The 60948-nt window shown below is 44.1% G+C and overlaps 1 protein-coding gene across 1 annotated transcript; it reads right to left on the reverse strand.

Moving 5' to 3' along the window:
- Positions 1-11245: 11245 nt before the first annotated feature.
- LGI2 (leucine rich repeat LGI family member 2) lies at positions 11246-38507 on the reverse strand. Its single transcript, NM_001044378.1, has 8 exons — positions 38311-38507; positions 36316-36387; positions 34679-34750; positions 32631-32702; positions 26973-27044; positions 25785-25954; positions 20133-20297; positions 11246-12063 (listed from the first exon to the last, which is right to left on the reverse strand). Exons 1-8 carry the CDS (start codon positions 38505-38507, stop codon positions 11246-11248), a joined length of 1638 nt encoding a protein of 545 aa, NP_001037843.1.
- Positions 38508-60948: the final 22441 nt, after the last annotated feature.

Genomic DNA, 60948 nt, shown 5'->3' on the forward strand with positions numbered 1-60948 from the left:
GTCTCCACTTCCTACCTAGAACACAAGGGGGTTGGAGTAAGAGGCTCCAAAGGATTTCAAGCCCCCTAAACTATTCCCAGACTCAGGCCTTGTCCCACCACCCCCCACCATGTCCTAAGCTCCAGAGAGGGTGGCTGGCTGGTGGCACACAAGAGGGCTCCACATCAGTGACTACTGGCTACTCACGGGTAAGTGGGTGGTCAGCAGAAAAGGCTGGGCTTAGAGCCAGGTGCGGTGGCTCACACCTGTAATCCCAGCACTTTGGGGGGCTGAGGCGGGTAGATTGCCTGAGGTCAGGAGTTTGAGACCAGCCTGGCCAACATAGTGAAACCCCATCTCTTCCAAAAATTAAAAAAAATAAAAAAATAAAAAAAATAATAGCTGGAGAATCGCTTGAACTCGGGAGGCGGAGGTTGCAGTGAGCCAAGATCGTGCCATTGCACTCCAGCCTGGGCAACAAGAGCGAAACTCTGTCTCAAAAAGAAAAGAAAAAGGCTGGGATTAGACAGCCCTTCATGAAGAATGGCCTATCCAGCTTCTCATATGACCCACGCAGCAAAATAGACCCCCTCACCCTCTTGTGTCCCCTCACCCCTCACCCCACTGCCACATCCACATGCTCTCCTTGGAATGGGATTACAGAACAAAACATGGGCTCTAGAGTCAAACACATCTGGATCAGCACTTGGCACTTACAACGCTGAGGCTTTTTGCATATTTATGGCTTAAAAATGGAGGGTAGCCCAGTGCATAAGGGCACAGCTTCTGGTGCCAGAGTTTCCTGGGTTTAAACCCAAGCTCCTCTTCCTGCTGACTGTGTGACTCCAGACAAGTTCCTTAACTTCTCTGTGCCTCTGTTGATTCATTTGTAAAATGGGGATAATGATTGGACCTGCCTCACAGAATTTGTGAGGACCGAGATAATAGCTATAAAGCCTTTAGAATAGCACCTGGCACTGGGCTAGGGCTAAAGAAGGGTTAGATATGATTATTGTTTTCTCCGTTTCAGGTCTTATTGGCTGTGCAAACTTGAGGGAGTTGCTTAACCACTCTAGGCCCTGTTTTCCTGGCTTTGCCACTCTTCAGCTGTGTGACCCGGGGAAGCTCTCAACCTCTTTGTGCCTCCATTTCCACATCTGTAAAATGGGGATATGAAAGTGGCTGCTTTGTGAAGAGTCCTGAGAATAAATGAGTTAAGGTATGTAACACTCTGCCTGGTGCCTGGTACCCTGCAAATGTCAACCAGTCATTTAATCAGCATCCTTTTAGAAAATATTAATTGAGGTACACTTTGGGACTAGGCATGCTGGGAAAACAGTGGTGACCCCCGCAGACACAGCCTCTGGAATGAGAGCTTCCTCCTGCCTTGCCTCCCACCCCAACCCGTGACTTTAATGGTCATAGAAAATTTCATGTTAATTTCACATCTTTAATTTTCTCACAGCTCAGCTAGCGTTTGTTTGAACTCACTTATTTTTCCTTTACAAATGTCCATTTTTTTGCATCCTCTGGGCCAGCATGACTATAAATCATTGTCTATGATTCCATGCTTAGAAAGAGCCAGGCTAGAACCTACCATCGGAGGGTTTTACTGGGTTATTTATTGCGACAGAAAATGCAAATGCATTGGCAGTAAACATAAGGAAGAAAAAGCTACTTCAGCAATATGTGCAGAACGTAAATGCAGATGGAAATGGGGGGTTGGAGTGTCATTTTTAGTAAGTAGAGCAGATACTCCACTTTGCTGAAAATATGAAATACCAGAAAATTCTCCTGACTTTCTATGTTAATGAAAGAAATGTAAAGTTGACCTGCTTCCTTTTTCAGGACCCCAGAATGACATTATATTTCGCTATAGTTAGTGCTATTCAATGTGAAAAGCTGACAAAATAGCAAATAAAAAACCTAAAATGGAGTGTGCGGAGAACAGAGCTTTGCTGAACAACATCAAGTCCTTTCTCATCACCTGCACTGCAGAAAGATCCTCTCTTGGTGCTGCCAAATTTCCTTTTTCTGGTCTGTTTCATACCAGAAAGATCTTTTCCAAGTGGCTAAAAATATATTGTCCTGGTCTCTGTGCATAACTTGCAGACAGAGTTAGGGAACAGGGAGCCCGAGCTCCCCAGATCCACTCAAGGATAAGAAGCGTTGCCTTGTCCTGAATAGTTGACATTAGAGAAAAGGCTTGATTCCTACTCCTGATGTTTCCTTCCCTGTGGAGGGAGTCCGGGAGCACAGTACTCCTGGCACAAGTCTGCAGGCCTCACTCTCCAGTCCCAGTGAGGTGCTATAGGTGCAATGAGGTGAATTAGGACCAGAAACTGAACACGCTAAAACCAATCTCACCCTCTCCCTCTGGTCTGCCTGCCAAGTGCAAATGTTCATCTGCTCCTCCACACTGCAAATATGTGACCAGGTATGTCGAAATGTGTGTTTCAGGGGTCGGTGTTAGGAAACCCATCTACATGCAGATAATAAGCTGTGGTCTCCAATGTAACACTTATCAGTCATAAAGGGTGCTATTCTGGCATATTCCCTACTTCTCAAGGGCTGCAGTACTCAGGCAGAGAATCGGGACTTGTGACAGGGCCATCCCAAACCCCAAGAGGTGACAAAGATGTCTCTGAGATATCATGGATAGTCTTCAGAGCATCGTCATCTCCCTCGGGGTCAGCCACAACCCACCAAACGCAGCCTAGGAGACCTTATTGTCACTAAGAAGTCTTCTCGGCCATGGTTAAGGAAGTTAAAGTGACTACATTCCTCTTCAACATTCAATTCCCAGTCAAGACTCTGCTGAAATGCCTTCAAGAAATCTCCCTTGATTTTTTAGCTAAATTGATCATTTCTTCTTTTTAATTTCAATACAACTGTTTACTCACCTGGGTGCACAGATTATTTGTGGAAATGACTTCTCTCCCTTAAACAGTATGTGTGTTGTGGAAATGACGTCCCTCTCTCTTAAACAGTGTGTATGTGTGTGTGGTGACACGTCATAGTGTGGTATGTGGATGTGTTGGTTCTTTCTTAAATTAATAGACCCATTTGGCAGCAACCTCATTCCTATAAGCCAATAAAAATGGTGGTGTGTTAGTTACTCATTACTGCAAAACAAATTACTCCAAAACACAGCAGCTTAAAACGACAAATGCTTATTGTCTCACATAGTTTCCACGGATCAGGAATCCAGGAGTGGTGTAAGTTTCTCAGGAAGTTGCAGTCAAGACATTGGCCAGGTCTGTGATCATCTGAAGGCTTGACTGGGGCCGACAGATCCACCTCCAAGTTGGTTCACTCCCATGGTGCAGACTGCTGGCAGAAGAACTCAATGTCTCCCACGTGGGTCTCTCAACAGGCTGCTTGAGTATGTTCACAGCATGGTGGCTGGCCTCCCTCCAAGTGAGCAGTCCAAGACCTATTCTGGGACGTCATACACCAACACTTTTGCCACATTCTACTCCTTAGAAGCAAGTCCCTAAGCAAAGCTCATACTCCAGGGGAGGGAAACCAGGCTCCACCTCTTGAAGGGAGGGGCACCAAATAATTTGCAAGTATATTTCAAAACCACTGCAGGTCACATGGTGCAGAAAGACAGAAGCAGAGCAGAAGAATATTAAAACCTATTGAATTTACAATAGCAAGAATAAAATACATGAATGTTGGAACATTTAGAGCTCCTTTCTCTCTATTGTCTGCCCAGGAAAACTGGTATGGATAAATGTGGAAGAGAGCTGGCCAGTGGATGAAATGGTGATGTAAAGGTGAGCTTTGTGGAAGAGTGGAGAAAAGAGATTGGCACTGAAGTGGGCAGTGAAAGAGCAAGAGGCTTGTGGGAGACTTGATTTCAGAGGCAGCGTTTGGATGGTTATGAACAGGCTTTCCTCTTCTTTCAGGGGTACCGTAAAGATCAGAATTAATAGTATGACTGTTTGGAGGCTGTTTCATTAAGTATTACACTGTGGAGAGACTGGATCACATGGGTCATATTATTTATTCAGGTTACATTCACACTCCCTGTGAATTCCCACCCTATGCAAACTGGCAAGAAAACGCTATTTTAAAAGATTCTTGAACGCTTTTGTATCTTTCTTAAGACTTTTGTATACAGCACTGTTCACATAGTAGGTAGTCAAAATTAGTGAGAAAGACTCAAGCAAAAAGTTTATTTAGATTTCCATATGATTTATAAGCCAAGACGCTATAATCCAAAGAGGCAGGAAAATGATGTAAACTAGAAATAAAAATATTTGTAAGTGACAATGTGTCCAGAATTCTTTGACAGGTTAAGAGAAATAAAAGCAGGAGACGAGGAGAGAGTCACACCACGGTGAGCAGAGAGTTGAGCTGGGGCCCGGGACAAGCATCAAAAGTGTCACTTCCTCTGAGGTCCCAACCCTACTTCCATAGGCTCTGCAGCCCACACCACCTTGGAACCAAACAGGGAGGTGGCAGAACTGATGGGCTGGCCGCACCACCTTAAATCTCTTAGCTCCAAAACTGGAGGTGCTCATCAGGACCCTGCATCATTTCTGCGGGTGATGGATGGTGTGAGGTAAGGCACAGAGATCTAGACTTATTTCTCCTTCCATAACAATTGTTTCTTGGAAGAGGAAGAAAACTTAGCTGGATTTTATCTCTTTGTGTGGATTTCTGGGGTAGACACCCAGAGGTGTGTGCAGGAGCATGCTCTTTGGGGCCCACATAGAGATTCCAGCAGGTGCTGGAGATTCTGGGGTAGCCTTTCCATGACTGCTGGCCTCTTTTCCCCTGTGTTGCTTTGGTTTGCTGTCTGGCTAAAGGCAGGAGTGGGAGAAACTCACATTCCACAAGAGGCTGCCTGGAGCAGAGGCCAAGAGGGTAAGGTTTGTCCAAGGCCTTCCATCTCAGCTTTGCTGCCAATTTGTCAGAAAAAAAAATCATTTGTGCCAATTAGACCCTGGTTAGGAAAGTGTTGTCCTGTCTGGGAAGCAGGTACAGAAGCCAGTTGCAAGGACAGGAGATCAATGAAAGTGACACATTACTTATGCCTCTAATTCTTCTCAGCCTTCAATTTAGTCTCTGAGACACAGAGAAAATAAGTGTACTTGCCTTGCTAATGGGTACATGGTTGGCTCTGGGCAATTTATATAGAGCACTTTAGTTCCAAGATGAAATGCACTGAGATATTAGGATTAGTCTCTGTTTTAATGAGTTTCTGACTTGCAGGTTTGAAAAAATTTAGTTCTTTTCTGTATTTCTCTACAAACACAAAACAATGATTTAATGGTAAAACAACAATGAAAAGAAACTAGGCCATTCTCTCCAAAATGATTAAAAGGGTACTTCTCCTGACCTGACCTAACCTTTCCTCATATGAATTTATTATCTGTATTCACACTCATATTCCACTGGAATGCCTTGGGTCCAGGTGGATGGTTGCTTATGGTTAGTATCGATTCTGAGCAGGTAGGCATTCATACTGTTTGGTTGACGCCTGTGGTGAACAGACCTTAAGGTGACTTCTTGCACCCCTGAGTCATTTTCTTGTATAATCTCCTCTCTTTGAGGACACAAACTGTGACCTGCTTCAAACCAGTGGAATAGAGACAAGGTGATGAGATCTTTGGTTATTGCACCTAACTGCTTCGTTCATTGCACAATTAGTCACACACTGTTTTGTGACGCAGAACATTTTTTTTTAAGAGATGGGAGTCTCACTCTGACACCCAGGTTGGAGTGCAGTGACATGATCAGAGCTCACTGCAGCCTCAAACTCCTGGGCTCAAGGGATCCTCCTGCCTCAGCCTCCTGAGTAGCTGGGACTAGAGGTGCGTGCCACCACACCCAGCTATTTTTTATTTTTTGTAGAAACGGAGTCTCACTTTGTGGCCCAAGCTGGTCTCCAACTCCTGGGCTCAAGCAGTCCTCCCACCTTGGCTTATCAAATTGCTGGGATCACAGGTTTGAGCCACCGTGCTTGGACTGCGATGCAAAATTTTATCTAAACCTTGTATTGTTGACTATAGCATCATGCACTTACTATTTTCCGTCTTAACTAGATTTTAAGTCTCTTGAGGGCAAGAACTCTGTTCTTGAAGATTTTCAGAAGCCCGATAGCATATGGAAGTACTTGACACACAGTAAGTACACAGTCATATGTGATTTGGTTTCTGAGCCTTCATTTGTCCAACTAAACCAGATGGGTCTTAGATGAAGATATACGTGGCAAACACTGCATGCCTACTGTGGGCCAGGTTAGCTCCCAGACATGAAGAAAACAAAAGCTCTGTCCTCAGGAGTTCATGATGGTTCAACCCAATCAACGAAGTCTTGCAATCTCACTTCCTCCTTACCTTGTAGAATTGGAAGATATCCAAATATTCCTAGAGTTCTTTGTCAATCTGTCAGGATTATAATTCCACAGATCAGGCAGAGTGTAACCATGAAGCTCTTCAGTGAATTTTTAGTGACTTTTGGGTGATTTTTTAGTTTCCAAGTAGAAGAAGCAAAAGACCCTTGTGGTGGTTACCTTCCATCTAAACAGAGAGTGAGCTACAAAGATACTGCTGTCCCTCAGTGGCCCATGGGTGTCCCTGCAAATCTGTGACTCAAGTGGCCATATTCATATTAAGCAGACCAGAGATCAAAACCATATTAGGCATGAACCACTTTTTATTCATAGGCTTACCGAATATATTGAATTAAGAGGCATATAGTTTGTATACCCTATTTACCAAAAAGAACTAAATATGTATACAGCCTAAAATACATCCACTGTAGTCTGCATACTGTAAAACTTGCTTCTTTACACATAGAAACTATTCTTATTTTACCTAGGTTATGCACTTAAAATACATACAAATGGTACCAAATAGCATATTGGCCTATTTTATCACAATTCTTATACATTCCTGATAATCAAAGGGACTGACAGGGAATGCATAGTTTCCTACTAGAAAAAAAGTAGATTTTGATACAAGCAATGGAATACAGTAAGGAAAATAATAACTTGGTTTCGATCTCAGTAGCTTTACAATATGCTTCTTATTTGAATGAGCATTACAGTTGGCTCTCTTCATTAATAATTGAGATGTTGTTAATCTTCCTGGTCATTCTACCCTCTGCTTGCCTGGCTGAGGCAAAAGAAACCATCATCCTTTTTTCCTTTTCTTTCAGTTTGTTTTTACTTTCCCAAGTTTCCTCCAGAGCCATCTGCCCCACTTTGCCATTCCCCTTCCATTGCCACCCAAATCCGGACCACTTTCTAATTGCATCATTGCATACAACTAGATTATTGTATTCCACTCCAGGAAGCTGTTGAACAGAATCTTTGGCCACTGCCTAATTAAAGAACTTCCTTCCGCAGCTGCGAAGGAGAGGCTGATACCTCTGCAGAAGAATCAGGAAGCCAGCTTAAGAGATTTTCTTTAGGTGGCATGCAAATAGACTCCCCTCCTGCAGATCTTCATCTCACCTTCATTATACCCCAGGCCAGAGAAATTTCCATCATGAGCACTCCTGACCGCCAAACCTCTGGCATCCCATGCTGATTTCTTTCCTAAAAATACACAGACTCTCACTCCATGGGGAAGAAAAAATGCAACTCTGCCATTCCTAGTGTGCTCCCTGAAGGCTGATGACGGCCGAGAGCAATTCATCACCACTCGTGCATTCAGGTTTTGAATTTTTCCTTCACAGATCTCTTCTTGTTTATCTGGTGGACAATGTGACAAGAACCAGATGTGTCTCAACCTCAACATCCTTCCCATAGCTATGCAGGGGGAGAAACAACCAGACCAGCTAGATATCCTCCTTAGAACAACAGAAAACTATCCAAAATTTCTGGACCACTTTCAAGAGTGGGGCCTTGCATGTAAAAAGAGTGGGGCATGCAATTGCATGTTTGTTAATTGTTAAATGGACCAGTTGATTGAATGGTGTCTATTCAGTATGATTTTTCTTCTGGCTATGCATATTTTATTGCACTTTTTACTTTATCTCAAGGTGCTGCCAAATTCAAAATCATGCTAGAAATGAAAGTCTTTCTCTGGGAGAGTATAGCAGGGTGTCTTAGAAAGAAAATACAATGTCTGCTGATCAGAGGGAAAGTTCTTGCTTTGCCAGTCCCTATTGGATAACCACGGCAGGCAATTCATATAGTTTTCATGTCTATTTCCTTCTCTCTGAAATTAGAATAATACCTGCCCTGCAATAAACTTCAGAGCTATTTATGAACAAATGAGGTGAATACTAATGTGCATTGGAAAAATATAAAGCTTTGCTAAATGTAAGGTGGCCTTATCATCCACTGTCCAATAACACAGTGCTCTTCATGTCTAAGATTTATTTTTAGAGTCTTGATAATAGACCCATTCCCGACCCTATGGAGTATGGGGACAAGCCCCCTTTAAGGAAAGGCCTGAAAGCCACATGGCTGCACAGAGGGATCAGTCCAGGAGCCTCGCCACAGAGTTCATAAAGAAGAAACAAGCTGAGCAGACGACCACCCAGTGGGTGATGGGAGGGAAAGTAGAAGAAAGATCCACCCCCTCCTTCAAGCTGATCTCCACTGGGGACGGTCCACATATTTCTCTGCTTTGCATTTTTGCTGTTGCTTGGTTGGTTTTTTGTTTTACATTATTACTGGAAGAATGCTTCTTGCAGAAGTTGTTTAAAACTTCAGGGATTCTTGGGATGGAGCAGTAAGATTAATGAAGCAACGATATCACCACCCCGTGCCAAGAACATCTATGCTCCTTTAGTAAGTTGGCCAGAACAAATATCTCCTTCCACAGCATAGGCGCTCTGTAGACTACAGGCTTTAGTCTTGTATAAAATAACATTATAAAAAAGGAAAACCTGATTGCAGTTGAGTGGGTCACCCCCTTCTCACACCCCACCCATCACCTGTTTAGATCGTTCTTTCACCTCCTAATTCCCCATCTGGACTCAACAGCTCTCCCCATCCTAAGCCCAGCATCCTGTGTTTCCTGGTTTCCCAGAATCTGGCAATGTGAGCAGAATAGTGAGTGCAGGGGGTCAGTCGCTCATTTACCCTCAGAGGGGCAGCTGGGAATGTGATACCTCTCTGCAGTAGCAACACTGTGAAAAGATGCCACCTTGCCATCTCTACAGGTGGCTGGAATTGGGAACATCACTTTGATCTGGCATAGTTGCTGGGACTGTCTAAATATCTCCTACAGTTTGCCAAGTACCCATTTTTCTGCCCAGGTTTGTCTGAGTGGTTCCATGCAACAGAAGGAATAGCTTGCCATCTTTAGGACGGGAGGAATGGCAAAGCTCTTCCCCTTTCAGCCTCCAATGGGGGGACCTGGGCATTTGTAGCCTGTTCAAAGAAACCAAGAAGGAAAAAAAAAAGTGCAGAAGAAAAGTAATTTGCACTTAAAAATGAAAACAAACCACTTTTCTCCTGTTTGCTTGGTATTTTGCAGAAGTTTCAAGTAACAACACTACTATGCATGGGTGAGTTCGTTCATTAAAATCCGTGGTTTCTGAGGCTAGAAGCCTCAGCCTACAGTCCCAGAATGTACCCAAGAGTGCTGATGTAACATCAATGCTTCATTCTCTGAGTGCTATTTATTGTCTCAATCTTCATTGCTTAAAGTCAGGAAACAACAAACACATTCATATTTGTGGCAAAACATCTACCTACTCATGACATGGCAAATAATCATTTTACAATAACAATACAGTACAATATGATCGTGCTACTTTCATGGCTAGGAATGAAGTTGTTGGGTTTCTCTTTCAGAGCTACCCCTAAAGGCATTCACTTTATATTCTCTGAAGAGAACCAGCTAACCAGGCGGAACATCCACTAAGAATCTTCCACATAACCAGACCCCAGGAGCTTGCCTATTGCCCATACCAGAGAGGCCCATTTGGAAATACACCATCTGGTCTCTTGAGCACAGACCTGGAGTGTGGGATTCAGCTTGGCTGGCTCCAAAGCTGGCCCCTACTGATCAGCCTGAGATCCCCAGCCTGCACAGGCTGATTCCACTGCCAACACGTGGCCCCATGTGGGTCCTGGGGGGGTTTCCTTTGGTAAAGTACTGGGAGAGGAAGGAGTCTTCCTATCTGAGTATCTTGGGTTGTGATTTGGTGTGGGCTGCACTGGCAGTGCAATAGCAGCAACTCAACAAAACGGGACTGTTACACAAGCGGGGCGGAAGGCAGGTGGGCTGGCAGGGAAGTTGGTATTCAATTACTTGAAATATTAAGTTGTCCAGAGGGCAAGGACACGCACAAATCAAAGGGCCACCTCTAGGTTTCAAAGCAGGTCGAGATCCATGTAAAGTCCCCTTTGACTTCGTAAAATCTCACTTCAAAAATTCTACCGAATGCTCATCAGACGGAAATAACTGTTTCATCCCTCTAAAGGATGAAATGAAAAGCACCATTCAGTCTTTGGCCTGCCTGCTGGTTACCCACAAACTCAACGGGTGGGTTCCGAGAAGCAGATGAGCCATGAAGAGCATCAAACAAGCATTACTGCTCTGGCCACCACCAGGGTCAGCTTTGAACCGTAAGAAAGAGGGAAAAACTCCTTTGAGTCGCTCCTGGGCCTACAGCCTGTGCTGGGTCTAGACATGTGTCACCAGAGTATTGTCTTTGTGGCAGAGGAAGCAATGTCAAACACTAAATTGTTAACATATCCATGACAAGCATTCATATGAGCCAACAAAATCACCAAGGTTCTGCTATTAAGGAGGATTCAGGAAGACTGGGCATTACTTTCAGGAAACTGGGATGACTCAAAATAGCACTGCTGAGTGTTACGAGATTTTTAAACTAATAATCAGCAAATCTTTTCAGCAGACTTTTGGCTTTAAGAGTTCTTACCAAAAAGATTGCTAAAGTGGAATGAGAGGGGCTCAAAGTTTTTTTTTATTTCACTATAAGTGCTGTCCCATCTTATCCAATTTTCTTTTTCCTCATCAAAAAGGGGGGGGGAAAAGCATATTACATTTCTAGATGATAAGAGTAAATGCTGTACTCTTTTCTCAGAAATTACAGGCTTTAAGATTTTTTTTTAAATGGCAGAATGGGCATGTCATGCAGTTAGCCAATAAATGCAATCCCTGATTAAAATGTGAGTTCTAAAAGTTTGAAAACGTCTAACTATTTCAGTGCTTTTTAATTTCAGAGCTCTGAGCCTGGCTTTGATTTGTTTGTTGATTTTTCTTGGTCCTCTCTTGTGAGAGCTAATGCTACATTTATCTTAGTTTCACCCACCACACCTTCACAAACTTAAGTCAACAATTATATGTTCAAAAATCTTTGTTTTCCCTTTGAAACTGGATGCAAAAAAGAAATCTCTCCTGTCGGTGGAGACAGCTGTGAATGAACGAGGCGCCTGCACATAAATCTCCTTAAACTTTTTGAATAGCTGCTTCTCTTTATCCCACTGGTATATCTGAGAGAATGTATAGTCACTCCCCAGGGCCAGGTAGTGATTATCTTTAAAAGAAAAAGGCTGCAGGGTCATGGCCCCCCGGGATGGAAGAGCTTGGATCTCCACAAACTGCTTACTGTTCCACCTCATGACCCGGGAGTCCCCGATGAAGCGGGTAAGGGAAAGGTAGAGGGTATTTTGCATTCGGAAGCTCTTCACAGCCAGTACATCCTCCATGTTGGGGATGTCACCATGGGGGACAAACTTCTTAGAGCTTTTATTCCACTGGAGGATGATGGGGACCTGGGAGCGGCTGGACAGGATGAGATGCGATTTTCCATCGATATCAACAAACTCCGCATCCGTGTCCCTGAACCACTCGTGCAGTGACTGGTAAGAATAGAATCCTTTGCTGTTCCATTTATAAACTGTGGACAGACCAGCCTTCGAGCTGTCTGCGATGACAAAGAACGTCTCGTCGTCGATCTGAAACAGCTCGATGTCATTGGGCTTGGAAATGCGAGAGACCTCTATGTCTTGGAATTTGACAAATTTGGTCCAACTCTCGTCGTATTTGTAAATGTGAGAGCCACCGAAGAGCTGGGCTACCACCACAAAGACCTGATCATCGATGAGAATGGCCTTACAGCCCACGATGGACTGACCTGTGCTCCAAAACAAAGGAGAGGAGATTAGTGCAACTACAGCTAAAAACGCATCTCCGCTTGTACTCTTATACACTGCTGGTGGGAGTGTGAAATGGCACAGCCACTATGGAAAACAGTATGGTGGTTCCTTGAAAAATTAAACATGGAATTACCCTATGAGCCAGCAATTCCACTTCTTTGTATATACCCAAAATAATTGAAAGCAGTGACTCAAAGAGATATCTGTACACCTAATGCTATAGACCAAATGTTTGTGCTCTCTTCAAATGCATATGATGAAACCTCATCTCCAATGTGATGGTATTCGGCGGTGGGGCCTTTGGGAGGTGATTAGGTCATGGGAGCAGAGTCCTCAGGAATGGGATTAGTGCCCTTCCAACTCCCTCTGCCCTTTCACCATATAGACACAGCAAAGAGGTGGCCAGCTATGCAGTGGGTTCTTGCCACATACCAAATCTGCCAATGTCTTGATCTTGGACTTCCCAGGCCCAGAACTATGAGAAATAAATTTCTGTTGCTTATAAGCCACTCAGTCTATGGTATTCTGTTGCAGCAGCCCAAACAGACTAAGACACCTATAACATCATCCTTCACAATAGCCGAAAGGTGGAAGCAACCCAAGTTGCTTCAATGGACAAACAGATAGACAAAATGCGGCATATACATAAAATGGAATATTATGCAGCCCTAAAAGGAAGAAAATTCTGACATATGCTACAACATGGATGGACTTTGAGGGCATTAGGCTAAGTGAAATAGCCAGTCACAAAAAGACGAATACTATATGATTCCACTTATATGAGGTACCTAGAGCAGTCAGATGCGTAGAGACAGAAAGGCAAAGAGTGGTTTTCAGGGGCTGTGGGATGGGGGAAATGAGGAGTTGTCATTTAATGGCACAGAGTTTCAGTTTTTCAAGATGAAAAGCGTTTGGACGTTAGTTGTACAACACTGTGAATGTACCTAATGCTACTGACCAGTATACTAAAACATGGTTAAGACAGTACATTTTGTGCTATGTGTATGTTGCCACAATTAAAACAATTTTTTTAAGTTGTTTAAAAATGTACTTCCGTAGAAATGGCTGAGTGAGGTCTTCAGGGCCTCTGGAGTCCTCAGAGGCAGGCATACAATTCAGGAAACTCACTAACGCACCAAGGGAATTATCATCATGCTTTTAAATAAAGCTACATTAATTAGCTTGATTTAGCCATTCCACAATGTATACATATTTCAAAACAACATTTTATACACAAATAAATAGATACAATTTTAATTTGTCAGTTTAAAAAATGTGTATCCTTGAAAAAAAAAAAGTATTTCCTGATTCCATATGGCAGAAGGAGGCAGTTAAACAAGCTTCTCCTGGGGTGGTGGGGGGTTGGGGGGGGTAAGGGATGATAAAAAGGCAGGAGTGAGGTTTCAGAGGCAGGAGAAAAAGATTTCTGAGTGTTCTTGAAGACATTTGGGCTCTTTTGATTTCCAGAGCTAAAGGAAGCCAAGTGGAGGCAGAAAGAGTAGGATTAAACCTTATGACACAGACCAGGTGGCCTAGGGTTCAAAGCCCAGCCCCGCACCTTGTAAGCTTTCTGACCCTGTGCTGGTTAACCCAACTCTCTGTGCTCAAGTTCCTCATTCATAAAATGAGACTGAAGATGCTGCCAGCACTGATCTTACAAGTGACTATAAGGATGAAATGAGATCATTCATGGCAAGCGTTTTTAGCATGGAGCACTGGCACCTAGGGGGTGATTGATCATTAGTGGCTATCATTATTGAACAATTGAAGCAATTGTCACTATAATCACAAGACCTTGCCCCTTAGTGCCTGCCCATAGTGGGCATGCATAAATATCTAAAGAAGGAGCAATAGTCTGAATGATCTAGCTCAGACGTCATAAAACTAAGACTTTGCAGAGACAGGGGACCATTTTCCATGGTGACTCTCCCCTCTGGCTCACCTCCCACCATCCCTTATCACCCTGCACCCAGATGCCCCCCAGACCTCCCCATTCCAGAAGACCAACCACTAAGCAAAGGACCACCTACGAGACCACTGATCCTCCATCTAGATCACTCGATTAAAGGTTATTTCTTTCCTTTAATTTTCTAGGTAATTTGGACCAAAGTGAATTTGGCCAGAATCCCAAATTCTAAGGATGATTCCATTTCTAGCCTAAGGATTGGCTTTGGGGGCTGACACTGGGTGGTTTTCAGAGTGGCATTTACTTTTCTCTTTCACCATTCTGGTCTTCCTGCAAGGACCTAATCCCTTTTCCTTGTTTAAAACTAATTATTGCATTGTTTTTCCCTGAGGATATGTGTGTTAAATGTTTACCAGAGCAAATTTTGAAAATACTAAGAGGTAAAACTTAAGAAGTGTGTAGGTATGACCAGGCACTATTCTAAGCACTTTACATGCATTTACTTATTTAATCCTTATAACAACTATATGAGGCATATACTGTTCTTAGCGTCATCATCATCCCCATTTTGTAAAGGGTAAAACCGAGGCACAGAGAAGTTAAGTAATTTATTAAAAGTCACATAGCTAGTATGTGGTAGAGACTTGAGATTTAAATTCAGATAATTTGGCCTCAGTCTATACTCTGATACCAAAGAACCAAAAAGCACAAAGAAGAAAATACAAACCAGTTGTACTATAAATGTGAAATAACACTTAATATCTTGATATATTATTTAATTTTTAATCTATGCACATATTCAAGTATTCTTTTTTTAAAAACTGGGGTTTACGTTATCCATAGATATTTTATAATCTACTTTTTTTTCACTTGGCGCCCATGCTGTGAACATTTCCTCATATGGATGATTCTTCAACAACTTGATATTGACACTACACACAGTATCCCATTGCATGGATGCACCATATTTTACTTAATTAATGCTCTACTGTTGGACATTGCAATTATTTCTAGCTTTTCCCTATTGTAAAATAACGTTTCCTTTAAAATATTGTTAAATAACGTTTTGATACCATCTGGCAGTGTTCTCAAGTGTAAGAATTGCTGGGGCAAATGTGGTGCACATTTTTGAGCTTTTGGGTTTTAACTGCCAAGCTGCTCTTCAAAAGTGGCATTGATTTCCACCCTGCCAGCACTAATTGAGAGTGCAGGCTCCTCGTCCCCTTCTTGAGCACCTGGCTATGGAGGCTACCACCCCCTAGAAGTGTCCTAGAGGTCTGCCTGTCACAGCCAAAGGACCGCGTGAAACAGAAGGAATTCCCTTCCCGGAGATGCTCTGTAACACACTCTGTCCAGGTTAGCCATGGAGTTGTCAGTAGCAGACAGATCACTGTGTGTGTGTGTGCGTGTGTGTGTGTGTGTGAAGAGGGATTACAGGTTGGAACATACTTAGCCTACAGAAATCAAAAGGCGAACAAAATAAACCAAAATTGAGAAAGCCAAGATGAGACGTAGAGAGAACAAGGGGAAGTGAACCTCAGGGTGAACATGACCATGGGTTTGTCTCTCTCCCCTGGTGCACATGGACAGCTGGAGCCATCCCTTTGGCAACATGGTCACCAGGCCTGCAAAGGAGGAAGTGCATGGATTGAGAAAATCCTGCCCTGCCCTTGTCAACTTGGGGACCACCCCATGGCCAAACAAGATGTCAAATAAGGTGTGCACAGCACAGGGAGGGAGAATGGTCCACATTTACCTTGTTCTTCTTGAAGCAAGTAGCACTAGGGCAGTGTCCTTGCCTACCCACGTGTGCTATAGGGCTTTCCCTCATGCCAGGCTCAATGCCAGCTACCGAGAGACAGCTCCTCTCCTCCCTCCATGAAGTGATCCCCCTTCCTTTTGTAGCACCACCTTCTACCTCCTTCAGGGAAGTCTGCTGGTCTCTGCATTCCCTACGCTCATGCAAGTTGTGGAGCAGTTTTAATGGAAATCAAAAAGGTAGAGTCTGTGGGGGGAAAAAGGAGGGTTGCTCCTATTTTACCCCCATTAAATCCTTATAGTATTGGCCAGGCACGTTGTCTCACACCTGTAATCCTAACACTTTGGGAGGCCGAGGTGGGTGAATCACCTGAGGTCAGGAGTTCAAGAACTCCAAGGCCAACATGGTGAAACCCCGTCTATACTAAAAATACAAAACTTATCCAGGCATGGTGGTGTGTGCCTGTAATCCCAGATACTCGGGAGGCTGAGGCCAGAAAATCGCTTGAATCTGGGAGGTGGAGGTTGCAGTGAGCCGAGATCACACCACCGCACTCCAGCCTGGGTGACAAGAGTGAGACTCTGTCTCAAAAAAAAAAAAAAAAAAAAAAAAAAAAAATCCTTACAGTATTTCCCTGAGTCCAATATTATGCTGATCCCATTTTACAGATAAAGTGGAAATTCCTAAAATCTCCACTTTACAGATGAAAGGGGCTCATGCACATTAAATCACTTGGCCATGGCCACCAGCTAGTAAGGGCCGGAGCCAGGATGATCAAAAGCCAGTCTGATGTTGGAACTCATTTCTTGGGCTTGGTGGTGAAAAGAGGAGCCGGGTGGGCTTCATGTCATGCCGCCAAGCTGTGGGATGATTCAGAGTTGGAGACTGAGGGGCTGAGGAATCTTTGGAAACTAACAAGGTCCAGCAAGGCTCTGGCCCCAGCCACACCCACTCGGATTGCACTGACTTCCTCCCCACCAGCTCTGTGGCCTCCGTTTGGTCCAGGCCATACTCGCTTGCCTGGGTTCCGGATTCTTGCCATAGCCTCTTACCTAGCCACTGTGCTTCAACCTTTGTGCCCTCACTCTAAAAGGCTATGTTTGACCCGGTAGCTGGACACAATCCAGCCTCTTAGCCAGGTACCTGCATCCTCCTGCCTCTGCACAAAACCCTCCATGGCTTTGCAGGACATTCAGAGGAAAAGCCAAGTCCTTCCTAGGACCTGTGAGACTCCATGATCAGCCTTTCTGACTTTGGACTCATCAACTGCAACTCCCCCCTGGCTCATTTGGCTCATGCCAAACCATCCCCCTGGATGTTCTTCAAACAGGAAAGATGCTCTCCTGCCTCTACCTTTGGACTTGCTGCTCCCTTTGCCTGGAATGCTCTTCCCCCCTCTCCATGCGAACCAATCCCTGCAATCCCACAGGTCTTATTCAAGTAGCACCTTCTTGATGAGGCCTCTCCTGGACCCTCTACCCAAGCCTTCAAATCCTCCCACACACAGTACTCCACATCTTCCTTCTTCACTTTATTTCCCCTCCTTAGCACATTTCTGTCTGATGTGTTTTTTTAAATACTACCATTATTTTTACAATAATTATTACAAGGCGAATATTCTTTCTTATTGTCTCTTTCTCCCATTAGAATGGGAACTCCTGAGGGCAGAGGTTTTTTTGTTTTGTTTTGTTTTTTTGAGATGGAGTCTCACTCTGTCACCCAGGCTGGAGTCCAGTGGCACGATCTTGGCTCACTGCAACCTCCGCCTCCCGGGTTCAAGCAATTCTTCTGCCTCAGCCTCCTGAGTAGCTGGGACTACAGGTGCATGCCACCACACCCAGCTAATTTTTGTATTTTTAGTAGAGACGGGGTTTCACCATACTGGCCAGCTTGGTCTCAAACTCCTGACCTTGTGATCCACCTGCCTCGGCCTCCCAAACTGCTGGGATAACAGGCATGAGTCAACATGCCTGGCCAGAGTTTTATCTAGTTTATTCACTGCCATTTCCCCAGCATCAAGAACATGCCTGGCTCAGAATAAGTGTTCAAGAAATCTTTGAGAATGAATGAATAAATTTAAGAATGCCACCAGCTGCAGTATATCAGAAGGGCAGGAGTTCAAGACCAGCCTGGCCAACATAGTGAAACCCTGTCTCTACTAAAAATTAAAAAATTAGCCGGGTGCGGTAGCGGGTGCCTGTAGTTCCAACTACTCAGGAGGCTGAGGCAGGACAATCGCTTGAACCCGGGAGGCGGAGGTTGCGGTGAGCCGAGACTGCGCCACTGCACTCTAGCCTAGGCAACAGAGTGAGACTCCATCTCAAAAAAAAAAAAGAAAAGAAAAGAAAAGAAAAAAGAAAGACAGGGCTGTCCTACCAAGGTCAACCTGGGAGAGAAAACCAGTGGGGTACAACCATGAGAACCCTGGGCTCAGCCCTGAATAAACAGTGGGTGACTGGACATGCCTAAGCCTTGACCTCATCATTTGTAAGGTTGTGAAAAGGATGGCAGCTTTGAGAAGCGCCCGCTCTGTGCACTCAATCCTCATAGCATCCACATGAGGCACATCCACTCCCCATTTCCCAGATGAGAAAACCAAGCCTCAAAGGCTTGGTTCTTCCTAGACCACGGCAGAGTTGGGAGTACAATCCGTGTGCGTCAGTTTTCAAAACCTGAGCTCTTTCTAGTATGTATGCCTCCTCTCTCTAAAGAAGAGAGCTTTTGTCCTCTAACCTATGGGCAGATGTAACTCCAAGAGCTGTTATGAGCTTCCAATGGGATAAACTAGGCTCTGGTGCCTCACAGGCTCACGGCCAACATCGGCATTGGAACTTGTTCAAGAGCAAAGCTCAGCCAGGCACGGTGGCTCAAGCCTATAATCCCAGCACTTTGGGAGGCCAAGGCAGGAGGATCCCTTGAGCTCAAGAGTTTGAGACCAGCCTGGGCATCATAGTGAGACCCTGTCTCTACAAAAAACAAAAAATTAGCTGGGTGCAGTGGTGTGTGCCTGTAGTCCCAGCTACTTGGGAGGCTGGGGCAGGAGGATCCCTTGAGCCCAGGAGTTCCAGGTTGCAATGAGGCAAGATTACATCACTGCACTCCAGCCTGGGTGACAGAGTAAGAGACTGTCTCAAACAAAAAAAAATCAAAAAAAACAAAAAACAGAAAACAGCAAAGCTTCACTCTGTTCCCATCTCCTACCAGAGAGGAGGAGAAAAGGCAGAGAGACCAGCTCATCCTCCCCTCCCCTATCTTCCATGTCAGGACAAAGGGGGAAGCACAAAACCACGTGGACATGGACTCACTCCCTCATCTCCCTTGTTCTTGGCTTCCACAGCAGGTTCACCTGTGCTACTCTGTGCTGAGTCTGCACTTCCAAGAGCGTTACTCTCCGGAAGGTGAGCTCAGCACGGGGAGGCCAGATGGCCCGACGGTGGCCAGCTCATCTGAAATGGCATCCTTGGACCATCCGATGTACATCTCACACCGAGATACACTGTGAGATAAGGCTCATTAGCAGCTCTCCCTGCCTCCCCACATCCCTGTACCTGCTGGGAAGCCACTTGGTGCTTGGGAGACTCTTAGGAGCCTCCCAACCCAGAAATTCTACCTGAATATGCTTCTTGCTACAACAGTAAAACGCTGCTGTAAGGCCACATCAGGAACCTCTAAAGGAAACCCTCTCCTGGAGTGATAATTAGACCTTTGTGGCACTGTTTACACAGTATTGTTATCAGATTGCACGTTGATAAATGAGGAGTCTTTCAAAGGTTATTTCAAAAGCAAGTAGACAGTCCACATTTAGTAGGGCTAAGGCACTGGGATCCCACGATGGCACTGAAAGAAGCGTTAACTAATTCATATCCCAAATGCCTAATTTAGGGATCCATTTATTCTTATTTCATATGTACTTACTAAAAGAAAGCAGTGATCACTAGGACTTAGCAAAGGGCACTAGGAACAAACTATAGGGTATGTGTGTGTGTGTTTGTTAGCATATTAGTTAACAATCAGCTTAATGAAAGTCAAAGCATCATTTAGCTGCTACGAAGCTGGTGCAGACTTGGGCTCCCATACTGCTCAGGACAAGGGATTCTCAGTGTGACTTCTCACCACTACTAGAAAATGCCTCCCACCGCATGCAACCCGTAAATGATCATCAATAATAAGCAGGATCACTACCTGAGGTTTCCACTCTCTCAGTAATGGACCACACCAAGACAAAAACTGGAGAGACCCAGAGGGTAGGCTGGGACGTTTTCCCCAGCTCTAACCAGGTTAGAGAGCTGAGCTCTCCCTCAATACAGAGGACATTCCTCCTCCCGCAGGCTTGCCGCAATGCTGAAATTAGTTCAACACATCTGATCAAAGCCACAACACACCTGTAATGTTGTCATAGCTCCGGAAATTCATTTCAATGTGGTCCCACTCCAGCACCATGCAGTTCTCCATGCTGGGCTGCGCGATGGCCACGTACACATCGTTCTTGGAGTTGAACGTATCCACTGAAACCGACTGGTAGGGTAAAGTCTGATGAACAACAAAATCTGGGAATGGGTGTTTAAAAAGAAAAGCGTTCATAAAATCTCCTGCAGGGATTATCAACCACCATCACCTTTCCATCATCACATCAGCTCTGAAAAGGACTGGGGAGGAGGAGGAGGACAGGAGAGATGCAACACAAACATCACAGCGTATTTTACTCTGGGACATTCCAGAAAGAGTCCTGGCTTGCGCAGGATTCTCAGACAGAATGCACAGTTTCTACTACAGCTTCCTGTGGAGAAACAGCTTCCCGAGTTTGGCTAAAGGATCTCAGAGTTTTAAACATATTTGGTGAGACTTGGCTTTCAAAGGGGTAAGACGGACAGGAGGCTGCACAGCAACATTCTCAAAACTGCCATGCAAATCACTCTGTGACAAGTGGGGGCTGCGGTCCAGTGAGTTTGGAAAATGCTGTACTTCCAGCTCTCTCAGAACAGCCCCCGTAGGGAAGAAGTCTGTCTTTTGTTTGATGTGGTGCTTCTCAAACTTACCTGACCCTTTATCTCCAGTTCTTATAAACCCTAGCTCGGGATTACCTGTCAGCAGACAACCCCACTGCACGTTCAGAATGAATGGTACACTCCCCAAATGGCACACTGAACATTGGAAACCAAACCAAACCCTCTGCTATGGTCTCAGGGGTATTATGGTTCCTACCCACTTAGCCTAGCACAAAGTGAGTGCTCAATACATGTTACCTTTTAGAGGTGCCCCTCCCTTCATTCTGGGGGCAGGGTAGGTGCTTACTGAATACTTGTTGGCTAAACCACTGTGAGGGGGCTGGCCTTGCTTCTCAGCCCACTCTAAAGACTACAGGGGAGGGGACGGAGGCTGAGTGGTATATGAAGATGTGGGGAGAAGGAGGAGAAAAGAGGCTGCCTCTGCAGCCCAACAGGCAGGAGGTGACTGAGGGAGAGTGTGGACAAGTGGCTCTAGTGGACGGGGTACCTTCCCATCCCCAAGTCCAGAGCAGAACATCCTGGTGAAGGGCTTCTGATTCACGATTATTTCAAAAGCAAGTAGACAGTCCATATTTAGTAGGGCTAAGGCACTGGGATCCCATGACGGCACTGAAAGAAGCACTTTTAGTTACATGACCTTTGGCAAGACAATTGAGCCTCAGGTTCTTTTTTCACCTGTAAAATGAAGGTGGTGTCTATTTCATGAGGTTGCCATAAAGACTAAATGCAACGGTACATGTAAGTACATACTGCAGTGCTATGGTGATCACTCAGTAGTTGACATATGCAACAATGATAGTATTCAGTTGCCTACTTGAAGACTTAGGGAAGAGTCATGGCTCTCCCTCAATCCCCTCCCACCACCAAAATAATAGTTGCTTGGTCAAAGATAAATAAACAGAAAAAAGTGAACCTCTGTTCACTCCTGTTGGCACTGGCAGTGCCAACAGTGTAGAAGCCAGAAAGCGTGTGTTCACTGCACAAGACTTTGCTGGTTTCTGTGTTCACATGTAGACAGAGAAAGGGGAAATGGCAGCAGTCATCATGTGCTCCCTTTTCTGGGGATATAAAAGGACTTGGAGAATACAGCTGCTTTCTTTTAATTACAACCAAGATGGCTATAAACTCCTCTCCTACATCTCCGGTTGCATTCGACTACTCCGAGTCTGCCAAAAGTTCTAAGCACTCCCGTGATGCCCATAACTCACTCACCTCCTCCCTCCCATTAGCCTCCCTACTGCACTCTGAATTCTCAGAAACATGAGCATTTGCTTAAAAAGGCAGGCTGTTTAAAGTGTAGACTAGAAAGTTTCTGTGTTTATTGAAGAATCCCAGGATGAAAAGGAGTTGTCACAGTGCAGAGCATTTTACAAATCTAGCCTTTCGTGGCCCTGTTTTAATCTATTTTCCCCATATAGTGGTTTCATAATATTTCCTACATACTGATTATCTGGCATGACACAGATTGTTAAATCATTTGAATTATAAATCTAACTCTTAATAGAAGAACCCACCCCCGCCCCCACCAAAAAAAAGGAAGGAGAAGGTGGAAGAAGAGGAAGAGAAGGAAAAAAGAAGAACAGGGCCAGGCAAGATAGGCAAGATGGCTTGTGCCTGTAATCCTGGCAGCTTGGGAGGCCAAGGCAGGACTGCTTGAGGCCAGGAGTTTGAGACCAGACTAGCTAACATAGCAAGACCTTCTCTTTACTAAAAATTAAGAAAAATTAGCTGGGTGTGATGGTGCATGCCTGTAGTCCCAGCTGCTCTGGAGGCTGAGGTGGAAGGATCGATTGAGCCCAGGAGTCTGAGGTTGCAGTGAGCTATGATTGTGCCACTGCACTCTAGCCTGGATGACAGAGCAAGACCTTGTCTCAAAAAAAAAAAAAAAAAAAAAAAAGAGAGAGAGAGAATGAAAAGAAAATGATTGATGCATATATATTTGTGGGTATCAGAGGACCAGAGGAATTTAAATATCTTCTCCCACCTCCAATTAAATTTACTTCTCACAAACAGCAAAAGCACATTCTTGTGGAAAGATCTCAGAAATACACATATTGATGTGACATCAATTTACTAGTGTTAAAATATTAATGGCACTCTGCAAAAAGAACTGCCACTTCCATTCACACTGGATTAAGTTCATGATGTCAGTGGGACTCTTCCAATTTAGGCCTTGCTCCCAGTGGAATCAACAGATTTTTACATAGCTATTTATAGCACTTGCAGAAAATAAATTATACATGACGCCGATCCTACTGGGAGAGAAACTGCACATTAATGCATTATTTCTCTGTGCATTTTCATCAGCCCTGAAAAGGGGAAGCTAACAGGACAATTAGGATGCAAAATTCACTTCCTCTAAGGAATTTAGTGAATTACCCACCTAACACAGGGAATCATCGGTAGGTAACAGGGACTTTTGAGGTGGTTAAAAATAGACTTGAAGGGGAGGGTTCAAGAGCTGATTAATGTAAAGACCTGAAACAGCCCAATGGTGGCTTTGTGATATGAATTACACCCCTTGGCCAAGGAATAGAATGGTAACAGTACCTTCCTCTCTCTGGGAAAAAAACAGTGAAACAGGAGAAAACTCACCCGTTTTCTGATAATCTGAGTTGAAAAGGAAAACAATCGTATTCAGAAAATGTGCTTCTTTCTAAACCTTTGGCAAGAATACGATCACTGTACCATGAACTCTCGAATTTGGCTTTCCATTTTCCCTCCATCCTCATTTGTTCCCCCGACCCCATGCCCCTACCCCCCATCTAGCTTTTAATGAAGCAACAGAGGCTGAGGTTTGATCTGAACAGAAGATATGAACCCCAAACACTCACAATTTGTTTACCTAGTTCTTACACAGCAGGGCCTATGTTTGGGGGTGGGTCACAACTTTGTTGTACCATTTTTTTCCCGATGGAAGAAACTGTCAGCAAGAGCCTCATCTCTGTTTGTGAGTCTTAAAGGGATAAAACCATAGCACAAAGCCAGAATTATCATCTCCCTCTCACCAGAAAGCCTAGCGCTGACTTTCTAAAGTTTAGTAGGAAGGTTGTTCATGAAGACAAATACTGCATGAGACACAGAAGGCTCTAAAATGTGTTAAGGCCTCTTGCTGCTCCATGTTGGGATGAGGACAGGTTACCTCAGTTCCAAGCTACCACCATTCCAATAACAATTCTCAGAGCCTGGATCACTTTTATAACTATCCTCAGGGCCCTAAGTTCAGAAAATACGTTTTCTTGTAGAAATTATTTCCTATTCCCACGGCCCTATAGCCCATTACTTCCATCAGAGATTAGCAAAGCTTCTCCACGCTATGGCCAGGTGTGAAGAGAACAAGGGAAAATCTGCAAATTTCACCTTGGCGTTTCGAGAACTCTCCAGAGAAAATGGAGAAAAGGTAGTGAGAAGTCTCAGTGAGCTTTAGTTTAGCTTTGGTTTAATTCAATTTAATTAAATTTAGCATTTAATGCCAAATAGTCTTGAATGCCACCTTTTGGTGCAAATGTTATCGACTATGACCTCTGATTTATTGCCCTGGCCCTAAAATACAATAAATTAACCTCGTAGTGGCCTCTGCTGACTGTGGGGCACCTGCCAATTACACAGCTGAATAAGCCCCTATTTGATGATGAAAGGAAAAGTCATTTCTGTGAGATTTCAGGTTGTCTATCAGAAAAGAATAGAACTTGCAGGGTCCCTTATTTACAAACAAAGATACCTAGAGATGATCTTTACTTTCTGGGTTTTTGTTTATTTGTTGGAAGGTGGTAGCGGGGACTGGCCTAAATGTGATATTTCGTTCTTGGAGTTTTGGTGTCTTTTGAGTTTCTGTAACAATTTTCTGTTTCTCATTCCTGCTGCTTCTCCTGACATGACTTGAGGCTTTGTAGATATCAGCTCTCAGCCTGAATGTTTATTTTTATAAATTGGGTAAGCAGGTTTCATACAGCGGCCTGATCCTCCTCTCTCTGGCTTTAGAAGCTGTAGAAACCCCACCTAAGCCTTTCCAATGGAGATACTCACCAATACCTTTGGCCTCATGTTGTGACAGTGGAGGCAGTTAGTATTTTGGTTTTATCTTATAACCTGAAAAATGTATAAACTGAAACTTTGTGGCAGGCCCTGGAAAACAAAATCAAGCTTTCTTTACACTTTTCCCTCAATATGAGCTGTTTCCTTTTGATAACTAGTTGTTAACTTTTATTTTCTATTTTGCCATTGGTTATAATTTACCTAGTTATCTCTTCTTACATGGGACTCTGAAAGTCATTTGTGGGTTTAAAAGTCTGGTGTTTGTGCCAGGCGCAGTGGTTCATACCGGTAATCCCAGCACTTTGGGAGGCCAAGGTGGGCGGATGATGAGATCAGGAGATCGAGACCATCCTGGCCAACATGGTGAAACCCCGTCTCTACTAAAAATACAAAAATTAGCCGGGTGTGGTGGTGCACACCTGTAATCTCAGCTACTCAGGAGGCTGAGGCAGGAGAATTGCTTGAACCCAGGAGGTGGAGGTTGCAGTGAGTTGAGATCAAGCCACTACACTCCAGCCTGGGCGACAGAGTAAGACTCTGCCTCAAAAAAAAAAAAAAAAAAAAAAAAAAAAAATTCTGATGTTTGTTAGTTAAATGTCCAATGAACATCTTCCTAAAGCAAAAGAACAGTCTCAACCGAGTAATTTAGGCCTCCCTGCACTGGCCTGCTACGAAACCTAGATTGATTTGAAAATGTTCTCCTGCCAAACCCACAAGTTTATACTTTGACTTAAGAAAATGAAACCCTCACAGAAATTTGAATTTCGTAAAGAAGCAAAAATAAAGCCAGGGCAGTTAACAAAAATTCTCCCAAACTATTGAGAGATTTTCCTTACCACATCGATTCATTTCTTTAGAATGTTTAAAATTTCTCTAGAACAATTTTGATAAACAGTTCTATATTCACTTTTCCCCACTCTCTGTTGACAGTGTAAAAGAAAGACAAAGAGATTATTCTAAATATCCGTGTCTGATGAGATAGGCTCTGAATACCTGTAGTTGTGCATTCATAGTCAAAGCTGGTCACGTCATTTAGCTTCTTTTCCTGATACTCTGGTGGACCAATACACAGCACATCGGAAACTGTGGAATTTGTCATCTTCAACCACAGGTATAGCCACTTGGCTTTGCAGTCACATTCAAATTTATTACCCCTCAAATCTCTAAAAATCAAAATAAAACACAAACACATACAAAGAGAAATAGATGTGTCTGACATGTTTTGGTAGTAACACGAAACGCCAGAATTATTAACATCCTGATATATTTAAAACCCCCTAAAAATGGAGTTTAAAAAATTTTGTAATTAATATCTCCTGTTTCTTGTATCTATCATTGACTTTATTTAATACTCCTCAGCACCTGGGAATTTAACTGAATAACTGTATAATGTCCAGAGAGCTCTCAGCGAGGACATATCATCTCTCCAAATGCTCTCGTCTCCACGCCATGCCAGAAATGGGAGACATATGATAGAAGAGCAGCCCCCAACAGAGGTTCTCATAAACATAAAGAGGATATTGTAGGAAGACAGTTTTCACAAACACAATTGAAACTTCAAGCTCTTGTTAAAACTACGTCCAGTAGGCCAGGCACGGTGGCTCATGCCTGTAATTCTAGCACTTTGGGAGGCCAAGGTAGGCAGATCACCTGAGGTTAGGAGTTCGAGACTAGCCTGGCCAAAATGGTGAAACCCCATCTCTACTAAAAATACAAAAATTAGCTGGGGGTAGTGGCGTGCGCCTGTAGTCCCAGCTACTCAGGAGGCTGAGGCAGGAGAATCACTTGAACCCAGGAGGCAGAGGTTGTAATGAGTGGAGATCATACCATTTCACTCTAGCCTGGGCAACAGAGCAAGACTACATCTAAAAAAAAAAAAAAAAAACCACTACATCCAGTAAGAAGCAACGCTAGAAGATAAAGCAGGTGAACGTGCCATCTCAGGGAGGTGATCTCCCACCCAGCAAGTGTGATTTACCATTGGCCTCATGGTGCTAAGTATAAAATGGCAAAATCCAACACAATACAAACTGTATGCTATTTCCCAGGATGCACTACTTTGTTACAGATTTTTAGCCACAGCATAAAAGAAATGCATAAAAGAAAGGTGAGAGGGGATTGAAAGACATGATTAACTGGGGCACAATGACAAACACACATAAACTAAATTTCATTACTTACAGTTCAATCAGAGAGTCTAAATCACTGAAGACATCCCTTGGTAGTGCTTTTATGTGGTTATTGGCCAAAGAACTAGAACAAGAAAGTCACATTGCAATGTGATTATTATCTCATGCCCTGTCACTCTCAACTCCCTTCAGATAAAGCTGTTGACTTATAGCACAGCTTTGGTCATCAATACTGAGATAGAGAAACGAGCTTAGTTATGCAAATATAACATAAGAGATGCTGGATTATAATATACATTTTCTTTCTTTTTTTTTTTTTTTTACAAAAAGCACTTTTTAAGCTCTTTATGTATATGTGCTCAACCTCAGATGGCTTCCCATGTTTCCTGGAATCAAAGCCAAAGTTCCTTCGGTGGCATGCAAGACCCTTTATTGCCTGACTACCTCCACTCTTGCTTACCTAGGAGACCCCATCTCATCGGTTTCCAACTACTCAGTGGATCTCTGATCCAGCCACACTGGCCTCCTTGCTATTCCTCCAACAGGTGAGGCATGCTCCTACCCTCCAGGCCTCTGAACTTGGTCATCTGCCTGGAATGTTCTTTCCCCAGCTATCCATTTGGAATTCCATTGCCTCCTTTGGGTCTGTCCTCAAGTATCACCACTTCTCAGGCCTCTGCACATCTCCCTTCCCTGTACCACCATCATTTGGCACACTACATATTTTAATTATCTATTTGTTTACTGGCTGTGTATTCCCCCTCTACATAAGCCACATGAGGACAGAGATTATTGTCTGTCTGTCCACTGCTCTATCCCCAGTTCCTAGAAAAGTGCCTGGCACACAGCAGGTACTCAGTATATCTTTGCTGAATTAATGTATTAAGCACCAAAGTGTGAGTGATAAAAGAAGATTTACAGTCTTGTCCCAAGAAGTTCCCTAATGGTCCATCTAAGTGAATTCTATTACTCGTGATTCTAAGAAAGGACTCAGTCAATACTCCTTTACATAAAGAGACTCAGCTCTAACCTTTAAGAATAATATAATAAAATCTCAACCGATCAGAATGTGTAGGGAATGATTGACTATGATCAATTTCATTTTCACATTAATAAAGGTTGACCCAAAACCATTTTGCATTTTTGCTCTTGGTGTTAAAGATCATTCTAAGACATCTTAGTCCACACCCCACCTCCAGGAAATAGACTAGAATGCACAGCATCAACTCTTTCTCCGATGATTCAGGATTTTGCAGTGCCCTATCATCATCCTGTGAAGATGAATGTCCACGGTGCAGGGCTGTTGATGTAGAAAGACGTGGAGTGTTGAAATGATGTACACTGAGTTTGTGATTTCCCCAGGCACTGCACTCTAATGTGAGTCAGCCAAGAAACTGATGCCTACTTTTGTTTTCTTTTACACATATGAATGCAAACAGCAAAACATATAAACGACTAACATGTAAGCAATTCAGCCCCAACCAATTTAAGATATCTATGAAATGCGTCTTCTGTATCATCATAATGACCCATCCCAGAAGGATGAATTAAAGAAATGAGTCTCCCTACCTAGAGTCGGTTAGCTGGACATAGTAGAAAGCTTGGAGCCCAAATATTCTTGCTTCAGGACACCAAGTTAATATGGGGAGACCCATAGTTTCTGAATTATGCCCCTTTCTATCTAGGTGACCACAAATGGATTTAAATAAAATTTCATGTACTCTTTTACCTTTCTTTTCTAAATGATGTATTTGTACATTTTTAACTGTGTTGGAAAATAGGCTGAATATGTAATCAGACTGAAGCTACTCTGAAAGAGATTTGGGAAATTTTTAAAAGGGGGGTGTTCATTTTGATTTTTTTTCCTGGTCGATGGTCACTTTTTCTGGAAAGTAAAGTACAACAATGTTTTAGCTAATTAACATTATTAGCTAAAAACTTCAACTAATTGAAAGTTATTGTATTGATATGATAAGTATATACAGAATGGTCAAAGCCAAAAAAAAAAAAAAAAAAAAAAAAGCAGAGTGTTTAGCAACGTTCCAAGTATTCAATTTAGATTTCAGAAAGCAGAATTATTTAGATGGATTATTTACCCCACTCACACTAAGTGCTTAACACCTGCCTTTCCACTTCATTTTGTCTACAAATCATGGCACTTACTTTATTTCTAAAACTATTTAACAGTTCCCTGTCCCTTGGGCTTCATGGGACTGCTGGAAACAAATGTTCTAGATTTTAGTTACAGATTGGCACAGCTCCTTCAATGCTTTGAAACCTGATCTGTGTCTCTTTTCCTATGCATGTGAGTCTGTAAGCATTGCAAAAGTTCATGGAAGATAAAAATCAGCTGCTTAACTTCAACAAGCAAATTCCAAATAGGAACTTCCGTAAGCACGGGGGTGAACTTTAGAGACCTGGTAGCTTCTCTTTTCTTAGAGGTTTTTAGAAGGGGAGGGAGGTGAATTGATTCATTCTTTACACAGTATATTAAATGCTTGAATTACTAAATGCATCTCCTGCCTAGAGGAGTCAACTTTAAAAGTCGCCTGGCCGGGCGCGGTGGCTCACGCCTATAATCCCAACACTTTGGGAGGCCGAGGTGGGTGGATCATGAGGTCAGGAGATTGAGACCATCCTGGCTAACACAGTGAAACTCTGTCTCTACTAAAAATACAAAAAATTAGCCAGGCGTGGTGGCACACGCCTGTAGTCCCAGCTACTCGAGAGGCTGAGGCAGGAGAATCGCTTGAACTCGCGAGGCAGAGGTTGCAGTGAGCGAAGATTGCACCACTGCACTCCAGCCTAGGTAACAGAGAGAGACTCCATCTCAAAAAAAAAAAAAAAAAAAAAAAACAAAGCCACCTGACTTGTCCAGAAGTAGAGCACATATGGGAAATCTAACTCCATTAAGAAGCCATCCATCAATTAGCAAATCAGAAAGTACGTCCTGCTGGCTTAGCCCTGTGCTAGACACTGGGGGAAGAACAGAGCTAAGGGAAGATCACTAAAAGTCCTGCCCTGCAGGAGCTTCCAACGTGCTGGGAGATAAAACGAACACCCAGGCAACAGCACCAACCAGTATGGCCACTGTAGACAGTAAAGTGCTGGCTGCATGAAGCCAATGGCAGGAGGGAAGAGGAAGATGGAGAATGGCTTAACTGGGGAGATAGAACTTAATCTGGACTTTGAAAGAAAAGGCAGATGAGAGAGAGCAAGGGCAGAAGAAACAGCATCCCGGGCAAGGGAAAGGATGTGAGGAAAAGCAGTGGGATGGGGTGGGGGAGCACCGAAAGCTTGATGTTCTGAAGACACTCAGAGAAATGAGGTTAGAGAGCTGAGGAGAGGCTTGACTTGTAGGCTTGACCGCGGGGTGGTCCTACTCACTAGGATGAACTGGTTCTTCTCTAACGCATTCCATGCTCGCTGGACCCAAGTGCAGGACTCCCTCGCTCCCTCTGTGTTTGTGTTCTCTGTGCATAATACCACAGAAAAGGAGGTGCCTCTTGTACACATGTACACATGATAACAAATGAAACAAATGCATAAGCATGCACACAGGAACACAGTTATGTACACTCATGTATATAAGTCCATGCACCCGAGGACACTTTGTACACCTGCACAAAGATATGCAAATACCCGCGCATGATACCTGCTTGTTCACACCCTCCTGCTGATGGAAGAACCACAGCCATCTGAGCAAATGAAAGTTGCCATCTGGGCTAACTCAGCCCGTCACATGGGCTTTGCCTTAGGTTTATAATCTGCCCAGAGCTTTTGCTCAAATATAAAGCCCTAATTCCTGACTTCTGGGAACCAGACTCATCTGGCCACAGCTGTTCCTCTTCAGACACCCACAGCTGTCTCCTTAGTAGACTCTGTCTGGCCACCCAAACTGCCAAAGATACTTGACGGGCCATGGAGGAAGTTGGGACTTAATGCATGGAGGGAAGGAATTATGTTGATGATGATGATGATGATGATGATGATGATGCCAGTTATGCCTTGAGCATTTACCATGGGTAATGGACTAGATGCTTTGCAAGCAAGCATTAACCTTTTATGTACAGCAATCCTATGAAATCAGTATAGTTATCCCTATTTTAAGGAGGAGGAAATTGATCTTAGACAGTTAAACAATATTAATAAATCATGGCCTTGAGATTTAAACCCAAGCCTATACGACTCCAAGCCCACAATTGTAGTCTCTACAGGAATTTGGGGATTTGACACTTAGGTTGAATCTGAAAAACAATAAAGGCTTTTATAGGAAGAAATGAAGACCTAGGACATTGTCCAGTATCAACTATGCTGACACAGATGTTTCGGCCTCCCATGTCTGCTCCCTCATCTCCTTACCCGATAGGCTTTAACTTAGGCAGAGCCTCTACTTGTGGGCGTTCCAGAATCAAGTGCTTGCTTGGCCTATTGACAACCCCCTTTGCCAATATCGGGGCTTGATGTGAATGGTTTCCTCATTAGATGACTATGTCCACACTGTACCAGTCAGGGTTACACATGCTGAAGGTACTACCATCCCTGCCCAACACTTCCAGTCAAAACCCTCCAATTTTCCCAACTGTCTTTATGGCAGGCAGGCTGACTACAGAGATGAGACATGTTATCTTACTCAAACTCAAAATATCTATCATGCAAATGGGACCTGGTTCCTGGCTAACGAATTACTCCTACCAAGATAATGAGCATTTTTACATTTTCATAAACACAGCCACTATTTTTTCTAGTTTTATAAATTTTATACATTTGCTAAGTGTGTGTACTTGCTTCATTTTTATATGCCAGTTTCAAATCAATTTCTTTAATTTTATCTCCAGAAAGCTCTTAAAGAAGCAGAGAGCTTAGTTGAAACCACAGATTAATCCAATATAAAACAAAAAGTGATTTGCATTCAAATGAGAGGAACCATGAAAATGTCTCTATTCCACTTTGTCCTAATTCTGATCCAACATTCCACCTAGTCATCTAAGCCTTGGTTCCAAAATCTGTAAAATGGGGACTCACAGATTATTATGAAAGATGAAGAAGAGAAGGCTCACTAAGCACCCAGCCCTGTGCCTGGTGCCAAGCAGGTATAAGACCCACAATGATTTCCTTCCTGGCTGGGTGCAGTGGCTCACGCCTGTAATCCCAGCACTTTGGGAGGCCGAGGCAGGTGGATCACTTGAGATCAGGAGTTCGAGACCAGCCTGGCCAACATAGTGAGGCCCCGTCGCTACTAAAAATACAAAAATTAGTCAGGCATAGTGGTGTGTACCTGTAATCCCAGCTACTCGGGAGGCTGAGGCATGATAATGGCTTCAACCCAGGAGGCGGAGGCTGCAGTGAGCCGAGATCATGCCACTGCACTCCAGCCTGGATGACAGAGTGAGACTCCGTCTCAAAAAAAAAAAATTTCTTCCCATCTCCTCCATCAAGCAACACAAGTTCCTCACACCCCAGGATGCTCCTTAATTCCCACACAGTCATGTGGCCTATAACTGCAATTCAGGTTGATAGAGATGATAATAAAGACAAGTATGTGCGTACTCACAATGAGCCAGTGTCTGACTGACAACATAGAAACCTCTTGAGTAATCTAGAAATTCATTTCCTTCAGGGACGGTTACAGCCAAGAAACAGAGAGGCTCCAGGAAACCAATCTTACTCCACATATTAGAGGACTTACGATACTTTTCACAGGACTTACAGGTGAGTCAGGTCACGGAGGCCACGAAAGGCATTTCTTGAAATGGTTTCTATTTTGTTCCCTTCAATGAACCTAAGAGGAAAAGTTGTATAATTAAAATGAATTTTCTCTCCTTAGTATCCCAAAAAAACTATGTTGGTAAGCTTTCAGAATAAAATCTAAAAGTATTCCTGAATTATAAGAATTGATCTCTGAAGACTAGGTCAGCTACACCAAATTCCATGTGGTAGCAGGATGTATGCAAAAATGCGTGCACGGGAGTGTGTGGTCTGCACTCCTTCCAGAAGTCACATGGAAGTCTTCAAAGAATTCTGAGCTGGCAACATGGGTAAAAACATCATGGGGAGAAATAAAGAAGAAAGCACTATACAAAGGCAAGAAATTCTCATATCTCTGCAAGACTGGAGCACTTCCAGACATTTTCCCTACTCAATCCCACATTTCACGGTGCCTGGCTATTCATACTTCTGTTAATGTCACTGTCCCTTGAGAGGGTTCCCTTGTTTTACATCTCCACATTAAAGTTTTTTGCTGGGGGAGAGTTCTATCAAGCTTGGTTTTCAGCAACCTTGAGTTTATCGTGTCCTACACCATCTAGTCACCAAGCAAATGGGTGACAAGGCAGGAAAAGCTCAAGCTCTCTAAGCTACTAGGAAGTAGGAAGTATAATGAAGTTGAGTAGGAACCAAACTTCTTTCTCTGTACTAAAACCCCACAGGGTTGGCACATGGGATCTTGCAATAATACCACTGGCCATGCTTTAAGGTCGTTGTGGGAAATAATTGATGTGAATTCACTACGACTATTCTCTAGGCTCAGGGAGAACTAAATTTTAGTTACAGCATTATATTAAGTCAAATATAAGAGGGTCTTTGATGAGATGCTCCATGGTTGGGGCTTTGAAACACAACATCATCAACGAATTAGTTCTTGATTCTTGCACTGAGAACTCACTGATGGTTTTTAAAACTGAGATGTCTTTTCAGTAATAGACTTCACCATAAACTGATGAGCTAACTTCCTCTCCAATAACCTTGATCATAAGATGAACTATCGTAAGAGAAAACTCATAGCTTTACAACTGCTACCTCCATTGGCTATGTATGTGCTTTGATAGGCCCTAGTCAGATTTAGCATTGCAGTCCTGCTACACTTTCCATACTATGTATATGATAATATCAGAGTATTATGTGAATACACATATTATGTATACTCTGGAGAAAGAATTCCTCCAGGAACATCTTTTCTCAAGACACAAAGTCAGCAGAGAGCTTTCTTATATCTAGGATGTGTCTAGAATTCCAATACCTACCTGTTGAACTCAGACAAGAAAATGAGACAAGGCTTTAAAAATCCCTCTGAATGCTAAGTGAGGATATCCCATCTGATAGCAGGATTAACATTATTACAAAGTTACCAAAGACAAGGATGAAAGAACTTAAAGGGGAAAAAAGACATGAAAGGAAGAAAAGGCAGAAATCAGAACAAGGGCAAAGCTCATTGCGAGGGGAGAAATGTGCACATCAAAAAAGGGAAAAATGACCTTTTTTTAAGGAAAAAAATAAAATAAAATTAGACCCTCGGTAGCAATTCATAGGAGATACTGCAAAAGAGATGTAGAACAGTGAGTGAACAACATGAAGTTGTACCCCCCAAATAGGGAGGCTTTCTTAAAAATAAGTAACTCTCAGAGCCCCGCAGCTCTATTTCTGGCTGGTCAGCAAATCCATGCCTATTTATGAGAGGTAAAAATATCCAACGCAACTTCCAATTGTGCTTACTACATGACAAATTAAATGTCAGCAGCGAATGAATGACTATCTCTCCTTCTTTGTTTTGTCTCTCCCTCTTTGTCTCCAGCCTCCTCCTTCCCCAGCATGTTTGTAAGCAAGTAAACTATAAAAGGTCAGTGCTGAAAAGAGAATGGGGTGTTCTCCAGTTTCTCCACCCCTAAACCCTTGCAGAGATGCTGTTCCAGCACAGAAACCAATCCGGAAATTCTACCAAGATACCGAATGTTCAGCAAATAGACAAAGCACAAAACTTACAGGTATTCAAGATGAAAAAGTCCAGCAAAAGCATCATCCCGGATGATCGTGAATGAGTTAGAATTCAGCAATCTGAAAGTAAGAGACAGATTCCAATGCAGAGATGTAAAACTTGAGTCACATGGTAAAGCCATTTCTCTTTCCCTTGCTACGTTTTGATCTGTGGGCAAACATGAGCTCTTCTTAGCCTAAGGAGACCACATTTGGTTGTCAAAAACCTGATTCTCACAGCCTGCTCTTAGAGACGATGGCAAGTGGATTCCTTTTGACCAGATTTTCTTGTCCTCTCCAGAACTCTACTCCTTTCTTCCCTGTGTGTCTCAGTAAATATGATCTGATAGCTGTGACTTTAAAACACTATAATGCTCAGCATGACTAAACAGCCAGTGAATGCTTTATGGTACACAAGCAATCATAAAATTAGAGATCTAAAAAGATCTAATCCAAATCTATTTTTACGAAAATAAAAGCCCAGAGAAGCTAAGTGACTTGACCAAAGTCACGCAGCTGGACCCATAACAATAGTTAAAAAAAAAAAAGAAGTTTGTTTAAGAAACTTTCAGAAGACTGTTACTATGTAGTTTTCTATTTGAGTCATCACCCAAGTCTACTGGCAAAAGAATACCTAAAATTGTATTTCTATTATATGAAAAGTATATTTTAATAGCACTGCAACTTCTAAGAGGCCTCAGATTTTAAAATGTTAAGTGTAATGTTAAAAGTAGGCATATAAGATTTCAAGAACAAAAGTATCAAGAGTATGTTTATTTAGGATGAATAGTGCTCTCCTATATTCCATTTATCCAAATTTTTCTATAGCACATTGCTTGTTTTAATTTCAGTCTCATCTCAAATTTAAGAAACCAACACAGATCAAGAGAATGAGGTGTGTACTCTTACTTTGCCTGTCACTGGATTGCTTTTGAAAACTGCTTTTTGGACATTTGTTTTCATCAGCAAACATTACCCAGCCTGGGTTACAGGGCACGACATGAGCATCACCACAGGGACTTGAGCATTGCTCACAGAGAGGAGATGGGATGAGGAATAGTTAGGAGTGTGGGCTTTTGGCCCTGGACTAGAATCCTGGCTCTGATTTGGGACAAGTTAGTTAAGTTCCCTGAACCTCAGTTTCCTTATCTATCAAATGGCATCATAAGCATGCCTTCATCATACCGATGAAGTGATGATGAAATAAAATTACGCACGTAAGTTCATAGGATGCTGCCTGACTGGTTTAAGTTCTCAGCAAACTAGAAACACTCCTATTTCCAGAGTAACATTAAGATTTTTAAATGAAGTCTTCTTTTAAACTGAGGTGTTTGGGAAACAGTGCATTTAGGTGACTTTCAGGTCATGAGTCAATGCAATTACCTCCCCATTTACTAGATCTGGGTGTTGGGATCCACAGTAAAGTCTCTGAAGAAAACAGGTATCAAACTAAGCAAAGAGCTGAGCAGGGAGCCTCAGTGCTTTGCTGGGGACATCACAGGGTAAATTAACACCAAGAGGCAGCCATGGTCTCCTCACGGAGCTGGGGTACTTTAGGAAGGGCTGATACCAAAGAGGCAGAGACGGCCCTCCAAGGATGGCACCTCAGGGCCCCCCACTGTGCAGAGGGAACTTCTCATACTCACAGCAGCTGCAGAGAAGGCAGATGGGAAAACATTCGGTCCTTGATTTCTGAAAACGTCCCATTTACCAGGCTCCTATGGGCAAAAGATGAACAAAAGTAGGCCTAGGTTTCTTTTAGGAAGTGCCAGGCAGAGCGACCTCTGCCTCCACCTGTACTTCAAACCCTGACTCTCAGGAGTGAGGCATAGCACAGTTGCCCAGGATCTTCCCCGGGGTAGGAATAAGAAGAGACAAGCCACTTCCCAATGAATCAGATCAATATGAAAACTAGTCTGAATAACAGAAACCTTTACCATCAGCTCCTTCCACAGACATTATCTCGGTCAGTTTAAATCAATCCCTTCACTTCCTTTTCTTAACTACAGGAGGTCCTTGCCTGAAAACGGATAATCGCTTCACCTCTGCCCATGATTCTGTTTGTGTAGACACAGCGTTGTGTTGGCCTATGAAATGCTGGGGTAGGATTAAGCATTCCTCTTGGGAGCCCATCTCTGAAAGACAGTCAGAGCACTCCTGATTAAATGCAACATGAAAGCCCTGGGGAAAAACTCACAGACACCTGAACTCCCCTGTGTGGGGAGAGGCAGTACCATCTGCCAGATAAAACGGTCAACCAGGAGGCAAGACGCTTGGCTTTATTTCTGCCCCCAGGTCCCCATCCTTTCTGGCCACAGCAGGATCTGAATACATTATTTCAGAATTCCTTTCAGTTGGCATGCAGATCACTTAAGCAGCTGCTGGTCTGAAGGATGTAATAAGGGGAACTCTAATTTCTGGAATCCTCCATGTCACCCGACTTAGCAACATTAAGAATCAAAAAGGTCCTCTGTTCCCACCAGCCAAACTCTTCTGACTTTCTATAAATGCAAATGGGAACCCCCTCACTCCTGGGTCCAGGCCCCTACAATTTGCCTTGGGTGGGAGGCTGGGGAGCACTGGACACAAGAAAGTATCTTGAGCACAAGAAACGTCACCCACCCCGGGGATTCCCTGCCTCCACCACTCACTGGGCACCCAGGCATATTGGCCTGGAACAAGAGAGTGGTGATAGCAGGAAACATGTCCTAGCAGTAAAGATACAGCCCAACAGCCCCTTCCACTGCCCTTGTGAGAGCTGGTCATTTGGCTTGAGTGGCCAGGTAAGGGCAGGATGAAAGCACCTCTCGGCAGGTGGATACCTAATGTGAAGCCCTTTCCTGTCAGTTCCTCCTGCTGAAAAAGCAGCCAGCACAACTGTGTGATGGAGAAAGGAGGCAAGAAGCCCTCCTGACCTCAGGGCAAGAAGAAAGGCTGACTTCAAAGCACTTGGCCACTGGGCTAGGCGCCCAACATGCCCCAAACCTCTGCCCAGCCTTCTGTTACCCCTCTTCTAGGCCACGTGGGGCGGCCCCTCGCCTCCCAGAGCCTGCAAGCCTTGACCTCGACTTTTTGCAACCTGCAATGTGGAGAAGTCGGGAGGAGGCCACGGGGTGAACATTCGCCCCAGACCTGATGTGGGGCAGTGAGGCCTCACCCTGCCCAGTTTGCACTCAGTCAGGTCGTGTTCAGCTGCTACTATGCACGCCCCTACACACACAACTCCAACCCGCAAACACACACACACACACACGCACACGCCCTCTCAAACTTTAATGCACCCTTGAGTCTCCCGGGGACGTCAAACGCACACTCCAGGACTCCACTCCAAAGACTGCTTCAGAGCAGCCGGATTCTGCATTGGCACAAGCTTCCGCAGGTGAGTCTGATGCAGGTGGCCCGTGGGCCACACTCTGAGAAACGCTGCCACGGGAACCTGTCTGGGTTCCCAGATTCTGGGGCTCAGGTTCTCACCGTCCTCCCCGGGGCCAACACTCCACCCAGGTCCCCCACACAAAGGCAAAGAAGGGGCCTGGGGAGTGGGTCAGGGTCGCGCTGCCCCGGCGCCAGAGGCAACTCCCTCGCGGCGGCGGACGCAGGGTGGGGCGGGACGGGATGGGGGCTGGAGGGGTCCCACTCACAGGGAGCTGATGTCGCCCGGCACGATCCTGGGCACCCAGGAAGAGCCCACGCAGATGATGGACTCCTTGGTACAGCTGCAAGTGGCGGGGCAGCGCGCCAGCCGCCTCACCTGCGCGCTCCGCGGTATCAGGCACGCGGCGCCCAACAGCAACAGCAGCAGCCCGAGCGCTCCGCAGCCGCCTCTCCGCAGCGCCATGCCCGGTCCCCGCTCCCCGCCCGGGCCCCGACCCCCACCGCCGCGCCGCGCGCTCGGACCCGGCGCCGCTGCAGACGCGGGCGCCGCTCGCTGCTCTGCCGCCGCCGCTGCTGGCGAGGAGTAGGGAGCCGCGGGTGTGGGAGGCCGAGCCGCAGCCGAGCAGCATGCTGGCCGCCACCCCCACTCGGCGCCCCCCCACCCGAGCCCGGGCTGCTGGGCGGCCGCCGCCGCTGCGCCCGCCGCACTAGCGCCTGCCTGACATCAGCACTCGCGCCCGCAGCCCGGCTCTGGCCAATGAATAATGCATGGCGGGGCCCGCCCCGCGGGGGAGGGGGCCAGCTCCGGCCCCGTGGCGCCCCACCCGGCCCCCACCTCGCCACCCCCTCTCGCCCTGGGCCGGGCGCGGGGACAGAGGGAAAAGTTGGGTGACCTTGGGGGAGGGGCCAAGCCTGGCGGAGACCCCCGTCGGGGCCTGACTGAGCGGTGGAGGATCCGATGCCTGCAATACCTCCAGGGGTATAATCTGGGGAGGGCACTGGGTTCCTTTCAGGCAAATAAATAAAGTCGGAGCGGGGAGTGTGGAGAACCGGCTTGATTACTGGGGAGGGAGGCAGCCCTGGGTGCTTTGAAGAGGAGAGACTTTTGAGCAGCCTTTATTAATTTTGAAGTGCATGCTGCCAGTAGGGTCAGCGGGGATGGCTTTGCTTGTCTTCTGCGGTGGGGCAGTGAGGTCTGGCTCCCGTTCCCACAGCACCAGGGGTTACTGAAGCCAGCCAGTCCTCCCATGGGAGGAACGTGGGGAAGCAAAGCCGCTGCAGCCTGCACGCCCGGCGCTCTGGGCCCTGCCTGCTGCCTGCTAAAGAGCTGGAAAGCCCGGGAAAGTTTCCCCTCGCTCAGCTGCCCACGGGTCGCCCCACCCGCCCCAGTCAGAGGAGGGTTTGTAGAGATTGAGGGTGTGATACATCCTAGCCACTGTACTTTTAATCTCCTAACCTTTTGAGGCATGTCCTACTTAATATCCTTAATTTATTGATGAGGCTGCTGACGCCCAGAAAGCATCCTGACTGGCTGATGGTCCAGCAGCTCCTGGCTGGGGAGGATGGGGCTCGGAGCCTTGAAGGGCTACGTTAACTGGGCCCTCCTGAGCCCCTCTTCAACTCCTTAAGTTTGAAGCAATGAGCTGAAATCTTAACACAGGTAATGTGCGGCTGAGGAAATCAAAGAAAATGACCAAAGCGGAAACAAAGTAATGGCTAATAACCTGAACTGCTGGGAGAAGGGAATCACAGCACGACTGTCGAGCTGCAAACCAAGGAAAAGCATGCCAGATGCTAAAACCTACTCTGAAAAGTCAGTATCCAATGCAAAAATAGGAATCATACTATTGCTTCTTCAGCAATTATTGTTGGTGATCCATTGACAAGATCCATGAGGACGGTATCAGGCTGGCTGCTGTGGGAGGGAACAAAGGAACAGCTCCTGTCCTCAAGGAGCTTAAAGTCTAGCTGGACAGACAACCCTAAAAGAGCAACTCCACTGGCTACAAGAGGGTCACAGACTGACCAAAAGAGGTTCAGGAATTGAAAGCGAGCTTTGCGTAGGCAACTTCATGGAGGGAGTTAGACATTCCCTGCTGGTGGCCATGTAAAAAGCACCTGGCATCAGTACAAACCAGCCTGCATTTATCATCATTTAATTCTTGCATCTGTCCTGAGAAATGGGTCCTCCCATTTTATGGATGGGAACATTGAGCTCAGAGAAGTTTTTATCTTGTCCAAGATTACACAGGACACGGCCAGGGGGATCATACTCCACAACTGGCTGCTGTGTCTAACCCTCGCTGCTGTGTGGGCATGCATTTCACAAATACTTTACTCAGCAAGCCCCAGTGTTAGGGGCTGAGGACACAGACCACAGCCTGGGGAGGGCGACAGACATGCAGACCCACAATCGTGGATGTGTGTGCTGTGCACCTGAAAGATGTTTCCCTTAAGAAGGATGGGCTACTGCTCTATAGAGCAGAGGAACAGAGGCTTCTCAAACACAGCACTCCCTGCTGACCCAGGAAAAGAAAATCTATTTCTCACCTTTGAGTGAGAGCCTGGGGGCAGGGTGGCATAGCTAAATGCTGGCCTCAGGACTAGACGGGTTGGGGTTTGCTTCCCAGCCTGCCACTTACTGATGTGTAATTGTGTAATCCCAGCCTGCCACTTACTGCTGTGCAAGTTGTGATCTTTCTAAACCTCGATTTCTTCACCTGTAAACAAGAGGTTGTTGTAACCACATTTGGGGGTTAAATGAGATCAAGAAAGTAAAGCATTTAATACCACAAAGGAGGCACTGGGCGTTTGAGCAGAGTTCTATGTGACTAGATTGTAGGTAAGTGACGGAGAGAGGACTATGGAGGGAGATGGGTTTCCCTGACTTCTGTCCTTCCATTGTAATCAGAGTCACTGTCTTGTGTTGTGGTTCTCAATTGCGGGTAATTCAGGGGACACTTGGCCATGTCTGGAGATATTTGGGGTGGGTGCCCCTGGCGTCTAATATGTAGAGGCTGGGGACGCTACTAAACATCTTGCAGTACTCAGCAAGAATGATCCAGGTCAAAATGTTGCTAGAGCCAAGGTTGAGAGAGCCTGGCTTAGTGTTCTGGAAAGACCCTTGGCATGAGGAATTCCAGAGATGCAGATTGTAAGTCAGGTTCATCAATCACAAGCAAACCTTCTTGGTCATGTTATTCCCATCTCTAGCTTCTATTTTTTCATCTATAAAATGGGGATAAAGAGCCCTTCTGCACCCTTTCCTAAATAAATGTGACATATCATCATTTTTCCTAATCTTAACTTCCAACAGCTAGAGCTAAGTCCAGCCCACCCTCTCCACCCCAAAAAACTAAGAAGTTCCTGATAGGAATGGTGCAGAAAGTAGGCCGGAGTAGCATAGCTGGCAGAGTTAGTATTTGTTTCGGCTCTGCTAGAGACACTAAGTAAGTGAGTGCTTGTAAATTATAAGGCGCAGTTTATAAATTAAAATATAAAAATGGAAATGCAGATTACTTTGGTGTGGTTCCAAGTTCCTCAGCCGTTTAAAAAAAAAACTTAATAGACAATCAGAGAGACACAATCTGTTTCAGGAAATAGCAAGAGTTTTTGAAAAATCTTTGTAAAAATCCTTGTTGAGACGTAAACTTACTCAAGCTATGTCTTTATGACATGAATAACACACGTTCCTACAGTGGCTGAAATGGCATAGGCTTGAGTGGCCTTCTCTAAAGTCTCAAATCGGTTCTACTTTATATGACTCCATGTGTTGGCAGCTCAAAATGGCATTCATTCATGTGTTCATGTACCCTCATGTTTAGCTACTTGTCAGTTCATTCTGTCAGTATTAACTGAGAACCTACTCTGTGCTGGGCATCAATAATAAAACAATGACCAAGACAGACATGATCCCCACTTTCATTGCAGACAGATATTAAATTAAAAGAATGCATACATGAGTATGCAATTGCAAATTTTGATAGAGCCTATGAAGGAAGAGAATAGGGGAGACCTAATTTAGGTGTGTATTAGTCCATTTTCATGCTGCTGATAAAGACATACTGGAGACTGGTTAATTTATAAAGAAAAAGAGGTTTGATGGACTCATAGTTCCACATGGCCTCATGGGGAGGCTTCAAAATCATGGTGGAAGGTGAAAGGCATGTCTTACATGGTAGCAGACAAGAGAAAATGAGAGCCAAGCAAAAGGGGTTTCTCCTTACAAAATCATCAGATCTTGTGAGACTTATTCACTAACATGAGAACACTATGGGGGAAACCACCACGCTGTTGATTCAATAATCTCCCACCAGGTCCCTCCCACAACATGTGGGAATTATGGGAGCTACAATTAAAGATGAGATTTGGGTGGGGACACAGCCAAACCATATCAAGATGATGAAAGCCTGTCTGAGAACTTAGCTGAGTGCTTTGAGATGAGGAAGGGCAGGCAAGTGCAGGAGGGCTGCGGGCAGTAAGCAGAGGCTAAGGGAGGGGCGAAGCAGGCAGAAAGCATGGGATTTGTGAAGTCACCTGGACCAGAACATGCTGAGTGCATGTAAGGATGTGAATGCAGACCAGTGTGGCCAGAGCATGGAGAGTGAGGGAGAGGAAGAGATGAAATGAGGTCTGAAAGGTAGAAAGAAACTAAATCATGCAGGACCTTGTAGACCAAGGCAAAGGCAAAGAGCCTGCATGTTGTTCTAAATGCCAGAGGCCATTGAAAGACGTCAGTCAGAGAATCGGCCTGCTATCCTTTCTACTTCACAGCAGTTATTTCTGACTGCTGAGTAGAGAATGAGAACTAGTTCCACTGAACTAGTCCTGGTGAGAGATGATGGCAACTGGGACTTGACTGATGGCAGAGAAGAGTGGAGGTGGACTCAAGATGTATCTTTTTTTTTTTTTTTGAGATGGAGTCTCGCTCTTTCACCCAGGCTAGACTGTAGTGGCGCTATCTCCGCTCACTGCAAGCTCCACCTCCCAGGTTCACGCCATTCTCCTGCCTCAGCCTCCCAAGTAGCTGGGACTACAGGCGCCCGCCACCATGCCCGGCTAATTTTTTTTGTATTTTTAGTAGACACGGGGTTTCACCGTGTTAGCCAGGATGGTCTCGATCTCCTGACCTCGTGATCTGCCTGCCTTGGCCTCCCAAAGTGCTGGGATTACAGGTGTGAGCCACCGCACAGGAAGGATCAGCAAGACTAGCTGCTGGTTTAATTTAGGAGGGAGGTGGAAAGAAATGGTAAGAATGCCTCCCAGGTTTTGCCTGGAGCCAGTGGGTGGATGGAGGTGCCATTTCTTAAGATGAGAAAGCCTAGAAGAGGAAAGGGTTTGGCTGGAAGAGAAGTATTAAGAGATTGGTCTTGGGAATGTTGAGTTTTAAATGTCCATGAGGCATCCATGTGCAGATGTTGAGCTGTCAGCTAGAAGGCCAGTCAGGATGGGAAGGGGGAGATGGGTGGAGGTGGATGGGAAATCTTCAGACCATAGGCTAATCCTTGATTCTCTCTTGATAAGCCCTCAATGTAACATTGGTTGATTGAATGAATGAATGATATTTCAGAAATACAGACATTAGAGGGACGATGTCTCTCAGGTGCAGTCAGTAAGAAGCAATAGAAATCTTACAGAAGAATGTGACTAAGAATATCACAGTTTGGGGATTCCATTTTAAGACCAAAAATAGGCTGTAAACTCTACACCAAACTGTGAATCTTGTAAGAATCTCAGATACCTCATCAGGCTGCTTATCCTCCCTCTCTTCTCCTACTCCCCGTTTTCCAAGCTAACTTTATCTCCACACCCTACCTGGTCTTCTCACCAGAGATAGAAGCTTTGGAAAGCCTCCACTAATGTCTAATACTTCCAACTCTGATGCTTGCTGTAACAACTAAAGCAAAATTATTCATCCAAACCTCAAGGGCACTTGGCTTGAATGGCTACAAATCAGATTCCTTGGGGTGAAAAAGAAAAAAGTTCTTGTCCATTTTTTTAAAATCATGGAGTATGTCAATCCCTTCTTGACCACATCACCCCAATAGGCTATTCTTGTGGTTGGCTGCTGACCAAATGTAGATCCTGTTTCTGGCTTCCCACCATTTGTTTTCTTCATAAACTCAGTGGGTGTCACAAGTCTGGAACTCATTCGGAACCTATCCCTGATTGGCCTCTTAGATTGCATCATGTTCTTGAAGAGCTACCTTTGGATATCTTACTCAGATTCCTAAATCAGCCCAAAGGCCCTCAGGACCCTGGCATTGGTTTCTGGTGACCTTTGTTACCTCCTCCCCATCACCAGTGTAATGTCCCTGTGGGATTTTTGTTACCCTGTACCAGCTTCCCCTTCTCATGACAACAGGGCATGACTTTGCTTTGGAGAGAATCACTCCTCCTCAGTGTTCAGTCTGTGGCTCACTTGATGAATACCTTCATCTCCCAGAAGTATACACGTCATCTAGACTAGAGCATTCCAGAATATTCCATTCTCCCAGCCACACTGAGTGGTTTAGAGATAAACACACCACCCAACTGGAACAACCAGGGCTAACAAAACCCCTTGACAGGGCTTTTTCTCTCTCTCCCCAATTTCATAATGTTCTTTCCATCCTCTTTGTTAAGGGGGTTTTGAAATTCTGCTCCTCTCCCCTTTATGTCATCTCTTTTTTTCTTCATCAATACTGTCAGAGTTTTGTTGATTTTATTAGTTTTCTCCAGGAGTCAAGTTATGCCTTTGTTGCTTTTCTGTATTCTATCTTGGTTTTCTGTTTTATTACTAAATGCTTTTATCTTCATCACTGTTTTCTTTTACTTATTCTGCAGTTCTGCACTGTGCAAAAAAGTTAATCAGAATCTTTTATTATGCTTTTTTCTTTTACACTTTATGTTTGCAAGACAGAATGCCTTTATCTGTGTTCCTAGTTCTAGGAGAATGTGCCCAGTCTTTTAGTTGGGTTGAGTGGATGAGAAGTACATCTGTGAGGTCACAGAGAGTGAGTCTGTGAGTAAAGTCAACCCCCTAAGACAAGCACAGTTTTCTATATAACAAACTTTCAGTCTCAAGTTTACAAGTAACATAATAACTTTATGGGAAATCTCTTTGCTCTTCTTAGCAAACAGACTTAGCAGAAATTCTACTTTAGGCGAACGAGTTGTGGAATAAGCAGAGATTTAACTTAAATTTATAATAAGGGGTCTGTAAATATCCTGTAAGCTCTTCTCTTATCCACAAACCATGGTTAATCCAACGCTTTGCATTCTGAAAGGTCTTATATCCTCTCAAGATTTTTGCTATTCAGGACTGTGGCCTCTGGTCTCAACTTAATTTTAATCAAGGCTAAATTAAATATATTTGGGATTTATAATTTTTCTGTTCTTTAGCATCTGAGTTACTCTGTGATCTGATGCCCTCTGTTCAACCCACCCTAGCTCACATCAAAATGTCTTCTGTGAAAAGTGTCCGAAATGCATCCACATTTAATCCCATGACTGCTTGCTTATTGGGTTAGACTTTCCAGGGATGTTTGTGTTTGAACGTAGCTCTCAGATTTAAACTAATCACCATGGAGGGAATTTCAGAGTTCCCAAAATCAGAACATGGACAAAAGATTCCACTGCTACCTACGGGCCTGGCTGTGGGTCTCTCCTCTTCGCTTCACCTACATCTTATAGGAAGAGTTGCTCAGAAGACAAGCAGGCATAGCTCATCTTCAGAACTCACCCCCATGCCTCCCTTTCCAAAGCTCACCAACCAAGAAGGTGGTGCAGTGAAGGAGCATGGCCTGTGTTGTTGCATGGCGTGATTTGAATCTCAGTTTCAGCAGTTCTAAGGCCTTGATTTCCTCTTCTGCAAATGGGAGAGGACAATGCACATCAGCTTGGATTGCTTGAAGGATGAAGTCAGTTGAAAAATGTGAACATTCTTATAAGCAGTACAAATTAGTTAACTAAATGGTTAGCTAGTTGGTCTCTGCCTGTTTATTGAGAGCCACAAATCACTATAGATATAGACATGGATATGGATAAGATATGCATATGGACATGGATGGATGGACGGATAGATTAGGTAGCTAGATGATAGATAGATAGATAGATAGATAGATAGATAGATAGATAGATAGATAGATGATAGACAGACAGTAGACAGACAGATATAGGTAAATAAGAGAAGATAGAGATATTCTCCTCAAGAAGCTTAAAATGTACCAAGAAAATAAAACTCTTCCATGTCAAAACAGTCTCCTAGAACCTCAGAAATGTTTTGGTTTTTCTCCAACACTTTCCACAGTCCCAAGAGACAGTATCCGTGAATTTCTCTGAAAGCTGGGGAGCTTAGTTTAATTGTTCAGCAAGCATTTCCTGAGCAGCTCCCATGGACAGGCGCCGTGCTAGACTGTGGGAGTCCACTGGTGAACAAGGCGACTCTTGCTGCCTTCAGCCTGCCCTGCACATGCAACAATTCCAGGTGTACCTCTTGCACTCTGGGATTAGCAGCCCCCAGGCCATTAGGCAGTGTCTTGGGAGCCCAGCCCAAGGACAAGTTGGGAGAGACTCTAGCAATACTCCATCACCACTGCCCTTCCACCAGGACAAGGCCAGACCCACCACTGTGCTGAGATAAATCTCCAACCGTTAAACAAACCTCATGACTCTTTGTTCTCGATTGTTACAAGGACATTGGAGCCTAGAATTTATGTGGCTCCTGAAGACTGCTAATTTGGTGGGAGAGTGGGTGATCTATCACTTAAGGAAGGGCAGGGGGGTGTGTCTGTTGGCCCAAATGCTGACGCACAGGAGCAGTCATTTCAAGGAGAGGACAGTTGTAAATCCCAAGTCTGTCCCCAGCAGGCTGTCTTAGCTCATGTCAGACAAAGGCTTGCCCTCTGCTATACATAAACTTCTGGGAGAGTTCTTACCTCCAGCATCCCTATGTTGGGATATTTACCTTCCCTGGAAGGAGAAGTCAAGTAGCCCTTAAGGTTACAATAATATTATCTGATGTTCATCTAGCAGTTTTCTAGGTCACAAGTTCTTTTCATCTCTATTATCTCCATTGCAGCTCACATAACCCAGAACAGAATTTTTCAGAGGAAGAAACTGAGGCTTGGATAGGTTATGTGATCAGGCAGCCAATGTGATCATGTCATCGACTATAGTAGATGGAGTTGTCCTATTCTATCAACAAAGCTACTGGAGAATATTGAAGAGGGAAAAAGAATATCAACGCTTTCCACAAAGCTCTAGAAGGCAGAAGCCTTATCATTCCTTCCACCATCTAACCCCAAATTATTTGAAGGCATCTCTTTGATGTTGGAATATCATTCAAAAGCAATATTGAATATGACCATTCTTCAGGCCCTCAGAGGAGTCCCACATGCAGGGTCAGAGGCTTGATGACTTGCAGACACACATGAATTCCATGATGAACCTGTCCAAATATCCCTTGAGGCACCAGCTGAGTGCAAAAGGGGGCATGGAGAATGGAAGCCGTCTGCAAATTCCTCCTTGATCCAAATGAGACCTGGCAAGAGTCAAGCTTTCCCAAGAGCCAAGAGAGAATCACTGGACGTTGACAAGGGCAGAGAGTAGAAAAGACATAGTCACCCTTGGACATCAGGGATAATCCTGGAGCCTCCAGACCAGCAAAAGGCCAGCTGGAAAACCTGCCCAGCCTCTTACACATTCCTCCTCACTCTAGTATGAGCCATGGCAGCTTCCTGGGGAGTACAATCCAAGACAGCCCAATTTATTTTTATCTTTTATCCTCTGAGAAAAATAACAGGATTCATCAATAATGTCATGTTTAGACTCATTTGGGAAATCAAGAAGTTTGCCATGAGAACAGCATTCTCTTTGATCGATTTTACTACAGTATCATATTTTGGAAAATGTAATTATAGCTGGATTCCCCCAGCAAAATCAAAGGACTCTGGGTGTCCTTCTGTTGTATGAGCAGCCCAGGCCACTGGACAAGGTGTCTGATGGCCATACGACTGATGCTGTCAGATCAGCTCAGTATTCTATGTTTCTTCACCTGCAGTAAATGAGCACTGCTCCTGGAAAATGAGGTCAGTCTTCCTCCCGGGTCTTTCCAAGCTCCCTGGAGACATCGGTCTGCAGTGGTGTGCTCTTTGGGATCTTTGGAAAGGAGAGGCTGAGCTGGTATTGACCGTGCAAAACTCTTATTAGGAAGTAACACCGATAAAAGAGAAAGAGGAGAAGCATCGCAGACTGGATAAAGTCCCTACCAGCCCAGCAGTGAGCTCCGAAGCAGAGATTGCTTGCGGGAGGAGTCCCACATCCAGGGGAAGAGGCTGGGCCCTTGTACCATGGCCTTGCTTAGTTACAGGACCAGGGTTCCCTTGCTCCCTGCATGCTGAGGAGAATCCAGAGGGGCTAATAGCTGGAGACAGTGAGCTAAGCACGCTCTCAGCCGCTGGGCAGCCAGTCCTTTCATGAAGAGATCTGAGCTGCGATTCTCCAGGTCTGCTACAAATGGTGAGAAGGACATTTGGGCTTGATCAGGGGACATGAGTTCAGAGGATCTCAGTCAAAGCTGTTACACATGTCCAGGACTTTCTGGACCCAAAAGAATATTTACAGTGATTTCTCCCTAGAAATTCACTGCTTAACAGGAGTTCATAACTGCTTCTTATTGAATTTTATTCTTTCCTACTTCACTAGCTAATTCAATAAACATCTATTGAGCATTTTCAATCTATATCTATTGAGTTCCTTGAAAATGGCAAACCCTGAGTGAAGGGTTGAAGCTACAAATATTCCTGAGGCTTATAACCTCCTCTCCGAGGGCTTACACTTCCACAACAGATAAATACGATGTGAAAATAACTGAAGAAATCCAAGAAAGCTTGGGACAATTGCTATGGAAAAGAAAGACATTTGGGCTTGATTAGTTGACAAAAACTGAGAGAAACTCAGTAAAAGTCACAGAAAGACTTCAGGTAGGACCTAAGTAGACAGATACCAGGAGAGAGACATTTTGCATGGAATGGAATGAGCAAAGCCACTGATTAATGACAGCAAAAATAATAGCTAACACTTTTCTAGTGCCTATTATGTGCCACACACTTTGTGTGAGTTTATCCTACCTAAGACTTGAAACAGTTCTGCCCAGGAGGTATTTGTATTAGTCCATTTTCATGCTGCTGATAAAGACATACCTGAGACCGGGCAATTTACAAAAGAAAGAGGTTTAATGGATTCACAGTTCAACGTGGCTGGGAAGGCCTCACAATCATGGCAGAAGGTGAAAGGCACATCTCACGTGGCGGCAGACAAGAGAAGAAAATGAGAGCCAAGTGAAAGGGGTTTCCCCTTATAAAACCATCAGATCTCGTGAGACTTATTCACTACCTCAACAACAGTATGAGAGAAACCAACCCCGTGATTCAATTATCTCCCACTGGGTCCCTCTTACAACATGAGGGAATTATGGGAGCTACACTTTGAGATAAGATTTGGGTGGGGACACAGTCAAACCATATCAGTATTAGTATTCCCAATGTATAGGTAAAGGTTCTGAGGCTCGGAGAGATGAAGTAATTTGCCTAAGGTTGCACAGGCAGTGGAAGATTCAGTTTTCAAAGTCAGATGATGTAACTTGAAAACCTATTCCCAGCCCTACACGATCTGCTAACATGGGTGGATGTGAGGCCGACACAACCATTAGCCAGGGAGGACACACAGCAGGATGAGGATGAAGAGAAGGAGATGTTCTGGAGTGGAGAAGAGTGGTCAGTCACCCCTGGGTGGTCTGTGGAACATTTAGGTGGACATGCCCAGAGGCCAGTTGGAAATTTGAATTTAAAATGCAGACAAGAGGTTGCAGTTAGAAAGGAGTTCTGGAGAGAGAGAGGGAGAGATCATTGCTAGTTTTAGAGGTGGAGACCTGTTTATTCACTCAAGGAGAGCAGTGGGTCTGTTTGGAAAAATACCACGGGCGTGAGATGTCAATGCTGTCTTGTAGCAGAAGAGCAGAATCTGTTTTGCTGGGGTGCAAATGGGCTGGAGAAATAGGAAGAGAGAGAGCAGAGCAAAGATGGAGAGAGACAAGGAAGGCTCTGCTAGCTATAAGTTCTTTCTCTTGACTCCCCAGCCTTTGGAAAAACTACCAAAAGCACACATGGTCTGAATGAATAATAATATGACTTTTTTTGTGAAAGTCAGCAAAGCAGCCTTCATTTCAGGCCCCACACTGGGTGAAACAGAGACTGTGTACCTGGAACAGGGGCCCAGGCAGAGGGACCCTGAGAACCTAATCACTGAAAATTTGCAGACATCATGGGCAGAGCTCTGGCCTTTCACAGGCTGCTGACTTGAATCAAATCTGTTGAGTTTTCATGGAGCAAGCGCGCCCTGGCTGAGAAAGAACAGGCTGAGAATGGAACTTCCCTTACTTTGCACCACTTAAGAAGCTGCAGAGAAGACCAAATCCAGTGAAAGAGAAAGCAAAGGGCAGAATAGAGGATGGAGGTGCCCTTGAGTAGAGGGAAGAGCCTGGGGCCTGGTTCTGCCCTGGACCAAGTGCTGGGCTTTGGATAAATCGACTGAACATCTCTGTGTCTCATGTCTCCATGTGGGAGCTCCAGACCTCATGAACCCAGAGCTTTGCGTGTTGTAATGCTTGTGGGCTTCGGGGGAGAAAGGGCCAGAAGGAAGAAGCTGAAAGAAGATGGGCATTGTCCTGATGCAAAGAGGGGAGTGGCACGGAAACAGCCTCCAGTGCTGTCATGTGCTGGGACTGAGAAGGTTGAGGACTTAGAGGGGCCCACTGGGTTTGGTGAGGGCAGGTGCCTTTGGGAGAGTAAGTAATAGGACAAAATCACTGTTCTCTGTGTAGGAAATTAGGTGTCCACGGTTTCTTTTATAATAAGGTGCTGAGCATAGGTGTGTTGAGTTGTCTCCAAGTGTTCCTGTACCAAAGTTGAGTGGACCAGCCCTGCAGCACATGCCTGGCAAGACTGCCCACTTCAAAAGAGCAGCACATTCTGTACTGGCAGCTGACCCATTTCCCAGTGCCAGGTGACAGGAATCCCACTGCTCAAACTCATGGCTCCAAGGATAATTAGGTTCTGATCACGCAGTTCTGGGAAATGACACTCCTCTCTCCTCAACGGATGAAGAACTCTCAGGAGGCAGGAGGGATGCGATCTCGTGTGGCGAGCCTCCTTCCTGTCACTCTGACTTTGACTATTCCAGCTGGCTCTCTACAGTCCCCTGGCTGCACTGCCGTCAGCAGAAGAGGACATTGAGCAACTTCAGACACAACATCATTAGGCCAGGGGGAGCAGACACGGGGATGCCAGGAAGACCCCCACTCAGGTGCTGCAGGGACCAAGACCCCACAAGATTCTTCCATTGTTAATTTCGCCCTTGGGAGGAATAAGAGCCCATTATTCATCTTCACTCAGCAACAGCTTACCCTGGCTTTATTCAGATCTTTTCTTAAAGGTCCCATTTTTAGCAAAGCCTTCCCTGCCCACCTCATCTAAGATGGGACCTCCATCACCTTCCATCTGTGCACGCAGCTTTTTCTTTGTAAGCAGTTCCCACTACTCAACGTAGTATATATTGCTTGCTCACACATTTGTTTAATGTTTGTTTGCCTCATTAGAATGTGATTTCTACAGAGGCAGAGACCTTGCCTGTCTTGTTCTCTGCTCAATCCCAAAGGCCTAGAAAAGCTCCTACTGCAGAATGAGTGGAAGAGTGGATGGCATTGAAACTGCATGTTCCTGAAGAAGCCCAAGGGCAGAGCCCATGATGCCTGGTTTGCTCTTATGGTTTCCTGGCTCAGCCCAGTCCCTGGTGCAGCAGAGTCTCTCAAATATTCACCAGATGAATAAATGAAAGAATAAAGAAAGGACCCATGTTCATCCCAGCATCCCCACAGTGTGGAAGTTTCCTAGACAGCATTGGATGTTGGAGCACCTGGGATAAGCATTAATGAAAAGGACAAGCCATACAAAGGGAAATCAGGGAGGACCAAAAGGTCTCCAAGCCCCTGGAGTCATTCAGAAATCTGGTCTAGGTCAAGGTTATTCCTGTCATAGTTTGAAGGTTGGCTTCTTAAATTCTGCTTCCTTAGCTGAGCATGATGGAGCGCACATGTAGTCGCAGCTAGCTGAGAGGCTGAGGCGAAAGGATTGCCTGAGCCTAGGAGTTCAAGACCAGACTGGGCAACATAGCAAGACCCTGTTTCTTACACAAAGAAAAAAATCCTGCTTTCATTATAGGGAATGAGGCTTCAGCCAAAAACGATAGACTCTGTCACTAATTGTCTCTGTAACCTTAATCACTAACCTCTCTGGGCTCCACAAATGGGTTAATAAGTGAATAAATGAATGAATGAATGAATGAAAACATTGTGCTATAGAGACTTCCAATGGTTCAAATTTTCAATGGAGCACGGGGGTAGAGAGGAATTAGATTGCATTCAAAAATAGATTGCCTCAAAGATGTTCTTCTCGTGCTAACCAACTACATTTCCATTTTTCAAAGTGTAGAGGAAATTTCCTTCCCAGTTAAGAAACCAGATATATTTAAGGCAGCAGGGCTTAACTTGGAAATGAATACACGAATCTCCTTCTCTCTGTCCTTGCTTTCATTCTGTCATCTTCTTGAGCACAGCCTCATCCACGCTCTCAGCTCAGAGCACTGGGTTCACACCCTGTGTTAGGGTGGAGGGGGTATTCCTCTTCTGGGCACAAAGATTGGAATCCTGTGGGTACCACGGTAAATTCTTGCAGGGTTGTTGGAGTTGTTGTCTCTGATAACCCAGTAAAAACTGGTCCTATTGCCTAGCATGAAAAGGACACCCTGAAAGTCACAGCCACCACTGGCTAATGGGGGTAAACTGGAGATGTGTCGTTTGAGTGATGCCTAGGGAGTGTTTTAGTAACTTGAAATTGTTCAATTTGGTAATAGGCTCATCTTATCTTCCAAGTGTGCCTGAATTATTTACAGCTGTAAATAATTAGATTATTTACTCTAAGCTTTCAATTATACACGATGTTCCCCAGAAGCTGTTGTCTTTGAGTCTTCTTCACAACTGCGTGCCGCGGTTTTGTGCTACAGCGCCCCTGAGCGGTCGGGGTGGGATTGCAGGGAGTAGTTAGCACCCCCTAGCAGTTGAAAGACAACTTTTGGCCAGCTGTTGTGGGCAAACAGGAGTTCAGGCAAGGGCCATGCTCTTTCCTCCCTGTGTGTTTGTACAAACCCTTTCCTCTGCCTGGAGCTCTTTGCCCTTCCACATCTCACTCACCTTATTCCATCACTTAAACCCTAATGAATCTCAAGATCTCCATCTAGGCCAGGCGCGGTGGCTTATGCCTGTAATCCCAGCACTTTGGGAGGCTGAGGCAGGTGGATTGCCTGAGGTTAGGAGTTCGAGGTCAGTCTGGCCAACATGGTGAAACCCTGTCTCTACTAAAAATACAAAAAAATTATCCGGGTGTGGTGGCGGGCGCCTGTAATCCCAGCTACTCGGGAGGCTGAGGCAGGGGAATTGCTTGAACCAGGGAGGTGGAGGTTGCAGTGAGCCGAGATTGCACCACTGCACTCCAGCCTGGGCAACAGAACGAGACTCTATTACACACACACACACACACACACACACACACCACACAAATCTCCATTTAAATCTCATGTCTTTGGGAGAAGATTTTCCTGAATTCCCTAAGTAGGCCAGGTCTCCTTGTCTTCGGTGCTTATAGTATCTGTACTTTTCCCCTAGAAAAGTGCTATTGTATAGAAAAAAAGTGCAAGCTACATATAAAATTTTAAACCTATTAACTACATTTTTTAAAAGTAAAAAAAGAAAAGGTGAAATTCGCTTTAGTAATACATTTTATTTAACCCAAGTGCATTAGTTTGCTAGGGCTGCCATAACAAAGTACCACCAACTAAGTGACTTAAACAAACAAACAAAAAAGTATTCTCCTGCAGTTCTGGAGGCTAGAAGTCCAAGATCAAGATCCAAGTGGTGTTGTTTCCTTCTGAGGGCTATGAGGGAGAATCTGTTCCATGCCTCTCCCTAGCTTCTGGTGGCTTGCTGGCAGCCTTCATCATTCTTTGGCTTGTAAATGGTGTTCTCCCTGTGTCTCCACATGGTCTCTGTCTGTATGTGTCTCTTTCTCTTCACTGGGCATTCTTCAAAAAGCACAGCAGTCCTATTACAGTGGGAACCCATCCTACTCCAGTATGACTTTATCTTACTGAATTACATCTGCAAAGACTCTATTTCCAAATACAGTCACATTTTGATGTACTGGGGGTTAGGACTTCAACATATAAATTTTGGGAGGACACAATTCAACCCAAACATCGAGATATTCCACATTTTATTATGTAATCAGTATTAAAATTATTGAAATATTTCACTTTTCTTTGTACTAAGACTTTGAAATACAATGGTGAATTTTATACATACAGTATAATATATAGTGGCACATTTCTTACTTATAATAGTTTATACTTATAACACTAAATTTTCATCAAAAATACGTTATCTGTATTTGCAGTTCATAAAATTTCCATTTTCTCTGCAGCCTTGCCAGCATCTGTTGGTTTTTGACTTTTTTTTTTTTTTTTTGAGACAGGGTCTTTGCCGCCCAGCCCAAGCTGGAGTGCAGTGGCGCAATCATAGTTCACTGCTACCTTGAATTCCTGGGCTCAAGGGATCCTTCCACCTCAGCCTCCCAAGTAGCTGAGACTACAGGTGTGTGCCACTGCACCCAGCTAGTTAATTTTTTTTTTTTTTTTTTTTTTGTGGAAATGAGATATTGCCATCTTTCCCAGGCTGGTGTCAATCTCCTGGGCTGAAGTGATCCTCAAACCTCAGCTTACCAAAGTGCTGGGATTATAGGCATGAACCGCCATACCCTGCTGACTTTTTTAATAATAGACATTCTGACTTATGTGACATAGTATCTCATTATATTTCTCCAATAATTAGCGATGTGAAGCATTTTTTTGTTTGTTAACTGCTTGTGTTTCTTCTTTTGAGGAGTATCTGTTCATATCTTTTGCCCATTTTTAATGGGGGGTTATTTGTTTTGTGTTTATTCAATTGTTTAAGTTCCTCATAAATTCTGGATGTTGGACCTTTGTCAGATACTTTGCAAATATTTTCTCCCATTCTAGAGGTTGTCTGTTTACTGTGTTGATAGTTTCTTTTGCTGTGCAGAAGCTCTTTAGTTTAATTAGGTCCCACTTGTTAATTTTTGTTTTTGTTGCAATTGCTTTTGAGGACTTAGTCAATGTCTCCCAAGGCCAATGTCCAATGTCTAGAATGATGCTTCCTGTTTTCTTCTAGTATTGTTACAGTTTGGGGTTTTACATTTAACTCTTTAATCCATCTTGAGTTAATTTTTTTATTTCAATAGTTTTTAGAGTATAGGTAGTTTTTGGTTACATGAATAAGTTCATTAGTGGTGATTTCTGAGATTTTTGTGCACCCATAAAGCGAACAGTATACACTGTTCCCAATATGTAGTCTTTTATCCCTGACCGCCCTCCCACTCTTTCCCCCGAGTCCCCAGAGTCCATTATATCATTCTTATACCTTTGCATCTCATCTTGAATTAATTTTTGTATATGGTGAAAGGTAGCGGTTTAGTTTCATTCTTCTGCATATGGCTAGCCTGCTATCCCACACTATTTATTGAATAGGGAGTCATTTTCCATTGCCAATTTTTGTCAACTTTTTCAAAGATCAGATGGCTGTAGGTGTATAGCTTTATTTCTGAGTTCTCTGTTTTGTTCCATCAGTCTACATGTCTGTTTTTGTACCAGTACCATGCTATTTTGGTTACTGTACCCTTATAGTATATCTTGAAGTCGGGTAGCATGATGACCTCGGTTTTGTTCTTTTTGTTTAGGATTGCTTTGACTATTTGGGCTATCTTTTTCTTTCATATGAATTTTAGAATAGTTTTTTCTAGTTCTGTAAAAAATAACATTGGTAGTTTGATAGGAATAGCCTTGAATCTGTAGATCGCTTTGGGCAGTATGGCCATTTTAACAGTATTGATTCTTCCAAATCCATGAGCATGGAATATTTGTCCATTTGTTTTTGTCACCTGTGATTTCTTTTAGCAGTGTTTTGTAGTTTTCCTCGTAGAGATCTTTCACCTCTTTGGTTAAATGTATTCCTAGGTATTTCATGTTTTGTGACAATTGTAAACAGAATTGCATTATTGATTTAGTTCTCAGCTTAAATATTATCGTTGTCTAGAAATGCTACTGGTTTTGTACATTTATTTTTGTACCCTAAAACTTTATTAAAGTCATTTATCAGTTCCAGGAGCCTTTTGGCAGGATCTTTAGGATTTTCTAGGTATAGAATTATGTCATCCATGTAGAAAGATAGTTTGACTTCTTCTTTTCCTATTTGGATGGCTTTTATTTCTTTATCTTGCCAATTTCTCTGGCTAGCACTTCCAATACTCTGTTGAATTGGAGTGGTGAGAGTGGACATCCTTGTCTTGTTACAGTTCTCAAGGGGAATGCTTTCAGTTTTTGCCTGTTCAGTATGATGTTGGCTGTGGTTTCGTCAGAGATGGCTCTTATTATTTTGAATTACGTTCCTTTGATGCCTAGTTTCTTGAGGGTTTTTATCACAAAGGGATGTTGGATTTTATTGAAAGATTTCCATGTCTGTTGAGATGATCATATAGCTTTTAATCCTGTTTATGTAGTGAATTACATTTATTGATTTGCATATGTTGAACCAACCTTGCATCCTAGAAGTGAAGCCTACTTCATTGTGGTAACTTTTTGATGTGCTGTTGGATTCAGTTTGCTAGTATTTTGTTGAGGATTTTTGTGACACTATTGCTGGGAATGTAAATAAGTTCAGCCACTGTGGAAAGCAGTTTTGAGATTTATCAAATAACTTAAAACAAAACCACCATTTGACCCAGCAATCACATTAACGGGGATATAGCTAAAAGAAAAAAAATCATTCTACCAAAAAGACACATGTACTTGCATGTTCATTGCAGCATCATTCACAATAGCAAAGACATGGAATCAGCCTATGTGCCCATCAAGAGTGGACTGTATACAGAAACTATGGTACATACACACCATGGAAAACTATGCAGCCATAAAAAAGAATAAAATCATATCCTTTGCCACAACATGGATGCACCTGGAGGCCCTCAGCCTAAGTGAATTAATGCAAGAACAGAAAACCAAATACCGCATGTTCTCACTCATAAGTGAGAGCTAAATGCTGGGTAATCATGGGCACAAAAATGGAAACAATAGACACTGGGGACAGCTAGAGTGGGCAGGGAGGCCGAGGGGCAAGGGTTGAAAAATTACTTATTGGGTATACTATGCTCAGTACCTGGGTGATGGGATCATTCATATTCCAAACCTCAGCATCACACAATATACTCAGGTAACCAACCTGCACATGTACCTGAATCTAAAATAAAAGTTGAAAAAGTAGAATCGCATATCCAAATTTTTCAAAACACACTTTAAATTTTTCCAACAACTGAATTAAGTACCAAAAGAACCATTTTTCCTTGATATTCACAGAGGGTGGGCACATAGTGAGTCTTCAGGCCCAAAGGAATATGTAATAAGTGGGGAAGCCTCACATAACCAAGGCCTGTCACAGTCCTCCTTTCTGTCCCACCTCATTTGTGAGGGGCATCCTTTGCTGACATTATCAGCGGAGTTCTTACTGCAAAGTGGGGGTTCTCTGTTTTTGTCCTCTTGGAGGAATGAATTCAGCCAAGAGACACATGTGGCAAGAGTTACACAGTAGCAGAGTTTATTTAAAGGGACAGTACTCTCTGAAAGCTGGGTCAGAGCGGTCTGCTCAAGAGCATGAGACAGCTCCAATGGGCATGAAGGAGGCTTTCTTTATGGGGGTCTTACATGATTATTCATGAAAGGGGTGTGAACGGGTGTTACTAGTAAGCATGTTTAGAGTGGTCTTCTGGGTGTGCGTGCTCTGTGGTGTACATACTAGTATATACCCCATGTGTCTCATGAGTATATTAAATCTCCACCCAGGGGCATGTTTTTTACTATTATAATGAGGAAAGTTTACTTTAGGGGCAAGCCAAATCAAATTGCACATGCTTGCTACTAGGGAAAGTCCCTACTAAACTCTCTCCTGTTAGGGTCAGATAAGTCCTGGTTAGGGCCAGATAAACCTAACAGTAAGTCCAGATGTGGCTGTTGTGTTTTTGGCTGATAGTGGAGCAAGGTTTCCAGGGCTGCCTTTCCTGCTTATGTCTATCTATCTGCCTACTCTAACAGAGTGACTGGCATCATATATCCCTGAATTATTTGTGCTTTGTAAACTAATACTATTTTTTTTTATCAATTTAAGCTGAGCTTTCTGCTACCTGCTATCAAGAATGCTAACTATTACAGCAAACAAGATCTTATTTAATTCTCACATCAGGAATCACTGTTTCTGTTCCACAGATAAGAAAACCAAGGCTCAAAGAGTTTAAGTTTCCAAGTTCACCCAGCCAGGAAGGGGCAACAGTAGGATTCACCTCCATTTCCTTCTGACTCCACCAGGAGTGGGCATTTCTACCCATCCCCACTGCCTCCTAAGCATAGGGGATATAAGAACCAAGCAAAGGGAGAGGTGAGAAAATAGCAAATCCAGCTGGTGAATGACAACACCAAAAACACTCAACATCAGTAACAGGGAGTTTTTTTAATTTCCTGTATGTTAAAAAGTAGAACTTAATTATGTTCAAGTATATGGGGTATAAATAACTAAAAAAGGTAGCTGAAGAAAGGCTCTTAAGAGAAATGCTTTAATGAGTGGGGAAGGATAATTAGAAATTATCGTGCCAATTGTATGTAAATAGAGGCTCTTAAAGTATTTATGAGTGTTGGAAACAGTGTAATGTTTTGCATGATTTTATCATTGTCCCTGGATTTGTTCTTTACCCAACTATTGGTTTTGTGGTCACCAATGGTCCTTTGTGTTTACACTGGGGCTCAGTGGGTTTTTTCCCCTCACTCAGTGAGTCATTTTGGGATATACCAAACATTGGAATGAAGTGGAATAACTCTTGGGGGAAAAAAACACATTTATTTCAAAGTATGGCAGAGCAGGCATGGAGATATTAGCATCTTCTCTAGCAGAGGCAGTGGGGGGGGCATTCTTATAGACTAGATATTAGCATCTTCTCTAGCAGAGGCTGTGGCTGGGGGCATTCTTATAGACTAGATATTAGCATCTTCTCTAGCAGAGGCTGTGGTTGGGGGGGGCATTCATATAGACTGGTGATATAGTTTGGCTATGTCCCTACCCAAATCTCAACTTGAATTGTATCTCCCAGAATTCCCATGTGTTATGGGAGGGACCCAGGGGGAGGTAATTGAATAATGAGGGCCATCTTTCCTGTGCCATTCTTATGGTAGTGAATAAGTCTCATGAGATCTGCTGGGTTTATCAGGGGTTTCCGCTTTTGCTTCTTCCTTGTTCTCTCTTGCTGCTGCGATGTAAGAAGAGCCCTTCACCTCCTGCCATGATTCTGAGGCCTCCCCAGCCATGTGGAACTGTAAGTCCAATTAAGCCTCTTTTTCTTCCGAGTCTCGGGTATGTCTTTATCAGCAGCATGAAAACGGACTAATACAACTAGATATTAGCATCTTCTCTAGCAGAGGCTGGGAGGCCATTCTTACAGACTAGATATTAACATCTTCTCTAGCAGAGGCTGGGAGGCCATTCTTATAGAGTATCTCACTAGTTCTCATACCCTTCTCCCACATGAGGAAACTGAGGCTCAGAGAGGTCAAGTAACTTGTCCAGGTCATGCAGTGCATCAGGGCAGATCTGGGATTCATTATCCTTCATGGGCCCAGAAACCTGTGTTAGGAAGCCTGATGGTTGCATTCTTTCATTTCTGTCTTGTTTTCCTTTCAATCTCCCTTTGGTGCTTTGTTATATTGGTCTAGTTCCTCTGGGCCTCATCACCTCAGGTCCTCATAGGAGGACAATTAATGACATAACGGGAGGTCTCAGATATGTTTCCAGTGGGGGGATCTGGGACCCTTGGCATGTTGGAAATCCTCCTGACAGGAAGTTGGAAGAACACTCAGCTCCCAGTTTTGCTTAACACTCTGTGAGCAAGGTATTCCAGCAGCAATGAGTGAGCCTAAGCACCTACTAAGGTTTTTATGAAAAAAACCTTTTGGAACCATATGGTACTTTGGAGCTTACAGTCCCTGCTCCCAGACTTGCAGTTGGGTGAACTTGAGTGCATGCTTTTAATCTATCCAAGAATCAGTTTCCTCATCTATAAAGTGATCAAAATAGTCTTAACCTCTTAGGGGTTGTTGTTAGGTGAATTATAGGTATCACTTAGATATTTTTTTCCTAATCACCCCTCCCATGAAATGCATATGGATATATGTGCTTTAGATATAAAACAGTATGACTTTTTCCCACCCCAAAACCAGCTTTCACATGGGAAATGCATGAGCTACCTTGCATCTTGTATTTTATTTCGTTTATTTATTTATTGGAGACAGGGTCTCATTCTGTTGTCCAGGCTGAAGTGCAGTGGTGTGATCATGGCTCACTGCAGCTTCCAACTCCTGGGCCCAAGTGATCTTCCTGCCTAAGCTTCCTAAGTAGCTGGGAGTAGAGGTGCACACCACCATGCTCAGCTAACTTTTTCTTATTTTGTAGAGACGAGCTCTCACTATGTTGCCTAGGCTGGACTTGAACTCCTGGACTCAAGCAATCCTCTCGCCTCAGCCTTTCAAAGTGCTGGGATTGCAGGTGTGAGCCACCAAGCCTAATGTTTCTACATCAGCCACTGAATCAAAGTTCCAGATACATCTGTTTCCAAAACCGACAATCAGTGCTAAGAACCTACTGCAGA

This window comes from Pan troglodytes, chromosome 3 (genome assembly GCF_028858775.2).
Source record: "Pan troglodytes isolate AG18354 chromosome 3, NHGRI_mPanTro3-v2.0_pri, whole genome shotgun sequence".
NCBI classification, from domain to species: Eukaryota; Metazoa; Chordata; class Mammalia; order Primates; family Hominidae; genus Pan; species Pan troglodytes.

Coding starts and splice junctions, on each gene's coding strand:
- LGI2 (NM_001044378.1), bottom strand. CDS start 38,507: ATGGCGCTGCGGAGAGGCGGCTGCGGAGCGCTCGGGCTGCTGCTGTTG. Junction 34,751..36,315: donor CTGCCTTCTCTGCAGCTGCT/GTGAGTATGAGA, acceptor TCTTACTTTCAG/ATTGCTGAATTCTAACTCAT. Junction 32,703..34,678: donor CTTTTTCATCTTGAATACCT/GTAAGTTTTGTG, acceptor TTTTCCTCTTAG/GTTCATTGAAGGGAACAAAA.